Here is a 71,085-nt window from a genome sequence, read left to right as displayed (position 1 = left end):
TGTACCATATTGTGTCTCAAGATACTCAATTGTGTCAGGTGCAAACTCAAATATTTTTTTTCATGTGCCACTGGAACATTCCAGTTGTGTAGTTCCTAGCAGCTGGATACAAGTGATCAGTGAAAACATCACCTGAAAACTGCTTCATAAAATTCTGGTACAGGTGTCTCATGCATTCCCTATTTTCAGCATGTGGAAATACAGCTCTTACTGCTGTCTACAAACCTTTACAGGCATCTGTACAAATAACAAGGTTAGGAACATTTCCAATGGCTCTGTGCAGCTGTTCCATGAACCAAACCCAGTTATCCTCATTCTCTTTGTCAAAAACTGCATATGCAATGTGATACAGCCAATTGTGACCATCTACACCAGTTGCAGAAGCCAACTGTCCTCTGTACTTGCCATATAAATTTGATGCATTAACACCTATAAATGGTCTGCATCCCTCTAGGAAACCATCAATACATGGTTTAAGAGCTACAAAATTCCTCCTAAACCTTTGCTTCTTCTGAACCCTCTCTAACTCTATCTCTACTATGCTGCCAGGTGAAGATTGTTCAATTTGAGCTTTCCAGTTGAAAAGAAGCTGAAAACTCTCCTCATACTTTCTATGGATCTGCTCTTGTGCTACCTTCATGCCAGACCATGCTTTGGAGTACTTGAACTTAATACCATAGTCCCCCTCTAATTTGTCCTTACAGTCCATTGGACCTTTGGTTGGATTTCTCTTCAGCCAATCCCCTAACCTATCTGTAACAACCCGGTCCGGGATAACGGCTAAGATCTACTCTGCACGTTGAGTAAACCACGCCTGCTAAATAACTCTCTTGCGTTTTCGTCCTCGCTTCGCGCAAAAAGTTGCAACCGGAGTTACTAGCTTCCCAGAGACCGGCTATTTAAGCTGGTACAACTCCCTCTCGTTTCTCAGTTTGGGACTAAAGGGTACTGCCCCGCGGTGCTACAGTAGCATCGCTACAGTAACCGCGCGGCCTCTGGCCCACTAGGCCGTTCTTGTTACAATCACCCACCCTTTAGGATTCGATATCCCCGTCGAATCATCGAACCAGCTTACACATACGGGGCACAGGACCAGGATCTCCTCTCATGGCTCATGACTGTATGTCCTAGTGCCAATCGGCACATGTACACGTCTGTGCGTCCAGTGCTAACAGCGCATCTTCGATGCCCGCGCACTGACCCGCACACGCCCGTGTACATGCTGGGCCCGTAACCCACATCTACCCGTGAAATCACGAGAGTCGGCTCTGATACCAATGTAACGACCCGGCCCGGGATAACGGCTAAGATCTACTCTGCACGTTGAGTAAACCACACCTGCTAAATAACTCTCTTGTGCTTTCGTCCTCGCTTTGCGCAAAAAGTTGCAACCGGAGTTACTAGCTTCCCAGAGACCGGCTATTTAAACTGGTTCAACTCCCTCTCATTTCTCAGTTTGGGACTAAAGGGTACTGCCCCGCGGTGCTATAGTAGCATCACTACAGTAACCGCGCGGCCCACTGGCCCACTGGGCCGTTCTTGTTACACTATCTGCACACCAGCCTTGTGTAGCTATTTTTCCTTCTCTCAGTTTAGTAGTAGGACAATTGTGCTTTGCAGGCAATACTTTGATCTGCAATGAAGAAAAAATTGTATCAGTAATTTATGGTAGCAAAAGTAGAAAGTAAAAGCATTAGTGCAGCCATATCACCTCTATTGCCTTGCCATGAGAGATCCTTGAAGCATGTATGCGCCAAGGACATCCAACAGCTTTACACTTGGCAATAAACCTTGTCGTGTCTGTGATGACTTTTGATAATTCAAACCCTGTCACAACTGCATAATGCCTCACTGCCTTCCTAAATGCAACAATATCAGGAAACCTTTCACCCACCTCTATCTTGGGGTTTTCTGGGTCATGGATAACATGAAGCTCCTCTGGATCTGCATCATTTACCTCTGCCTCAGGAGGAATATCTCCTTCAGCATCAGCAACCCCATCAAATTCATTAGCATCATGAAAAGAAGGAAATTCTGCATTGTTAGAAGTGCCTGCATTGTTAGATGATTCTACATTGTTAGCTGCCTGTGCAGATGGCATGAACAGAGCCTCATCATCAATACCAACGTACTCCTCAGCATTGTCAAACATGTCAGGCTCCCTGTCAGGTTCAAACTCAGGCTCAGGCTGAGGCTCAGGCTCATTAGGCTCGGCAGTAGGATTTCCAGGTGGTATGTATTTGCTATTTGGGTTATTATCATCAGGGTTTTCATCAGGTGGAATGGCACAAATTGGCTCTAAATCATCAAAATCATCATCACCTCTACAAGAACTGTCCAATATCCCAACAACAACTTCGCAGTGCATCTGGTCCTTATACATTTCAAACAAGTCATGCATCTGGAAATTATTTTCTAGCTTCACATCTTCACCAATCCTTTTGTCATAGAAGCATACACTAGGAGACCGACTATTAGACCACTGAAACTCGCCGCACAGGCTTGCTAACAGCATGTCGAAAGAAAATGACCCTACTTCAACATCCCACTTAATCAAGCATCCCTTTGTGTATACTTTCCTACAACTATTGTCCGTGGAACAAAATCCTTCAACTTTAATCTCAAGCGAGAACAATGACACCCTAGTAAGAAGAAGAAGAAGATATAACAATCCCCAAATTGAATCAATCACTAGCGATGATTAACTAAATTCAAAGCAAATCTACTGGTCGCGACCTCGAAATCAATCACTAGGGAAGTAAAGGAGGTTCAGGATCCATACCCGCCCTCGCCCTCGTCGGCCGCCATCTCCAATGCGAAGTGCGCCTGCGGATCACCCATTGCGGTCAATGGGGAGCATCGCAGCGCGCTTGAGATGGACGGGTGCTTCTCTCCGCCGCCACCGGAGCTCGTCGCCACGGTTGGTTAGGGTTTGGGTGCAGAGCAGAGCCTGAGAATAGAGGCTGAGGTCGACGAGAGAGGGAGGGCGACGAGAAACACAGAGTACCCCCGTGAGCTTATCTTCTTGGGCGTCGAGGGCAAAATCGTCCATACGGAAATACTGACTCGCCCTGTACGCCTGCAGGTGGGCCAGCGGCCATCCGATATGTATTCCATGGCGTTCCTGTGACAAAGGCGGAATTGTAATGGTATTTTTCACAATAGACGAATAGTAATGGTACTTCTCCAAACCACAAGAATTGTAATGTTAGCAATCCAAAAACCCAAGATTTTTAAAGATGCGCTCATGCTGCCTTCAATTCGTTCGACTGTTCAAGGAGAAGGTTTCGGATCTCTGAAGGCCCCAGAGGCGGACAGGCCACACCCGAGCGCTTTCAGTACGTTGGGCTTTCAGACAGTAATCATGCCCCGTCGTTCATGCAGCATTCATACAGTCCCAGATGTTATTGTCTTAATTCTTTGCTGTTCTATACGGAGTAGTAGTGCATAGGAGTAGGCGGCAACTACTTTATTTTGTCAAGGGCAGATTTTGAAACAGGCGAAAAGCTAAGGTTTTGATGCGGACTAAGGTAACACCCGCCTCAGTTCATGTCTTGTTTTTTATCGCATCATCATCATCATCATCAAACTCGTTCTTCGGTATCTGATCATTTCGAAAGGATTTATCACAGTTTCTCCATTTGGCAGTTCTGAACAGTTCCTTCTTCCTTTTTGTTTTGTTTTGAAAGTAAGCTCTGAACTGATCTTCGCTCCGCATATATAGATATACGATACCTGGTACTGAAGAAAATTCTGACGTCGTCTGGGACAGAACGCGGCTCGATTTGCCGGCGAGTGCCAAAATGGCTTGTCGGTCAAAGATCTTCGAGCGCCAGTGCCATGCTGCCGTGTGGACCGGAAGCCAAGGGTTATTTTCTAACCTATATAATTACGCATGACCAACGCCGGTTGACCGAGCAAATTAAGTTTGAGTAAACGAATCCTTGGGCGGGTGAAGGTCGTTAGCAGAGCAGGTCGTGCGCACAGAGGCAGCGGAAGAGCGAGGATGGATGGAGTCGTCGTCGATGGTCGACGGCGACAGTGGGTTGGCTCGTGGCGGCCTTCATGGGGTTTTGATTCCTATTTCGCTCCCAGCCCGCGTAGTGGTGGACTTTTCCTCTCGCATCGGGTGGAGGTGGAAGGCCGACATCCGGTCCGCCAGATTCCGCCTAGTCACGGGCCCTAGCCCAACGCAAACGGCGGAGGGCTGTGGCATGTGGGCGGTTGTGTGTACAAGCCCAGGTGTTTGTTGCCATCCCTCATGCCCCGGCTTCTCGCACATTTGGGCTTACAGAGAAAGGCCCTTATTTGGGCTGGGCTCCAAAGCAAAAGAAATTTTAGTTCGTCGCGTAGCGTTTGTGCTTCGTTTCCCATTCACCATCACCATCTTTGCAAAGCGACCAGGCCACTTTAGAAGCATTTTCATTTTGTAATTTGTAAGGATCTGAAGTCCCCATAATCATACTATACTCTCCTCTGAACAAAGTCTGCTCATACAACCTTCTAACAGTAACAGCTATGGTAGTACTGCAGACCTTCAAGAGCATCACAACCCATCTAGGTAGTTCGTGAGATAATGCGGAGCCCGATTGCTGCTTTGTTTTTTTGTTTTTTTTGTCAAAACGCTTACTTCATTTCCAGACCGGCTATTCAAAATCCAATTGCAAAAAATTCAAATACTTCACATCCGGCAGTTGAATGCCAACAATGCTATGGAAGGAACCCAAGTGTGGCTATGGGTACGCGACACGTGTGCTGTGAGAGGAAATGTGAACCGATTTCGGCGACTCCCATGCCAACACGAAACAAGCTCTGACTATGAGTGGGCTCGCACGGATAAGACGCTTTACTCACCAACGACTTCAGCGCGCCCGCTAAGCACCTTTTGTAGTACGTACTTGCGTTCATCTGTTAACTGTCCTGAGCACCATAAAAAGTTCGCCGTACGGGTGTCCGGAAAAGCCAGGGCATAATAGTTTCTGCTGCCCCTTTTGCATTAACATAGCCTTGCTCTACCATATGATAGGAACATGCTGGCAAACCACAGCATCTTCTCAGGCATTAAGATGAGCACATGGTCTCGACGATCTCGCCAAAATCGCAGCACCATAGCACCAGCGACCCAACTTGCCCGATCGCACCATTGCAGCATGGGCCAACTGTACAATGCCCATTCATAGCCGGAAACGAACATTGTACCAGAACCAAACATGACCTTTTCTTCTACAACTCCATGTTGAGCTATCGCTTTCCGTTTCTTTTTCTCTTCCACCCCCCCCCCCCCTCTACAAGCATTCTACAAGAAGCTAAACCACCGGAAGAAGAGAGACAAAACACCAGCATCCCTCCAACACCCCATGAACAAAACCAATGGAACCAATTCAACCAACTACCAGGGCAGCAAAAGAATCAATGGTGCCGCCTTGCGTTGCCGCTTCGCATAGTCAATCCATGCAAAAACTTGGTGTAGCCTAGAAGGCTAAGCTTGCCATCCGACGGTCTAATCCAGCCGCGGACGATGGAATACGCTGCTGAGGAAAGATTCATCTCCTGTAAACGAGAGGAGAGGCAACTTGATTAGCATCTACATGAGACCGAAGGTTCAATTCATCATTCGGTTCAGTATAATTAGGTCCCATACCTGAGCCAGCTCCTCGATTGTGATAGCACGGTTGCCTTCTTGCTCAAAGTACTCGAATGCAGTATTGGCGATTTCTTCCCACCGTGCCACAGCCTCAAGCTGGTAAGGGCTGATTGTAGCAGCTCTGAACTCCTCAAAGTCCATTCTCCTATATGCGAGTGGCTCCAGCTGGAGGTGATTACACCCATAAAATGAAACACTGAACCTTATACGGCATATACATCCAAAACGGGGATGAAATAAAGTTGGCTATAGATTATGTATTGCATACCGCATTTAAGATCTCAAGTGTTCTGGATTCCTTCATAGCATCTGTCGAGTTCTGTAAAAGAGCCTGCATAATTAAAGGGGTGAAAAGGGAAAGTTGAGTATTGAAACATGGAAAAAACTTCAATATATCATAATACATGCCCAAAAATAGAATATGAACAAGCCAACTGTAAATTGTTACACTTATTTGTAAGCACTTACCATCCTGAAGTTGTCGATACATATTCGACCATCTCTGCTGTTTGGTTCTAACAAGTTGTATTGTGCTCTGATGTAGATAAGCTCATCTTCTGTTACTGCTCTTGACAAAGCCTGCCGAAAGAATGAGGCAAATAAAATTAACACGACTGCAAATTGGATAATGATTTCAGCAAGACCGATGCAACAAGGAGAGGTAACAATAATGCATATAGCTGTATCTTTTCAGCTCCACAGCTCCCTGCACTGCTTATATTAAACCAAACCAGCTAATTTTGTAATGTAGAAGTAAAGGTAGTGTAGTTCAAATGTATGCCATGCAAAAACATTGCTGTTTTTCACTAAACCATCAACAAAACAGGTATAGTTAAATGCCCAGAGGAACTAAAATATTAACCTTCAATGCAGCCCGTTTAAGAGGCGTCGAACGAAGATATGCCTTGACCAACTTGAATACTAGAATATCAAGAGGTATTTGTCGGTGCTCATCTCGCAACCAGGGGTGAGCTGCAACATGCAAACAACACGTAAGAAGACTACTGTCAGACTCGTATGAATAAATGTTGAATACAGTTGATATGCAGCCACTAAGAAGGGAAAAAGTCTACATCACCCCCTCACCTATGGGGGGTGGACTACATAACCCCCCAAACTATGAAACGGTCTATATCATCCCTTGAACTTTCCAAAACCGGTCAAATTACCCCCTAAAGCAGTTTTAAAAAATCATAGTAAATCACAGAAAAATAATAAAATGGAAAATCTAATTGTGTTAGACTCCAAATGAGTAGATCTACACTGTGAACATATAATATAGTATGCTTTAGTATATTTTTTTTGCTGTAGCTTTAGATCTATACTTTTCTTCATAGCTGTAAAAAAATATACTAAAGTATATCATATTATATGTTCACAGTGTAGATCTACTCATTTGGAGTCTAACACAATTGGATTTTCCATTTTATGATTTTTCTGTGATATACTATGATTTTTCAAAATTGCTTCAGGGGGTAATTTGACCGGTTTTGGAAAGTTCAGGGGGTGATATAGACCGTTTCATAGTTTGGGGGTTATGTAGTCCACCCCTCATAGGTGAGGGGGTGATATAGACTTTTTCCAAAAAAAAAATGTAAGTGAGAGCACTTACAGAGTGCCTGGGCAGCAGTCATTCTTTTTCTGTAGTCCTTGTTAAGAAGTCTTCTGACAAAATCTTTAGCTTCAGGAGATACTGATTGCCATGGTGTATCATCAAAATTAGGATCAGCTCTCAGCACTGAGCGGAAAATCCCTGATTCAGTTCGTGCCCAGAATGGTCTGCTACCACAAAGTAATATATAAGTGATAACACCAATACTCCACATGTCTGCTTCTGTACTATATGATCTATGCAAGACTTCTGGAGCAACATAGTATGCACTGCCAACAATGTCATTAAGCCTTTCATCTGTAAAAGGGGGGGAAGCATCAGGCTTTGGAACACATTTTGGACTTATTTCATTTATGTCAATGGATTATAACATATTTGTAATACAGAAGCCCTTTACAATTGGATGATCCTTATGTGGAGGTAATACCTGGTCTTATAAAATCTGAGAGGCCAAAATCAATGATCTTCATAGGAGAATGCTCATCCTTAGTGCTGAATAGGAAATTCTGTTAAACAACATTCAAGGGTGGAATTATAAGAAGGCACGGATCAACAAGATAAATCCTGTTCTGCTTATATACCCAACATTAAGTCCACAGACCTCTGGCTTCAGATCACGGTGAACAACACCCTGAAGATGGCAAAAAGCAACAACATTTAATATCTGTTCAACAATAATTTTTGCATCCCCTTCATTGTATCTTCCACCCCTGTAAAAAGAAGAACCTTAGTACTGTTGCAAATCTCCACTTGTAGTGGCACTCACAATTTTTTTCCCGAGAAGTTATAATACCTGGATAATATTCTGTCCAATAATTCTCCGCCTTCACAAAGCCTGATCAATACAGATGAAGAAAACATCAGTTATCATGTAACTTCCCACTAAACTTGATCGAAAGAAAAGACCTATAGTAGCAGGTAGCAATCCTCCTATAGCTAATGTTATATGCTGCAAGACAACATCCACCTAATGTGGACAAGATGACTTTTGAGCATAGTCATACATACAGTTTTAAGATAGCACGTGCAAATATTCACAGTATTTTACATTTATTTGATCAATGATATGCAGAGGCAAGGGGGAAAACATACTCCATGATTATGTAGACATTAAGGGCATCCTCACAAGCATCGTAAAACTTGACAAGATTGGAATGTCCAGATAATGCCTTCAAGATTTTCACCTCTCTGCGCACATCCTCAATAGATATTGCTGTCGTCATCTGCCCGACAAGATCAAAAGGTTGAGACCAATTGTACAAACAAAAATGTGAATTATGAAATCACAACCAGGAGGTATTTTTTCCCCATGGGGTAATGAGTTCGGAAAGTGATTTCGGCACTAACTGATGGGTCATCTATGAGCTTAGTTGAAAGAATCACTTGAGCATCACTAGTGTCAAAATATTTATACCGTGTAAGTGTATATGTGGAAACAAGGAATAAAATTGCATGCTATGCAAATAAAGAAATATACGAAGAGGGGAAAACATATTAGACTCAATAAATACATCTAATGCTCATATGATTTCGGTAGAAGTAGAGAAACTTATAGCACGCACATCGAAAATAGCAAAAAAATTATTGAAGTCGTAACGCTCACAAAAAACGACAAGATACGTGCATGAGAACATCAATGCTGCCATGCACGCATACGCACATAGAGTTGTCTTGTTAGTTTTCACCTATTGTATACTAGGTTTTCTCAACAACTTGCTGCACAAACATTCCACATGCCAAGGGAAAAAGAGATTAGAACCAAAACCTTTCTGATTCGACAATCTAAGTTTCTGCAAGGACAATCTCAGTAGAACAATGTTCTCAATATCAACACATTCTCAGCTTTGGTGCTAAAAATCTATAGGATATTTATTTATTCCTAACCCTTTATCCTTTCTTCTACTTCCGGCCATATCATTAAAATGCTGCAAAATGAATTGAAGAACTCCTGAACGCATGACACTCAACTGCAGCATCTTGAAGATACTGCATCTACAATGCCAGTATTCGACAAGCTATCTGAGGTCTCATAAAGAACTTAGTTACTTCCAAGCTAGTGATCTACTACTGCATAAACTGATACCCCATGTTAGCTAAAAGAAGAACAAGGAAACAAGAAAAACGCAGCAGCTGGATGATCAGTTGAACACACAGATCAGAAAACAGACAAAGCATTAAATGCGACATTGCTGAAAAAAGATCTCTACAATGTACTTCTAACCCTGCAGGAAATGCCAATGCCACTACGATCACAAAAAAACTGATCACCGCGCAAGGCAACCAAGAAGCAAGTGATGAACTTATGATTGCAACATCCGCGCTGGTGGCTTTGCAGAGTTACTGAATTCTTGTTGCGAGACTAACACCCAATCAATGATCTACTAAATCACAGGAAAAAGGATCACGAAAGGATGACAATTGTTTCCCGCAAATAGTTGGTTCGTGACCCTCTGCAGGAGCCAGGCCGATTGAAACTCGAAACATTGTGCGTTGAGTAAAAGTAAAAGAGGAGTGCGGGATCACGGATGGCGAGACCTTTGCTTTGGAGATGACCTTGACAGCGAGGGCCTGGCCTCTCATGTCTCCCTTGCGGGCGCGCGCGAGGCAGGTGTGGCCGAAGTGGCCGCGCCCCACCTCCTTCCCCAGCTCGTACTTGGCGGCGAAGTGGCGGTCGTAGCCGAAACTCTTGTCGAGCTCCCGCTCCACCTCCCCGGCGGCGCCGGAGCCGCTACCTCCGGCCCCGTGCTCCGGGATCGGGACCTCGGCCGGCGGCTTGGGCACCTGCGACGCGGACGCCGGCGAGCGCTGGCCGAGGCGGCGCGCCAGGGACGCCTTGATGTGCTTGGCCGGGGACGGCGGCGGGAACGGGCGGCGGAAGAACCTGCGCGGCGTGGACGCCGAGGTCGCCGGCGACGGCGCGATGCCGTCGGGGAGCCCGAGCGGGCTCCCCGCCCAGGGGCTGCCCGCCGCCGACGACCGCGCCGGCGTCGCCCCCGCCCTGCCCCCGCGCGGCGTCCCCGCCGGCGACGGCCGCCCGCTCCACCTCCCGCCCCCTCTCCCTACCCCCGCCGCTGCGTCCTCCGCCGCGCCCGCCGCCGAGACCGTGATGGTGGTCGCCCCCACGCCGCCGCCGTCCGCGTCGACGCCGTGCACGTTCCTCGCGTAGCACTGCCCCATGGCCGCCGGTCCCCCGGCGATCGCCGGAGCTCGCGCACGGTAATGCGGGGTTCGGCACCGGGGGGGGGGGGGGGTGCGCCGAGATTTATAGCTCCAGGAGCGAGCGAGGAGAGGGGAACCGGGGGCAGAGAGTGGCAAGTATTAATGCAGCGGAGGAGGAGGGGGACGACGAAATGGAGGCAGGTGGTGTGACGAAACGAAACGAAGCCCGTGTGTTGGATGAAGGGTGGAAAAGTTTTGATGAGTGAGAAACGATGTTTTGACTATTAATTAGTGGTATTAAATAAAGTTTAATTATAAAATTACATCCACAACTGTGGTACTGTAGCAGTTGCTCTAGCTAATGAGGTCTTTGACCGCATGATTGGAGGATGATTGAGCGCGGTTACTGTAGCATCACTGTAGCCAATAATGATGAAACTTGACTCATTAGATTCGTCTCGAAAAATTACACTCATTCCTAAAAGGGTTTTGTAAATAAATTTCGTTTAGTACTTCATGCATGCATTTGTCTTTTTGTGCAAAAGTTTTGATGGTTTTATTCAAACATGGACGAAACGTGAAGGGGGAGAAAAAAATATGCAGCGGCCGTAGACCGAGTAGTAACGGAACGCGCTGGGAGGGTGACGGGGGTGCACATCCTGCCTGCGGCCGCGCCTGCGTGAGCGTGCTGGGTTGCGCGACCCCGGGGGCCTGCGGTGAGAGGCGAGAGGTGGATGACGCGTGGGGTCGTTTTCGGCTGAGGGGTAGTGGGCCCGGGTGGCGGTGGGTGGAGGGGCTGCACGTTTTGGTGCGAATAGGTTTTGCCATGTCTTGATCCGGTGGAAATTTGAATTTGACCGTGGTATGGAAATGGGAAAGACAATTCTGTTTGCTTGGCTTAACCAGTCAGCAGTCTCATATCGAATCAGCACTAACTATCAGCTACCAATCAAATCAGCACTAACTATCAGCCACCAATCAACCAGCAGTACTTTTCTTTCATAACAAATCAGCACCAGCCATCAGCCACGGCCAAACGAACTGAGTGAATGTACATTGTGCATTTCTTTCCATCTTTTCTAGCTCAAACAATGGCCTTTTCGGTGTAGTAGACATACGTGGCAATGGTTTATGTTTTGTAAATTGTAATAACATGTTTTCACTATTTGTCCTTGTGCTGAAGCGTTAATACGATAGTTTAATCACGCGTGCTGGTTTAACAAGGACCGTGATCTTCTATAACAACAAATCATTATCGTTATCTTTTCTATGTTGACCCAACATATTAATGTTGGTTACATCCATCCTAACTAGCCTTCTCCACGATGTGAGCTATACTTTATCGGGCTCCAACCACACATTTTGTTGGATGCTGCTAGCTCCTTCACTGATATCTAACGGAGCGAGTACTTACAGAGCTTATCAGTTTTGTGTGTTCACTTCTACAGTCTACCATTAGTGTTGCAGTTTTTTTAGATTACACGGTACAACTTAGGCACTCACAACGTACGCACACTCACACTCCTATGAACACACGTACGCAAATTCTACCCCTATGACCATATTCGAAGACCGAGCCGGCAAATCCTCGAGATTGACGAAGCCACCACTGACGTCTCACTATCGACAAAAACATCGCCTACCACTGAATGCACAACGTCGTTAAATACCAAAATTTCCGCTCTCTTTTTAATTAACAAATCATGTGGATCATTGCGAGGGATCATGGTGTGCTCATCTCGGCGGGATCGCCCAGCTCCTTGCCTCGCCCATTTGTAGACTTGAGATCGTAAAGTGGCCCGCATCGGTTTGCCTGGGCCCACTCGTCATTGGCTCATTGCCCCCGCTGCTCTGTAGGACTAGTAGGAGAGTAACGATTAGTCAAGGGCTCCAGCCTCCAGCTCCTTGTCCTCTCACTGGAGTACAGTGCATCCCCACACGGAATGCCATGTGGCCATTTCCACCCAAAATAGAAAATACGCTAGTATTACGAGTATTCGACTGAATTATTCAGAAACGTTTGCAAGTTCACCAATTCAGGGAATCTGCAAGCTCATGATAATTAATTATCCCACTTTATTGCCGAGATATCTCTAGATAGTAGTACTGCAGCATGTATATATATGTATATTCGTGACATTATTTCTAGTAGGGGTGTTAATTAGTGATTCTTAGATGCACCTATAACCCTTTTTTAGTTTAAAGTTTTATACTAGTTTTCTCTTAATTTAAAAATTAGAACAAAATTTTGAATTAAAGAGGATTGGAGATGTACTTAAGAATCACCAATTAACACCCCTACTTTACAGAATTTTCGTTTCTCATTTATTTCCCAGGCCGGTGATTTGGACCGGAATTCGGTTCCGCCGCATTGATGCTTGCTTGAAGCCGTCCTTGCTCGTCGGCCGGCGCGGACAGGCGCAAGCGCAAGGTGGTGGCCCCTCGCCGCAGTAGCGTCTCTTGCAAGTCTTTCTTCCGTGCTGCCGCCTGGTAGAACCTTTCCAATGCTTGCATCACGGAGAAGAAAGCAGGAGATGATCGCTTGCTCAGAGCTGACTGCAACTGCTAGTGCGAATGGCTGACTGTTCCTAACTGGTAACCCCTCCGGGGCAAATCCTTATGACCGATTTGCCGGCTGATTGAATCTGGAACGGTGTGATGTCCCGGTTAATTTAGTGTCCTGTCCGTGTTTACTTGCGTCCTGGTCTGGCCATGTCTAGACTTATTACACTACTACTAACACTGTACGGGTTGATCACTCCCACAGGGCACAGACGCTAGGACAATTGAATATGCCCTTTTTTCCAAGGTGCCTTTTTAAGCATGCGTTTTATCTTTTATCTAGTACTCCTTTCGCCTACGAACTTACCTAGTATTGTTTTCACGATTATTTTTCATGCAGTTTTGTATCTCTAGGATCAATTCAATTTCGTACTAAATGTTCCTAACGTACGAAAATAACCATGAAAATCTAGTTATGATTTTTTTAAAAAAATGTACTTTCTAACAAAGCATCATGTTCGTTCAATATCTGCTCACAAAGTTTGAACGAAAACTTGACGCGTGCTTGGACAAATTAAATGGATCGGTAAGAGAAGTAAAAATAACTTGTTTTCCTAAGAAAAGAAAAACAGCAGCTTAAGCGAAGTAGGTACTAGCAGTAGCAAACTGGATTACGTGGGTCCATAATTTATCTGCAAATAATCTAGAAACAAGAAATAATTTATATCTGGAGTTAACCAACCACCACTTGCTCCTTTGACCTACCGTGCGCATGCATGCGCCGATGCTCCTAGCTAATTAACCTGTTCATAAAAAATTGCCCCCAGATGCTCGACATGAGCGGCAGCATGTATAGTAATATAAAACTCGTATAGAATACACGCCCCACGATCTCAGTGAGCGTACGTCTGATCAGGACAGGATAGCCCCCAGATCGTGACTCCCTAGCTAGCCGCTAGCCAAGTAGCCATACACACCTCTCGGGACGGAGTATTTAACTCAGGTTTAATTAGTTTTACAAAACCAGCCACACGATCTAAGGGTGTGTTTAGTTGGCGACAAATAGACTCGCTTAGTGAGAGTACAGTAGCATATTTTGTTATTACTTAATAAATAATATCTAATTATAAATTAATTAGATTTAAAAGATTCAGCTCGTGCTAATTAGTTAGATTATGTAATTAGTTATTTTTATTTTTTTAACTGTATTTAATATTGCATACATGTGTTAGCAATTCGATATGACAGGTACTATATAAAATATTTTGTAAAGCCTAAAACCAGCCGAACTCGTCAGCAGCTAGCTCAGGATATCTACGCTGCCGCCGGCCAACGTGGCCGAAGCGTACGTGGGCATAGGAGTTGGCAGCTGGGACCGGGTCCCTTTCCCTTCCTCGTCCGGGCGTCCGGCCGAGGCGCCGCGGGAGTCAGAGCCGGCACGAGGGGGAGTCCGGACTCCGCTCTTCGAGTGAGTTCGGGGCAAGTAAAAGGTGTCCGTGGATTTGGCCGTGTGCACGGTGCGCGCGCGCGAGGGATCGAGCTGGATGTGGATTTTGGAGACGACGACCTGCTGCTAGCTTGTAGCTAGCTCTAGCCAGGCTTGATCCGCAGCCCGTCCGATCTGACGGAAAGCTAGCTCCAGCCGCGTGCTGCCGCTGAGCCTTGGAGCGAGGAGAGAACGATCAGGCGCCGGATCGATCGACGGCGTACGTCGTCCCGGCCGGAGAACAGGCCGGGCTAAGATCTTCGAAACGTACGGCACGACAGCACGAGGCAGCTAGCTTAGCTTTTCTCCTCAGGCTGCTGCTGGCCGGGAGACAACCACAGCCGTGTCGATGAGCAGACTCTGTTCAGGTTCCTGTTGGAACAAGGGGTAGCAAAAATAAATATTTTGTACCGCATAAATTAGAATTACTGCAGTTATAGATCACGGGATTACCACTAGACGCGCGGTTGCGGAACTTCTGTAGCGTGTCGGTGTAGTGCAGATGGAAGCTGGCAGTGCAGATGCGTGAACCACCTCACGAACGGCTCGTCCTTGTGCAGCAAGCGCAGCACCTCCACGAAGTCCACACATACGGGAAGAAACTTCGCACTCCGAATTGCTAGATCTGCGAGAACGAAATAGGGCTAGATGCACGAGAAAGCGAAGCAGAGAGGAGCGGGCGGCTAGGGTTTCAAGGGGTGCCCCCCTCTCCCTTCTGCTTATATAGCCCTGGAGGCGCCCCCTTTGGTGGGCTCCTATGGGCCCCACCTTGGACGCCATGGGCCCCACCTTCGGCGTCCCCTAATGGGCCAATTGAAGTCTATTAGTGTATCTAAGCCCAATCTAATTTGGATCTCATCCCCATTAGGCTTCTGGCCCTTAATTTGTGATCTTATGGGCTCACGCGTGAATAGACATGGCACAGTACTCCTACTCGCCAATAGTTGATAGCGGTATCTAGCAAGACGTGTCAACTTTTAAGCACACGCGAATCATATCTGTCGAGCCGTCATAATCTTATACATGCTGTTCCTTTTGTCTCACGATATTTGGTCTAGCTTGAAGCTGACCACTCTTTCTCGATCTTGTGATTCAGAATCCTTCGTTAACTCTTAACCCTAGCATGGCCATGCATTTCTTGATCCGAAACACTCGAGGGGCTCAGAGATATCTCTCTATTGTAGAGAGGGGCAAATCTCATCTTGACCGACTATGTCTCACATCATGTTTTTTGACAGACCCGAAAGCCACCTTTATAACTACCCAGTTATGGTGTAGCATTTATGGCTCCTAAGTAAGTCGATTCACATCTTGAGTACATACGACGATCTCAGGTCTTAGGACTCAGCGTACGTATTGTGTAATGAGAAGTCATCATCTCGTGTTGGGTCAGTTCAGTCTCATGTCTCACATGAGCCCACATTATTAGTTTGACATCCCCACGTCCATGACTTGTGAAACGTAGTCAATCAACTAATACATGTGCTAGTCTAATATTCATGTTTGTCCTCACATGAACTCCGACTAGAAACACTTTAGAATATTCATACAAGTAAAGAGTTTCATAAATACTTCATATAAGCATTAATCAATACAAGTTGTCATTCATAAATATTCAAGGAACACTTTATTAATCATGAATATAAGGAAATATGATTGTCTCTAGGGCATATTTCCAACAGTCTCCCACTTGCACTAGAGTCAATGTAGAATGTATCTAATACACATTGCTCTTATGTGCCTCTTATGCTTGGGTTGTGGAAGGGGTTTTGTCAACAGATCTGAAATGTTCAGGTCCATGTGTATTTTGCATATCTTGATCTCACCACGATCGATGAACTCTCGAATGAGATGAAATCGCCGCATAACGTGTTTGCTCTTCTAGTGATTCCTTGGCTCCTTGGCTTGCGCAATAGCTCCACTGTTGTCACAGTAGAGATCCAGCGGGCTAGAGGCATTAGGGAACACACCAAGCTTAATAAGAAACTTTCTTATCCAAACACCTTCCTTCGCAGCTTTCGAAGATGCGATGTACTCGGCTTCTGTTGTAGAATCGGCCACCGTCTCCTGCTTGAAACTCTTCCAGCTAACCGCACCACCATTTATTTTGAACACGAAACCGGACTGAGACTTTGAATCGTCTTTGTCGGTTTGGAAGTTAGCATCAGTGTAACCAGTTACAACGAGCTCCTCACCTCCATAGACTAGAAACACATTCTTAGTTCTTCTAAAGTACTTGAGGATGTTTTTCACAGCTGTCCAGTGACTCTCACCTGGATCTAACTGGTACCTGCTTGTAAAACTTAGAGCATAAGAAATATCTGGGTGCGTACTTATCATTGCATTCATGATAGATCCAATTGCTGAGGCATATGGAACTTTGCTCATGCGTTCTCGCTCATCAGTCGTTGTAGGACACTAAGTCTTGTTAAGATGTATGCCATGTGACATAGGCAAGAACTCTTTCTTTGCCTCTTCCATGTTGAACCGCTTCAACACTTTGTCAATGTAAGTATCTTGGCTTAATCCTATAAGCCTCTTTGATCTATCTCTATAGATCTTGATGCCTAGTATGTATGCTGCTTCTCCTAAATTCTTCATCGAAAAACTATTTTTCAGTGAAGTCTTTACGGACTCAAGCATAGGAATATTATTTCTAATCAGCAGTATGTCATCTACATACAAGATTAAAAATACAACAGAGCTCCCACTTTCCTTCTTGTAAACACAAGCTTCTTCTTCGTTTTTAATGAAGCCAAACCCTTTGACTATTTCATCAAAATGAATATTCTAACTTCGAGATGCTTGCTTTAATCCATAAATGGATTTTTGAAGCTTGCATATCTTTAAAGCATTCATCGGATCGACAAAACCCTCGGGCTGCATTATATACACATCTCGGTCAGATTTTCATTAAGGAAAGTTGTTTTGACATCCATCTGCCAAATTTCATAATCGAAATATGCAGCAATAGCTAGAATAATCCGAACAGATTTAAGCATCGCTACGGGCGAGAAAGTCTCGTCGTAGTCAACTCCTTGAACTTGTCGAAAACCTTTTGTAACAAGTCGAGTTTTATAGATGTGAACATTTTCATCCATATCTTTCTTCTTCTTATAGATCCATTTGCCCTCTATGGTTCTCACACCATCAGGCGGGTCTATCAAGTTCCAAACTTGATTTTCCTTCATGGGTTCTATTTCGGATTTCATGGCATCTTGCCATCTCTCGAAGTCAGGGTCTGTCATCGCCTCTGCATATGTCGCATGCTCATCATTGTTTAACCATAATAATTCCAGCACTGCGCGGAGCCTTGCTGACATTCATGGTTGCGGAGGTGTTTTTGTTGCCATAGTGAAAGGACCTCAATCGCGTGAAGTCGCCTAGAGGGGGAGGGTGAATAGGCGTTTAAAACTAATCCTGCAGATTGAATAACTTAACACTAGTGTCAGCAACCAACCGGTTAGACCGGTTGAGCAGACCGGTCAGACCGGTCCTACGCAGAACCTGCACAAAAGTGTTAATCCACCCCTTTACGAGCTCTAGCACAAATGCAACTTGGTATGGAGCTTCTATAGGTGCTTACAAATATATTTCTTAAACCTACACACACAGAAACAACAGAAATGAGTAGATCGAAGCGGAAGCACAAATAGAGCTAGAGCGCAAGATGTGACGCAAAACAAATGAAGAGTATGCAAAGGAGACACAGAGACTTGTTTCACCGAAGTTCAGATTCACCACGTTCACCACGTGTGAATCCTAGTCTCCGTTGAGGAAGCTTATCGCGACCACAAGGTCAAAGTTCAGATTCACCACGTTCACCACGTGTGAATCCTAGTCTCCGTTGAGGAAGCTTATCGCGACCACAAGGTCAAGCTATCTCCTCATTTCCACTATATGACCATGTGTCCTCGTGACACACAATCGCTGCTGCAACAAACTTGCCGCTGCTCACCACAACCTTGGGAGCTAGCCGGCGACGCCTAGCCGTCTAGGAGGCTTCACCTCCAAGAGTAACAAAAGCTTCAATTAAGTTGGCGATGCAACCGCAAGTGCTCAAGCTAAGGCTTATGCTCTCACTGCTCAAATGCTCTCTTAGCAAATGTTTCACTCAACCCAACTCAAAGGATTCAACTCTAATCACTCAAATCTCACAAAGAGAGGTTGGTGAGGACTTCTCAAGTGCTCTCACGGCTCAGAGATGGCTCTGGAATCTAAATGGCATCAGCACCCACGAAAGGGTGAGGGTGTGGGGTATAAATACCCCTCTCTCAAAAACTAGCCGTTTCTCTGTCAGAGTCAGACCGGTCAGTTCAAATAAACTAGCCGTTGGACCAGACCGGTCAGACCGGTCCCCCAGACCGGTCAGACCGGTCGGTTTTGAAAACTAGCCATTGGAGGCTCACCCTGCTCAGACCGGTCCCTCTCTGTTTTCTGCAGTTAGCTCTCACTCCTTAGGCTAAACTCTCTAGGGACTGGTTTGAGCACTTTTGGTATTGTCTAACCTACTGATGTTGCATCCCTCTTAATAGTACGGCATACCTATACTCAAGTGCATAAAAGAAATATACAATTTCCACGATTACTTGAGCTTCTTCATAATATGATCATGCCGACTTTTCTTCGATCAATACCGTGAGGGCATCAACATCTTCTTTCTTTTGAGCATACCCGCTTTGAGCTAGTGACTTTGAATCTTTGTATTGCATTAGGAATGAAATCCACCTGGATTCACAAGTCACCTTCTTTTCTTGAATAATGACACTCTTCAACATAGAGCTCTCCATGACTCTAGGATCTCCGGCCTTTGACCCGTATCGGTTTCTTTGCTCCCCCCAAGCCGTCGCTTGCGTAGCCTCTTGAAACACGCCTCTCGGTCCTCTACCTTTATCCTAGCCGTCCATCTTGAACTCATATTGATTTGTGTCATGCATGAATTCTTCATTGTCAATTTGAATTCTCAATTTAATCTTATATGCAAGCCTTCCAATTTGAGACAACATATATGTATCAACTCATGTCTCATTCTCTTTTGCCTTGCTTGCTTGCATATTAAGTTAACATCCATTTATCACATGTGACAAGATCTTCTATATTTGAGACTATGCATAAGCATATTATGTCTCATTCACAAAATCTTTACTTGTCACTTTGAATCCCATCATAGATCGAAACAAGCCTTCGCAAACATTAGAGCATTTATATCAATCATGAATACTTTGCTCTGTTTTTTTTCTTTTCTTGTTTTGCTTGTCACATACACATTATATCAATGGGATAAACACGCTTGCTTGCAATACTTGAGCTATCTCTTTTAATACACATTTCACAATTAAATACCTATTCATAATCTCATGTAAACAAGTTAGTCCTTTAATCGTGTTGTCAATCAATGCTCCAAAACCCACTAGGGCCTAGATGCTCTTTCAATCTCCCCCTTTTTGGTGATTGATGACATCCCGATTAAAGCTTACAAAAAGATATTCAATAAAGTTTTTGAATTCTTAGATTTAGTTAGAGCTTCCCCTCAATATGTGTATATGAATCGAATTCAACACAAGTTGGCCTCACATGCCAAATTTCACATATTGAGCACAAATGAGACTCCCCCTAAATCTCAGCATCCGTGGGGTGTAACAGGTGTGTGTGCGCCTACATAAAAATTCTACACGTGATGCATATGACAGGATAACTCAGTTCATCAAAGTGAAAAGAAAGTGGCTCTGTCTGGTGCCGACCGGTCAGACCGGTCTCACAGACCGGTTAGACCGGTCTTCCCCAGACAGCCAGCCAAAAACATTACATCAAACAATTTGCATCACACTATCACAATATCACTTAGATAGAATGATTAAGTCTATTACACTCATTAACACACAATACAAATGTCCTCAAGTCCACAGACTAGATAAAGTACGAGATTATTACAAATTTCAGAGCTCCAAAGCACAGACCAGTCAGACCGGTCCATTAGACCGGTCAGACTGGTCTGTCTGAAACAGAAAGCAAAAACTCTGAATTTTCTCTCTTCTTCAAGCTTTAGTACTTGTTCTTCTCCTCCTTTGTATTCTGCTTCAGGCTTCTCTTCCTAAGCTTTAATCTTGTTCTTCTCCCCCTTTGTCATCCATCACCATAAAAGGGGCTGGAAGAAGAAACCAGGCTGCCCATCACTGTCCATTTCCTCCATGTCCACCTAAAGAGGAATGATCATCCCAGTGGTGGCCAAACACAGCATCGAATAATCGAGTAGCAAACTGATCTGCTGCAGAAGGTCGAGATGACTCATGTGAAGGTCCTTCTCCTTCATAGAAATGCCCTGGATACGTGCCAAACACTCCTTCTCCAGGAGGTGGTGGAGGTGCATGAGAAGGACCACTGACATCCAGGTAGAAGATATGACCATACTGCTCAAAGTATCCGGAGTCCACATATCCTTGAACTCGGTCCTCAACTGATGGTATTACAGCCTCAGGAGGTGAAGGAGAAACGGGTGAGCGAGGCGGCTGTAGATTCATTGCATTATGCATCATCTTAACTGAATCTCTTTCTTTCTTGCTAGCCCTCCACTGCCTCTGCTGCTCAACTTCTATATCTCTCTGGCTCTTACACATCCCCACAAACAAATTAATTAGCTTCTTAATGGGAGAGGTGGAGCCGTGCCTGTGTCTGCGCTGCTCAGGCCGAGACCGGTATTGAGCACCGGTCAGACCGGTCCCAGTCAGTCCACCAGGAGATGGCTGCTGCTGCTGCTGAGCGTGTTGTCCTCCCTCTTCTTCTTCTACAACTATATCATCCTCAGGCTCTGAGTATCTGTGAGGTGATGGCTCCCTTCTATGCTTGGGCATCTTAGGACGAAAAGACTCATGTTTTACATCGGTTTGATATTTAGTCTTTGTCTCCTTTTCAATTAATTCCATCAAGTATGGCGCATATGCACAGATCTTCAATGGGTTTTCTGAGATGTATTTAATTTCCTCCCATATATAATCAGCCACACTGAATTCTTCTCCATTTGGCCCAAAGCATGCCAGCAAATTCCTTGCATGAAGAGATATGTCTGATGGATTTCCACCTCTCTGAGATATGGTATTTCTGAGCAACCGGTTTAGAATGGAGTAGTAGGTGTAGAGTCTGGTTGCTTTCCCTGTATTTCCTGTCTCACTCCTAGGATACATAAATTTCATTTCCTCATTTGGGAGAGCCACCTAGTTATGAATTTTGGGCCTGTTTGCATCATGCCTGTCAAGTCCAAGCACACGAACAAACTGAGCAAAAGTAACTCTATAGTAGTTTTCCTCAGTCATCCAGAACATGGCTCTGTCACTTTTCAAATATCCAAAATGCACGGTGGCATAAAACTTTGAATCTCCACTTCCAGAAAGGATTGCTGGTGCCCCATAAGTCCAAGAAAGCTGGTAAAGTAAAGGACTTGGTGTCAAGCAAATTGAAGCCATTCTTCGTGCGATTGCCATTATTAAGAAGAAAGGAGTCACTGGAGATCATGTGGTCTTCTCATTTATCGGTCGCTGGACACAGCCTCTCCAGCTGCGAAAGCATCCTGCCTTTAGATATGAAGGCACGCAGGATCAAACTAGGATGTCCCCAGATCCAATGGCTCAGTCTGAAGTAATAAAGAGATGCTACAAAGTACTCGATAACTTTGACAAGTCTTGGACGCTTTCAACACTCTTCTCGGCACAAAATCCTCCCGAGAATGCCTGGGTACATGTTTTGGATACCATGTCGAGTACTTGTAGTTAACCATTTTTGATCTTCTGACTAAGTATTGGCTTCTTTCTGCAGAAAAATTATAAATTCTGGTATTGTATGCCTCCGATTTCTGTAAATACTGATTCTGACGACAGCAAGAAACGGAAGGTGGCTCCCGGATCAATGTTGCAGAGGAAAGTTACTCATCTCGATGCCGGCCAGAAAGTATATAATATTTTGTTGATTGTATCTCGTTTGCCTCAACTTTCTTATTCATAATCTTGCTTGGCTAGGATCCAACATTTTTCGGTGCATGAGAAAGATCAAGTCCAAGACTTCCGCAACTGGGTGTCGAGTGGTTCGGAAGGAACTAGTCAATCAGCCCCCGAATCTCCTATAATTGGGTTGATCGAGACCCCTGCTGCCAGTTTGCCAAGTGCAGACACAGCTGAGAATCCAAGCGAACCAGGCCCTGAAACATCTGATACTCCTGTGGCTGCTGAAGGAGCCTCCAATGCTGGTGGATCTAGGAGTAGTGGAGCAGAAGAGTCAAAAGATCCTTCCATTCGACTGGTACCATTCCAGTCTATGCCTCAGTCAGCCCAGGAAGAGTTGGGAATGGAACTATTTGATGATCCTTTGTTGATTGTAGACAATATGAAGAAGCTCGCAGATTGTATGGAATGGAGCTTTAAATTTACCAAGGTGAGTCTTCTGCCGCTACTTGTCATCATCGAGTAGTAATTGTTGTCTGATCAGACTTGCCTTGGATGTTACACGATGTAGCCAATCGATCTTTCCTAAAGTCTCATGCTCTGTATAAAACTGTAGACAATCGAAAGATCTTGGAGGGGCAGAAAGCCATGATTGCCAAACGACTGGATGAAGCCCTTGCTGCTCGGAACAAACTTTATGAAGCAAATCAGCAGCATCATCTGGAGGTTTGTGACATGAAGCGCCAGATTAAGAACCTTGAAGAAGAAAGATCAAAGCTTCAAGAGGAAAATTCCAGGCTTCAGAAGCAATTACAGACTGCCCCAGCCTGTAAGCACTCGATCTTTTGTCTTGATTTTGCTTTGTCAAATCAATTTCTGAGATATCTTCCCATTAGGTTCTCCGGAAGACCATACTCGACTAATAGCAGCAGCTCAAGCTCTAGTGGATGTGGTTGATACTGAAGAAGAATCGTCAAGTGGCAAGTCCTTGGTGGACCATTTGGAAGAAGCTCCCCAGAAATTTTTTGATGTTATGACGACTACTTCCAAGAATTATCTAACCCACATGATAGGAGTTGTCAAGTCGTACTGTTGCCTCAGTTTAATTTAGCTCCGATAGCTAAAGGAATAGCCCAAAGTATTGTAAGGAATCAGAAGTGATTGCGGAGGAAATTCTGAAGAACATGGCAGAGTAGACTGCTTGTAACAACTCTTATAATCTTCATTGGATTCTTGCCGTTGTCCATAATTCGTATCCTGTTGGTGTGTCTTCAGAAGCATGATCTGATACCGTAGGATAAATATGAACTAATTGAGTAGAATACTTGAATGGAGTAATCCTTAAAATTAATCATTTAGGGTGAGTCCCGTCAGACTACCCGATTTGAGAAACTTGTAAAGGTACCCATAAACTACTCGAGCAAGCGAATAGTGTTTCCTAACCAAGGACTGGAGTAATTCGTAAGACAAAACTGTTAGGTATGAACCCCAACGGGTTTTCCCAAGATGTAAATGTCATAGGGATATCCAAGGCTTACTCGAGCAAGGCGAGTAAGGTGTCCTTTGACCAAGGATTGGAGTAATCCTTAAGGCAAAACTGTTAGGTATGAACCTCGTCGGGTCATCCAAGATGTAAAAGCCAGAAAGATATCCGAAACTTACTCGAGCGAGGCAAGTAAGGTGTCTAACTTGTAGACTGGAGTAACTACTAAGATTGACCTGTTAGGGCGAACCCCATTGGGTTGCCCAAGATGGACAAAATGTAGTAGTGTCCATAACGTACTCGAGCAAGCGAGTAGTTTTGTCTTTACAACAAGGCTGGAGTTCCTCATAGTTGACCTGTTAGGATGAACTCCGTCGAGTTACCCAAGATGGACAACTAGTAAAGGTATCCAAACACCTTCCCGAGCTAGGCGAGTAGGTTGCGCCCTTACATAAAGGGCAAGGATGCGTCTTGTGTAGTTATCATGATGGAGAATTGTATAAGCTATCTTGAACTGGTGATGCTGTCAGACGGAGAGATTGCCTTTAATGTAGTCGATATACCGTTAAGGACCCATGCTTCATTAAAGAAATCAACTGTCGACACTAGATTTCTTGGATCAAGGATAAAACTTGCGCAAGTGCTCGATGTTCCAGGAATTCGGTACCTCATTGCCATCTGCATCAGTGATTCTGTATGATCCTGGTCTTATAACCTTGGTTACGATGAATGGACCCTCCCATCTGAAATTTAACTTGTGCAGTCCTGTCTCATCCGGAATCCTACGTAGTACTAGATCTCCCACGTTGAAGCATTTTTGCTGGACATTGCGATCATGATAGCGTCTGACTCCTTGAAGATATCTAGCCGATTGAGTTAAGGCATTGATTCTGGCCTCTTCGACTGAGTCTAACTCAAGTTGTCGAGCTTCATCTGCTTCTCCTTCTTGATAGGCTTCTACTCTTGGAGATTTCCACATAATATCAGCGGGTAGTATAGCTTCTGACCCGTAAGTGAGGAAGAAAGGAGATTGTCCAGTTGCTTTGCTAGGCTGGGTTCGCAGCCCCGAGACTACGTGAGGTAGTTCTTGAATCCACTTGCCACCTTTCTTGGTATTGGCGTCATAGAGTCTTTTCTTCAAGCCGTCGATTACTAAACCATTGATGCGCTCAACTTGACTGTTTGCCCGAGGATGAGCTACTGAGGCATATTTGACCTCAATGCATGAGTTGTCACAGAAATCCCAAAAAGATTGTGACGTGAAGTTGGAGCCGAGATATGTAATAATGGTGTGAGGAAAGCCGAATCGATGGATAACGTTAGAGATGAAATCCACTGCTCTGTCGGATGAGATCTTGACAATGGGCTTATACTCGATCCACTTGGTGAACTTGTCGATTGCTACCAGCACATGATTGAATCCTCCTGGAGCTACGGTTAATGGTCCGGTCATGTCCAAACTCCAACAGGCAAACAACCATGATGGAGAGATTGTTATCAAGTTATGTGCTGGGATGTGAGTCTTCTTGCCGAAGAATTGGCAGCCAGGGCACTGTCTGACCAGGTCTTCTTCGTCCGAAACAGCTGTTGGCCACAAGAATACTGACCTATACGCCTTGCCGACTAGTGTCCTTGATGCAGCGTGATTGCCGCAAACTTCTTCGTGTATTTCTCGGAGGATGTCTTTGCCTTCTTCAAGGGTAACACACTTCATGAGGATGCCTGAAGCAGAGCGTTTGTATAGGTTGTTGCCAACGAGGACCAAACCCTTGCTACGCCTGATGATGCGGGTAGCTTCAGCACTTTTAGGATCAACATGTGGTGGAAGCTTGAGCTCCTTGATGAAGTCGATAAACTGAGTCCTTCAATCTTCTTCAATCATCAGCACTTCTCTGACTGTGGCCGGGGCCTCCGTGTCAGTGGCTTGTTGGCTTTGTTCCTTGACTGATGGGTGGTGAAGTTCATGGACAAAAACTCCTGGTGGAACAGCTGCTCGAGTGGACCCAAGTTTGGAGAGGACATCGGCTCCCACGTTGTTGTTGCGATCGACGTGGTGGATTTCCAATCCAGAGAACTTGTTTTCGAGCTTTCTAATTTCTTCAACGTATTCGTCCATTGTATTCTTGTTGATGTCCCATTTTTTATTGACTTGTTGAAGGACGAGTAGAGAGTCGCCGTAGACAAGTAGTCGCTTGATGCCGAGAGATACTGCTAGTTGGAGGCCGTGTAGCAATGCCTCGTATTCAGCTTTATTGTTGGAGACCTTGAACAAGATTTGAAACACATACTTCAATTGTTCTCCCTTGGGGGAGATGAACAAAACTCCTGCGCCGCCTCCGTCGATCTTGAGTGAGCCATCAAAGTACATCACCCAATGCTCTGGAATGTTCTGGGTGCTGGAATTTGATTTTCCCACCATTCAAACAAGAAGTCAACTAGTGCCTGTGACTTGATTGCTGTTCTTGGCTTGAAGTTGATTTCCAAGGCTCCCAGTTCAACTGCCCACTTTGAGATTCATCTAGTGGCATCCCGATTGTGGAGTATATCCCCAATGGGAAGTCAGTTATGACTGAGATCTTGTATTCGTCGAAGTAATGCCGGAGCTTTCTGGAGGTGATTAGAATTCCATACAGAAGTTTTTGAATTGATGGATATCTAACCTTTGATTCAGAGAGTACTTCGCTGATGAAGTAGACTGGTCTCTGAATACCGTAAGCGTGGCCTTCCTCCGGACGTTCGACTACTATCGCGGTACTGACTACATGGGTAGTCGTAGCGATTTAGAGTAATTCCTCACCGGGTAGTGGAGCTATTAGAATCGGCGGTGATTGGAGATGATGCTTGAGATTCTCGAGTGCTTCCGCGGCTTCTGTAGTCCACTCGAATTTATCTTGTTGCTTTAGGAGTTTGAAGAAGGGTAATCCCCGTTCACCAAGCCTGGACAAGAATCGATTCAAGGCTGCCATACAGCCTGTAAGCTTCTGAACGTCCTTGATGGTAGCTGGAGCGTCCATGGACACATTCTGCTGTCGAGTCGATTACTTGATCAATACGTGGTAGCCTGAAAGGATCCTTCGGGCAGTGCTTGTTTAGATCAGTGTAGTCGACGCACATCCTCCACTCATTGTTGTTCTTCTTCTGGACGAGCACAGGGTTGGCCAACCAATCAGGGTGGTAGACTTCCTTGATGAACCCTGCTGCGAGTAGTTTTGCCAGCTCTTTCTTGATGGCTTCTCGCTTGTCCGGTGAGAACCGCCATAACCGTTACTTTTTTGGTGTGGCTTTAGGGTCGACCTTCAAGGCATGCTCGATCAACTCCTTGGGCGCCCCTGGCATATCCGCTGGTTTCCACGTGAATACGTCTCGGTTGGCCCTAAGGAAGTTGACGAGCTCGAGTTCCTATTTGTCACCAAGTCCTGCTCCGATGATGGCTATTTTGGAGTCGTCTCCCTCTTGTAGCTGGATAGTCTTGGTGCCCACATCACCGGTTGGTTTAACCGATGATTGACTTGGCTTCTTTGAAGGCATCAGCTCTTTGAGTGAGAGTTCCTTAGCAGCAGCAAGTATTTCGCTGACAGAACTAGGGACCCGGATTATGGCCGTATAATCTATTGCTTCCTTGTCACACTCGAAAGACTTGAGGAGGTCTCCACGTAGTGAAATGACTCTGTGTTGCCTGACATCTTGAGGAACAGGTAGACATAGTGCGGTATTGCTATGAACTTGGCTAGTGCAGGTCTTCCCAAAATAGCGTGGTAGGAAGATTCGAAGTCGGCTCCTTCGAATTTGATATATTCTGTCCGGAAGTTCTATTTTGTACCAAATGTGACTGGGAGAGTAACCGAGCCAATTGGTGTAGAGGAATTCCCGGGGATGATGCCGTAGAACGGAGCCTTGCTTGGAGTAAGCAGACTTATATAGTTGAGGCCCATCTTTACCAATGCGCTTGCAAAGATCAGGTTGAGCCCACTTCCTCCGTCGATGAGTACTCGAGTAAGCTTGGAGCCCTAAACGACTGGATCCAGTACTAGCGGAAACTTTCCAGGTTCAGAGAAGATGGTCCACTGATCCTCCCTGGAGAAGGTAATGGGGACCTCGCTATATTTAAGTGGCCTCTGAATTGCTGGCTCGACTGAGAGGATCTCTCTGAGTATGAGCTTCTGAGCTCGCTTGGAGAAGCTAAGATCTCCTCCAAATATGACGTTGACGATGTTTTGCTGCTGTTGGAAACCGTCACGGTCTTTCTTGTCGTCTTCATCATCTTTGTCTTGTTCTTTCTTTGGAGCAGCTGCAGGTGCCGACTGGAAGGATTTGCGTAGGATCGTGCACTCCCACATCGAGTGGTTGCTCTTGGGATGGATTGGACATATCGTGTTGTGGAGAATCTTATCGAACTGGTCCTGCGCTTGTCGCCCTTCTTACCATGCGGGGTGCGATCCATAGTGCCGATTGTATCGTCAGGCTTGTGCATGCGCGCAGGATCCCGCCAGTTGCTAGGGCCTCCTCGGTCGTTGTAGCGCTTCCCATTGTTGTTGTTGTTGCAGCGGGGGAAGCGACTGCATTTTTGCTCCTCTTCGTCAGCCCAGCGCTGCATCATATCCCGTAAATCTACCACTGTTTTGGGGCGATTACGCTCGAAGTCACGGTACAGGGATTGGACGGTGATGCCGCTCTGGAAGTAGTCGATGACGTCGTCGTCGGTGACGTTGGGGATGGTGGCTCTTGTGTCGAAGAAGCGCTTGACGTAGGATCTGATCGACTCGCCTTGCTCCTGTTTGAACATGGACAGGGCGTGTCGAGTAGCTACTCGGTGTAGCGACCCTTGGAAGTTGTCGATGAAGGCATTCTTGAGGTCATCCCATGAGTGTATGGACTCGCGCACCAAGCTTTCGAGCCACGTGAGGGGTGCGGGCTCCAAAGCCATCGGGAAGTAGAGGACCTTGGTGTCTCCCCCTGTAACACTAACAGCGGTCGAATATAAACGTAACCATTGAGCAGGGTCTTGCTTACTGTCGTACTTCTGGATGTTTGTTGGCTTGAAATCCTTTGGGTACATGATGTTGTCGAAGACTCTGCTGAGGACGGGGAAGTGATCGGAGTTGTCCGCAAGCTGTGCTCTGCGTCTTGCGTTGATGATATCCCGTGCATCCATGATAGAGTCAGCTACCTCTTCCCTGTTATACCCATGGTTGTTGTTGCGGTTTGGATGAGGCCCAGGAGCTTGGTTTGCTTGCGGTTGGCCACCCCTGGGGCTATGACTGCTCGCAGCTTCCTGATCCTCTTGATTTCTTTGGTTTTGCTGCTCCTGCTGTTGTTGACGCTGGTGGCCTCCGGGGATACGACTTGCCTAAAGTATGACTGTTGCGGTAGCCCTTGATCGTGTGACATGGAGTGAGGACAGCGGGTTTTGTCTCTCGAGTTGTTCAACAGCATTCTTGGTGAGATTTATGACTCGATCTATCTCTGGATTCTGGGGCATCGTCATGAGTCATAGGGTTGCTTCTGTCATCGCAGCAATTTGTGTTCTGAAAACCAGATCTGCGATGTTGTTGAACTCGTTATTGAGGTTGCGTGGTGGAATTCGAGCACGTTCAGTTGCATGAACCCTGCGTGCTTTTTTTTTTGTTGATTCCTTGCCCTGCGGACTATGCGAGTGACTTTGTCTTCATCAGCTGGAGCGTCTTGGGTCAGATTGTCTGCTGAGATATGATCCAAGGCTTTGTTTGGATTATGGTGGCTTGGCGCACTCCCGGGCTAGATGATTACCGGAACCAAACGCTCATGAGAGAAGCTTTCCAGGTCTGATTCGTAATCAGCTAGGACAGTTCCACAGGAGCCAGTTTCCCTCTCAGTTTCGAGGGGAGTGCCGTGTTGAAACGGGAGATCATCAATGCTGGCGACTTCTCGCAGATTGTCGAGTAGTTCTGCGAGGGTATAGCCTCAGTAAGATTTGAGTTGCATCTTAGCCTGCGCATTGGTGATGAAATCCAGGCTGTCTTGAGGTGGCTCGACTGGATCTGGGTAAATGTCAAAAACGGACGCCTCCCGGCTAGCGGTGGCTGATTGGTTTTCGACGTGAAGTAGGCGATCCAAGCTATTTTCATAGGAGGATCTAACCATCTGTTTGTAAACAGACGATGAATTGCGCAAACCAAAGATGGGTTGAGCAATAAGAGTCTCAATCCGAGTAGAATTCGGTTTGAGATCGATCTGAGTCCGAGTAGAACCCGACTTGTCTTCGAGTTTCGGCTCAATCTCTTTGGCGAGGTCGGGAAGCAACGCGACGCCGCGATTACAGGATCTGGCGATCTTGTTGGAATCTTCCGACGTAGAGATCTTCGGTATGGGAGAGTTGGTTAGGTGGCTGTCGAAACCGCCCGAACCATTGGCGATGCAGACCCACGAGCCGAAGATGAATGTGGCGCCTCTGGGAGGCGTCATGGTGCTGAAAGTGAAAGTGGCCATCGAACTCGCCGATGAACTCGCCGAGTCCCCTACCTGGCGTGCCAGCTGTCGGTGTTTACCGCCAAGCCTGCTCAGGGATACCCTTAGCAGTAGGGTTTGTAGGTAGGGGTCGACGGCTCTGGAACTCGATGGTGCAAGAAACATAAAGATTTAGATAGGTTCGGGGCGCGAGTTGTGTAATACCCTACGTCCTGTGTGGTGGTTTGTATTGCCTTAGGTGTGGATGTCTTTCGAGGGGGTCCCTATCCGCCCTTATATATCCTAGCCGAGTACAGTTGGAATCCTTCTACAACATGATCAGGTAGTTTACTTGTACTGCAGCTAGTACTACGCCTATTCGGGTAATTATAAAAGAGGTAAGGTACATCCATGAGCGATCCCTTACTCTAGAACATTCTATGCCTGTGAGCAGTCCCGCTGTTCCGGGTCTGACATTTGACGGCACCCTGTTCAGTGTGAAAGCTGTTGTTTCTAGAGCGTAACCCCAAAATGACAATGGTAAGTCCGATTGGCTTATCATTGATCGAACCATGTCCAACAGAGTTCGATTACGTCGCTCGGAAACCCCGTTCCTTTGAGGCATTTGTTGACGGCTGTTAAGTCCAAAATATATGCCGTCAACTCCTGCTTAAATACATGAAAAATGAACGTCAACAGTAGTGGTAGGAGTTATTACTAATGAATTCCACGAGTGTTGGTGAATTATTGATTGCAGAGACACAAGTCAAAAATAAGATGAAAACACAAAGAATATGTAGGAGAAACCACAGGAGATTGCATCCTGCGTTACACCTACAAAATGGACCCATTTGACATAGAAAACTGACGTACAAAGCCCTGGCACCGACATATACAAGTTGGGGGCCCACCAGGCAGTGTACAGGACGAAAGGCGGCACTCAAGGGCCAGCCGAACCACAGGGTCGGCCGGCCCCATGTTGGCGCCATTCGGCCTTATCTTTTGCGGGAAGGTCGTCCTTATCCTCCTGAAGGCGGTGCCCAGTGTTTCCATATTTAATTCTGGCGGGAACCGACCTTCTTGGGCTATAAAAGGGGGCCTCCCTCACCCTTCTCACACACACCACCAAGTCCTCTTCCTCCTTCACAAGAGAAGATGTAGTGCTCCAATGCTAATGCGAGGCTCTGCCTAGGCTAGTGCTTAGAGTAGGAGGAGAGTGATGAGTAGTTCGGGGAAGCGCCGGACCTGTCGGCGGTCTTCTCCGGTCTTGTACCTCTACGGATGCTGGCTTCCTCTGGTATGAGTAAGTTAGTATTTTTGATTTTTGTATTGCATAATACTTTTGCTTGAGTGAGATCAGTTCTTTTACTTGCGGGTTCGTCGCTCAGTATTTATACGGAGTGCTGTAGTTTGCTATGGGTTAACAGACGTAGTTAGACTGCAGTAGTAACCAGTAGTGCAGACATGGTGTCTGGGCTAAGGGTTACCTTCGTTTGCCTTATATCCCACGGTCTGTGAGGTAGGCCGCAGGTGGTGATAGCCCTGTCGGTCCTTCGTAGTCCTCCACATTCGGATATAGCGTAGAGCTGTTGGCCAGAGTCTCCTGATCATTTCAGGGGTAAGCCAGTGCCCGAAGCGAGTATTCTGCCCGAGAGATCGACCTTTAACTCACCTTTAGTGCTACCGCAGGAATCCTCTCCATCCTCACCACATATCCTGGTGTGTCCTTGGACCGACTAAGTTAGGAGTTAGTGCACACACGTACCCGGTGGATACGATACCCTTGAATACTCACGGGTGAAAGCTACAACGATATTCATGCGCTTGTGGATTTATTTCGCAGTCGTTAAAATACCCAACAAGCTTTCTGATGCCGTTGCCGGGGAACGGTTGCTGTTCTAACTTCGAACCTAGTTGGTCCTCGTAGATCTTTCAAAGAAAAAAAATTTATCCTTTGCTTTTCCTTATCTCTACCTCTACCCCCGCTACCCACTTCGTCTTCGTACCTTTTTGCTTTTCTTATCTCTACCTCTACCCCCACTACCCTTAGAAGGTTATACTCGTACACACCTTCCATCCCTTTGGGTGAGTCTTTAGAGCCATCCTTACAGGACCTAGTTCCTCATCCGGCTATGAGATTCATCCCTGAAATGTTCCCGTGTCAAGGCAAACTCCGAGGTGTTTTCACCGACGAATATGCCTCGACATTGACCACTGTGTTGTAAGTCCGTAGGACTCATCTGTTTGGTCAAGGGATCATAGGGGCATACCGATCGAATCAAGTGAAATAAATTTACATGCAAATCCTCGATTTCCGATTGATGCCAATCAAATCAAGTGATTCAAAATTCACATCTTGTTCCTTGATTTTGATTGATGCCCAATAGAAATTATGTTCATCCTTCATTTCAAATGAACTTCTATTGGAAGCTTAGGATGGATTGCTTGGCGTCCATGCAAGGCTTCCATCCTAAGGAGGGGTTGAGTTGAAAAAAAATACTCACTCCCCTCATGATTCGAACTCAGAATCGTTCCAATGGCCCACAGAGTTACACATCCTCTTTCATTTTGGGGCTATGAACATTCTTGAGTTGCTCTATCTGGAGATCAAACCACTCACTCCATGAGCATGAAGTTCTGTTCTGATTCATCACAAAAGCCATGCTCATCCTTGATTTCTCCGAGATCTTCTGATGTGCCAAGTCGCTACGAGCCATACAATCATCTTAGGGTTTCCCATCATAGATGCCCTTTCGGATGGTTGTTTTTTTGGGTTCTGCTTATCATAATATCTATGTAGGGCTCGTTGTTGCATTTGTGCACTAACCTTGCAGCTTGAACAATGATAAATCAACAAATAGTGGTAAAGCTAGGAACTACATCACCATTGACAGCTGCAGGAGGAATCCCCATAGTCGTGCTTGCGACCATAAACAAAGCACTGCCGGGAGATAGCCCGGAGCAACTTAAAAAAAAATCTTTCTCCTTAAAAAAGGGACAAGAACATGTTTTTAAGCATAGTATGCACCTTCGGGTATTTTTGGTCCTAACCATTTCAGGTGACGATTAAGAAGAACGAGGGACATACGATGCTCGAGAACATGAGGTCTGCATCAGCTGAACACTTTGATACTCTTCGGAGTTGGAACACACTCGAAAGGAAACCCCGGCATTGCACACTTGACTTCCACACAAAAGTCCAAATGTGGGGGAAATCACTGAGCATCTCGCTGCAAAGTTCTAAACATTCAAAGGAGTATCCTTGTTTCAAGAAGGCGTCAGACCTAGCTTGCTCAAAAAAAAAGAGGAAAAGAAAAAAAAGGGGAGAGAGATAAAAAAAAGAAAAAAAAGAGAGAGAAAGAAAAAAGAGAGAAAGGAAGAAGGAAAGAGTGAGGGAGAGCCATGGCTCCACACACTTAAGCAGCTCATGCACACAAACAATCAAGGACCCTGCTCCTTTTCCTTTCCAAGCCTTTGCTACTCCACTCAGATCGGCACCAGCTCACATGCAAACGGAGACGTACCTTGCTTCCCCAATAATAAAGCAATGTGCCAACGGATCATGCCTCTAATGAACAAGGTTTGCACACACGAGGCAAGAGTATCACACACCATCGCTCCAACAATTTCGAGACATCCATCTGGCGGTAAGTATACTCTGGTAAGCAAAGGTATGGTTCACCAATCCTTTACTCATATTTATCTTCATAGAGCTTGATCATGCAAATTCTTGCTTCTTTTGTATACGTTCGTTTGCTCTGGTTTGGATGTATTGGTACAATACATCCATAGGCTTTTTAAATTAAACATGGTGCTTAGGTTAAATAGCCTTCTTTAATCAAAATGAGACATGTTGTCAAATTTTTGGTTAATGAACTCCTGAGTATTACTACCGTAAACATTGGATGCTTATCTTTTTGGACAAACCCCTACAAGAAACATTTCAAATTTGTTGGGTAAGGTCCTCAAGTTCTTGCTGAAGATAATGCAAGGCCCTTTTTATGCTTCAAATAATAAAACTTATGTCATTCAAGGGAGGCACTTTTTAGCTTTCAATATTTCAAAATGAGTATCTGTGAAAACGCCTCTTTGTTTCGTGCAGTTTAATCTTGGCCTTGTTTAAGTTCTGCTAAAATGATAAAAATTTGGTGAACATTGAATATAAGAAAAAGAAACCCTTTGTAAAAAAAAGAAGAAAGAAAAGAAGAAGACTCTCAAAAAATGAAATAAAATGATGGCAAGCATTTTGGGATCTATGCTCATTGCATCTTTGAACATGATTTTTTCTTGAAGCATGGATGTGAACAACAAATAAAAAAATCCATTCAAAATTCTTTAAGTATTTCTAGAGTATTTGTTGTCCACTAACATTTTGCAGGGAAGGAAATAAACATCCAAAGGGCAGTGTACAATAACTCCATCACCAACACAACGCTCCTTTGTCCCATGAGGAGATAGATGCACAAGGAACCAAGCTGAACAAATGCAAAACTTTATTTCATGTTTATGAAGCTTAACTCTTGAATTTTTGTTCCAGGCTTGGCGAGTTCTTTCAGGTAAGTATCCTACACACCTCGAGCACCTTTTGCCTCATGTCTCCACCCTGCTATGTTACCCATATTGTTTAACTTGCCATGGAAAAAATATATAATAAAACAAAAGAATAAATAAAAACATCGAAATTGATATAAAAAAGAAATAAATAAAATAAAAATTAGTGCTCCATATAGTAATGTTCTTTGATTCAATAAAATTTAGACTCCCCGGTGTTAAAACCGGTAGAGTCCCTTCTTGTTTCCACTTTTGTTTTCTTTGAATAAAGACTGATACAAGAATAAGTGTGCGGGAGATCTCTCAAAATCACCAATTTCAAATTCATTCGAGATCACTCCCCCGTACATGCTGCACAACATCGACGACCCAGCATGCTGAAGACCGGGACAGATGGAACTTAGAGAAGTATGGCCGAACCTCTGGTTCGACTAGACCACCTCTGAATTCCCTCAGTTCCCAACTCTTCTTCCTCTACAAGTGAGGGTATGTGCACCACATCCCTCACAATCTCCCTCAAACTCCCTAAGTTCTTGAGTTTAAATGAATTTCATTGTTGATCACAAAAACTAAACTCAAAGAACCTTGCCAACCCACCTTATGCACTCCATGCGCTTTCATGAATAAACTTGCATACTCTTTATTCCTTGCATTATTTTTAGTTCTTGTGAACAATTATTTTCAGAGGGACACCATGCTCTCTAAGTGATTGAATAATGTGATATGATTAGATGAGTGGAACCATGCTCTTCCTTGCAAAGTACTTGGAATTTCTTTTTTTTAAAAAAAAAAATCATCAATAGCTTGTCTCCTCAAATTAATGAAAACTCCTATCAAAGCCAAAGTTCGATTTTCATGCTCAAACCTTCATATGCAGTTTGACTTTGGTTTGAGTTTTGTCAAATTCTTTGACCCTTGTTAGAGACTTGTCATACTCTCATGATCAAGATCACGTACACGTCCACTCACATGCTATGCTCCTACACTGGAAGATAGCAAGTATTTCCATCCACCACAAAATAAAACTCCAAGTCATACCATGACTCCCTCTCTCTCCAAAGTTACCGTCAGGGATGTAGTCTATGCAAAAAGAATAAAAGATACATACTCAAAGAAGGTATGCCACATGCTCATATAGCATGATACAAAAAAGAAAAGAGAAAAAAAAGATGCATACCCAAAGAAGGTATGCCGCATGCCCACAAGGCATGTAAAAAAGAGAGAGAAAAAGATAGCCCACATCCAAGAAAAATGAAGGAGAGAGATGGTTCATGAAAAGGAGTTCATACACCATTCACCCAAAAAGAAAAATATATATATATACACATATATATATATATATATATATATATATATATATATATATATATATATATATATATATATATATATATATATATATCACCACGCACTTGCACATCTTGATCAAGGTTTATGACTTGTTTCTTCATGGATCTAGCCTTTGACTTAGCAACATAAGCAAAGCAAGCATGCCTCTTTACTCCTACCTTGAGCTCCACATAAGCCTGATTAGATGATAGGAGAAAAGAAGGCAACGACTTTGCCTTGGTAAGGAACCACACACAGAAAAAAAGAGAGATTCGAGAATTTAATTTGAGGAGCAAGTCTATTCTTTCTTTTCAAAAATAAAAACCCAAGTTTCTGAGCAGGAAGAGCTAGGAAGCTGAAATCTACATCATTCCATTCTTCAATTACCCAAGAAAGCATGATAGCCACTCAAAAAATTTCACAAGAATTGGAAGAAACTTGGAATAACTTGTATCCAGGTTATATCAAGGGAGATGCATCCAACGTATTCCTTCAATCTTTACTCGAGGACGAGCAAAGGGCTAAGTGTGGGGGTGTTGTTGACGGCTGTTAAGTCCAAAATATATGCCGTCAACTCCTGCTTAAAGACATGAGAAATGAACATCAACAGTAGTGGTAGGAGTTATTACTAACGAATTCCACGAGTGTTGGTGAATTATTGATTGCAGGGACACAAGTCGGAAATAAGATGAAAACACAAAGAATACGTAGGAGAAACTACAGGAGATTGCATCCTGCGTTACACCTATAAAATGGGCCCATTTGACATAGAAAACTGACGTACAAAGCCCCGGCACTGACATACACAAGTTGGGGGCCCACCAGGCAGTGTCCAGGACGAAAGGCGGCACTCAAGGGCCAGCCGAACCACAGGGTCGGCCGGCCCCATGTTGGCGCCATTCGGCCTCATCTTTTGCGGGAAGGTTGTCCTTATCCTCCTGAAGGCGGTGCCCAGTGTTTCCATATTTAATTCTAGCGGGAACCGACCTTTTTGGGCTATAAAAGGGGGCCTCCCTCACCCCTCTCACACACACACCACCAAGTACTCTTCCTCCTTCACAAGAGAAGATGTAGTGCTCCAATGCTAAGGCGAGGCTCTGCCTAGGCTAGTGCTTAGAGTAGGAGGAGAGTGAGGAGTAGTTCAGGGAAGCGCCGGGTCTGTCGGCGGTCTTCTCCGATCTTGTACCTCTACGGATGCTGGCTTCCTCTGGTATGAGTAAGTTAGTATTTATGATTCTTGTATTGCATAGTACTTTTGCTTGAGTGAGATCAGTTCTCTTACTCGCGGGTTCGTCGCTCCATATTTATACGGAGTGATGTAGTTTGCTACGGGTTAACAAATGTAGTTAGACTGCAGTGGTAACCAGTAGCGCAGACGTGGTGTCTGGGCTAAGGGTTACCTTCATTTGCCTTATATCCCATGGTCTTTGAGGTAGGCCGCAGGTGGTGACAGCCCTGTCGATCCTTCGTAGTCCTCCACGTTTGGATATAGCGTAGAGCTGTTGGCCGGAGTCTCCTGACCATTTCAGGGATAAACCGGTTCCCGAAGCGAGTATTCTACCCGAGAGATTGACCTTTAACTCATCTTTAGTGCTACCGCAGGAATCCTCTCCATCCTCGCCACATATCCTGGTGTGTCCTTGGATCGACTAAGTTAGGAGTTAGTGCACACACGTTCTCTGGGGATACGATACCCTTGAATACTCATGGGTGAAAGCTACAACGGTATCCGTGCACTTGCGAATTTATTTCACAGTCATTAAAATACCCAACAGCATTCCATGCGGCGTAAGTTGTGGAACAATTCCGCAACACTTCAAATGATCGCCAAATTCATGGCTCAGATATTCACCTCCATGATCTGGTCGTTGGGCCTTAATCTTCTTGCCACGTTGATTTTCTACTTCATTTTGAAATTCCTTGAACTTTTCAAAGGTTTAATACTTATGCCTCATCAAGTAGACATAGCCATATCTACTTAAGTCATCAGTAAAAGTAATGAAGTATTGGAATCCTCCTCTAGCAGTCGAGCTCATTGGTCCACACACATCAGTATGTATGAGTTCCAACAAATCCGATGTTCTCTCTGGAAAACCTGTGAACGGCGTCTTGGTCATCTTGCCCAGCAAACAAGCTTCACATATCTCGTGTTATTCAAAATCAAACGAACTTAGAAGTCCATCCTCATGGATCTTCTTCATGCGTTTCTCGCTTATATGACCGAGACGACAATGTCACATGTAGGTAGGATTCAAATCATTCAGCTGAGGTCTTTTAGCACTTATATTACAGACAGGAGAATCATCCAGATTTAAAATAAATAGCTCATTCTTAATGGACGCCAAAGCCACAAACATATTATTCTTAGAGATCATAGAACCATTGTTTTCACTCACAAAAGAATAACCATCCTTCATCAAACATGAAGGAGACACAATGTTTCGACTCAAACTAGGAACAAAATAACAATTATTAAGCTCCAAGACAAATCCTGACGGTAGGTGTAGTTGCATCGTCCCGACGGCCAAAGCAGCAACTCTTGCATTATTGCCGACGCGGAAGTCAGCTTCTCCTCTTTCAACGCTTCTACTCTTTGTCATTCCCTGCATCGAATTGCATATATGAGCAATCGATCCGGTATCAAATACCCAAGAATTAACATAAGAGTCAGCGAGAAATATTTCTGTAATATGAACAACAAGCGTATCTGAAGTGGAAGAACAATTCTTCAACGAGGCTAGGTACAGCTTGCAGTTCCTCTTCCAGTGTCCTGGCTGGTGACAATGAAAGCACTCCTTCTCTGCAGCTGGTCCAGGTTTAGCATTGGGTGTAGGGTTTGGCTTGGGGTTCGCAAGCTTAGCCTTGCCCTTCTTCTTCTTCTTCCAAGAAAAACCTTTCTTCTTGAAAGTAGGCTTATTCTGGACAGCCATCACATGGCCGCCAACTGTGTTTTTCTTGATGTCACTCTCCGTCATCTTGAGCATGCCGCATAGCTCATTCAAGCCCTTCTCAGCCCCGTGCATGTGGTAGTTCGAAATGAAGTTTCCATAGCTCGGACGTAAAGAGGCAAGAATGAAATCAGTGGCCAACTCTTTGCCAAGTGGAAAGCCCAGCTTCTCCAACCTCTGTGTGTAACCAACCATCTTGATTACATGCGGCCTTACTGATGCTCCTTTTGCTAGCTTAGTTTCAGCAAAAGCCTTGGACACATTGAACCTTTCAGTCCTGGCCTGTGTCTGGAACATGTCCCATAGCGCCACGATCATATCGTGTGCCGTATGGTTATTCTTAAACTGCATTTGCAGCTCGGGTTCCATGCAAGCAAGCATGAGACAACTCACTTCACGGTATATCAACCGCTCTCCTGTAAGCATTCCTCTCAGTAGCAGGGGCACCTGCAGTAGGCTCTTCTGGCAGTGGGTTATCTAGAACATCTTCCTTGTTAGCTGCCCTGAGAACAATTCTCAGGTTGCGAATCCAATCCGCGTAGTTTGTCTCATTCAATTTATTGCTCTCAAGTACGGAACTAAAGCAAATGGTTGGTTTTGAGCCATTGATCTACAACAAAATAAATGCAAAATACTAAGACAAAAATATTCATGATGGAGTAAATGATATTAAACAATTTAATAGAATTTACTCCCACTAAAATAAATATCCCTCTTTTGATTCTTAGTGATTCAAGACCCACAACTAACACGTCCACTAGTCAGCTTTTGCATCACCGCTAGAAGACGAGATAGTTCGGTAAGCAACTCTTGCTAATCATATCTCATATGACTCTTGTTGTTGGGTGACATCTCTATGTCTTGCTCCCAATCTTTATGCCCTAAGGTCCTTAACCGTTAAGATGACCTTGTCAAGTTAACCAACCCTTTATGCGTGCATGTAACCGATACAGCCTGTATAGTCAAGGAAAACTAGTGGTGCCCTAATTTCATAGACCCACCACCAATCGTACAAGACATAGAACAGTGCAAAGTTTAGTTGGTAGGGCATGATAGCTCGAAATTTATGAGGGATCGTTCTACTTCTACTATGACGCACGTAGTAGTAAAACATCAAGAACGGCAAGCACATAATTGTGAATCAGTATGGCCCTTGTTCTCATGGTGATCTCCATCTCCATAGAACTTGTTCGCCATGTAGATCTCCATCTTCATGAAACTTGTTCACCATGTTGATCTCCATCTCCATGTACATGTTCACCATCCTTCATGTGATGAAAACTCTAAGAACTAGAACTTGTTATTACACCTAATAGCTAGTAAATAAAATTACATTCACAACTTGGATCATCACAGAATGGCACGCAGGCCATCACATCAAATGCAACAATTCATATGGCTCCGGCCGAATTGTCATAATCACGACACGCAGGTCATGAAACAATTACACACATGCATCACATACATATAAGGGCCATACCGATCACAAAACCTGCAAAATAGAGTTATGCGATTCCGACATCCGAACTTAAAACACCGAAAACTCTATCTTCTAGGCCGAATATCGTAATTCTAAATTTCGCAAAAACAAAAACGTTGTTTCGGACCAAGTCTAACTTTTTATGTAGATATAAATCGATATAAAATTCACCTCAATCCGAATTCGTATGCAAAAGTTATGACTGTTTTACTGCAAAACACGCTTTTGCAACAAAACGGAACTCACAGTAGATCCAATCTACTTTCCTATGCATCTCATGCATCTGGCTTATGCCCTAAATTTTGATTCGACCATTCACATTGATCTCCAACCGCAGCGACCGGGTTAATGTGCATCACTTAACTCCGATGGCGGAAAACCGACCGGTAGGAGTATGTCATTGCACAACCTTCGCAGCAAGTTTACGAAACTAGGTCATAAATCGATCTGAAACTACGTATACCTCCATATGCATATATCCAAATCTATAACGAGACAGCACTGGCTCTTGATACCGCTGTAGGAATATGGGCTAGCAAAAGCAAAAATTTTCTACCGCATAAATCAGAATTACTGCAGTTATAGATCACGGGATTACCACTAGACGCGCAGTTGCGGAACTTCTGTAGTGTGTCGGTCTAGTGCAGATGGAAGCCGGCAGTGCAGTTGCGTCGACCATCTCATGAACGGCTCGTCCTTGTGTAGCAAGCGCAGCACCTCCACGAAGTACACAATACGGGAAGAAGCTTCGCACTCCGGATTACTAGATCCGCGAGAACAAACTAGGGCTAGATGCATGAGGAAGCGAAGCAGGGAGGAGGGGGCCGGCTAGGGTTTCAAGGGGTGGGCGCCCCCACCTCTCCCTTCTGCTTATATGGCCCTGGAGGCGCCCCCTTTGGTGGGCTCCTATGGGCCCCACCTTGGGCGCCATAGGCCCCACCTTCCTTTTGTCTCACGATATTTGGTCTAGCTTGAAGCTGACCACTCTTTCTCGATCTTGTGATTCAGAATCCTTCGTTAACTCTTAACCCTAGCATGGCCATGCATTTCTTGATCCGAAACACTCGAGGGGCTCAGAGATATCTCTCTATTGTAGAGAGGGGCAAATCTCATCTTGACCGACTATGTCTCACATCATGTTTTTTGACAGACCCGAAAGCCACCTTTATAACTACCCAGTTATGGTGTAGCATTTATGGCTCCTAAGTAAGTCGATTCACATCTTGAGTACATACGACGATCTCAGGTCTTAGGACTCAGCGTACGTATTGTGTAATGAGAAGTCATCATCTCGTGTTGGGTCAGTTCAGTCTCATGTCTCACATGAGCCCACATTATTAGTTTGACATCCCCACGTCCATGACTTGTGAAACGTAGTCAATCAACTAATACATGTGCTAGTCTAATATTCATGTGTGTCCTCACATGAACTCCGACTAGGAATACTTTAGAATATTCATACAAGTAAAGAGTTTCACAAATACTTTACAAAAGCATTAATCAATACAAGTTGTCATTCATGAATATTCAAGGAACACTTTATTAATCATGAATACAAGGAAATATGATTGTCTCTAGGGCATATTTCTAACACCGGCAACAGTTTCAATTCATGGATAATTCTGCAGGAGGAGCAGGCGAGTCAGCTAGCTGATGCACTACGAGTCGTAGCGAGCTGAGGAACTGTTGTTATTACTTTGCTACTAGTTCGGCGAGAAGATATGTAAGAACTAAGAATCATCAATTCTGCGTGTGTCCAAATTCCAGAGACGGTCGACCGAGGGAGTTGGTCGCTGTCGTTCTCTAACTAAGATACGGCAGCGTAGACTAAGGCCTTGTTTAGATGCGAAAAGTTTTGGGTGTAAAGTTCTGTAGTACTTTCGTTTGTATTTGGTAATTATTGTCCCGTCATGGGTTAACTAGGCTAAAAAATTCATCTCGCAAATTATAGTCAAATTGTGTAATTAGTTATTTTGTTTAGCTACATTTAATACTTCATGCATGCGCTCAAAGATTCGATGTGATGGAGAATCTTATAAAGTTTTGGAATTTTGGGTGCATCTAAACAAGATCTAACGAGAAAACACGAGTAGCTCTGTCGGTGTCAGCAAAACCGCAGAGGCAGAAGGCGTGCACACAAAGAACAGTAGTCGCCTCTATAGTTTTCCAAATGGGCGGCACGGCACTAGCCCGGCCCGAGCACTAAGCAGCCCGGCACGATAAGGCACGGCACTATCAGGCACGATGCCTACTTCGTGCCGTGTCGTGCCTGGTTCGTGGCCCAAGCACGGCACTAACAGCAATTTTTCGTGCCGTGTCGTGCCCAAAGCACGACCAGGCCCGACAGGCTGCCGCCGGGATAGTGTCGTGCCAGGCACTATCAACATGCCACAACTCAATCTCATCACCAATTCACAGGCAAGAATAATATGATCACAGAAATAAGATAAGAGACACAGATATTTTCAAAAGTTGAGCCGGTGCAATGGCTGTCTCATTAAAAACCCATCTAGGTAAAACTCACACCTCGTGAGAAACCCTAGATAGGGAAAAAGAGTATAGCCCAACTCAATCAATTCAAATATAGTTCAAAGTTATTACATACCATGTTCATGTTCAGTTACAAGAATTAAGTTCAGAAGGCACATCTAGATACAACTCATAGTAGCATTCTTCTTCAAGGGCAAGGGACTTGTCCTCCACTTGTTGTTGAAGCCTTGCATCTGCAGCCTCCCAATCCTTGGTGCAGGTGAGGATCTCCACCATCTCTGGGCTCAATCGTCGCCTCCGCTCCTCAATGATCCTGCCAGCAGTACTAAAAGCCGATTCTGAAGATACGGTGGAAACAGGCACAGCCAAAACATCTCTAGCTAAGATTGAAAGGACAGGATAAGTAAGTTTGTGTTCATGCCACCAGTTGATGATGCTGGAGCTATCATCAAACTGAGAGACAGTGTCACTGTCCAGCTGATGCACTAGTGCTTGCTGCTTGCAGCAAGGCAGAAGCACTAGTTCTTCTAGACAGAGAGAGGAGAGGGGTACAATAAGATGTATCATCATCAACATCATCTGCAAAAATGTCATCCCAGGTACTCTTTTTCTTACCAGCAGTGGTGGGTTGTGTAGGTGTTCTCCTCTTAACTGCATCAAACTTGTCATCATATCGCTTATACATGATATTAAGTTGAGCTCTTACCTCAGTTAAGTAAGAAGAATAATCAACACCAAGAAACTTACTTAGCAACTTGAGAAGCTTATTAAAACCCTTCAATTTAGCTCTAGGATTCAAGACGAAAGCAAAAGAGTAAAGCATAGGAATGTCCTTCCAGTACTTAATGTAAACATCTTTCATGCGAGTAACCACATGCCTAAGCAATGCATCATTCTCTTAGCACTTCAAGTGCTTGCATATCAAAACCATATGATGCAACACAAGTGGAGAAGTAGGATAATAAACACCAGAAAGTGAAACAGTAGCATCATAAAACAGCTCAAGAAATTAAAATATTTTAGTAGCAACAGTCCAGTGATCATCGGTTAAACGTCGAGTCTCATCCTCACCTCTAGGATAGTTGCTGTTAATGAAGACAGAAAAATTATTCTTGTAAGGGAGCAAATGCTTAAGCATGAGATATGTGGAGTTCCACCTCACATCCATATCCAAACCAAACTTTCTGGGACGAACATCAACAGCAATGCAATACCTCTTAAAGTTTGCAATACGCTGGTTAGAAGAATTCAAAAAATAAATAGCAAATCGAATGTCCTCAAGATAGTGCTTGATCACATCCAAAGCACTTTTAACCATAAGGTTGATGATGTGACAAGCACAACACTGATGCCAGAAAAGAGTGCCAACATAACCAGAAAGTCTAGGAGCTAGAGATTCAATAGTGCCAACATAAGATGAAAGTTCAGGAGCTAATGTTGCAATGGCTTTAGTATTAGAAGAAGCATTGTCCAAAGTGACAGAAAAAACCTTAGCCGTTAAACCATAATCATCTAAGACAGCAGAAACACGCTCAGCAATGTTATCACCAGAATGAGATTCATCAATTAGCCTAAACCCAATGATTCTCTTTTCTAATTGCCAGTCAAGATTAACATAGCGAGCAACAATACTAAGGTAATCCTCCTTAGCATTCCCAGACCAAATGTCAGAAGTAAGAGCAACAGATGAAACACCAACAAAAGTCTCAATAAGCTTATCACGCAAACCAGTATGGTACTTCACCAAATCTCTAGATGTGGTTTGTGCAGAGACAGCAGTAAATCTAGGATTACGGGCAAGCCTTATATACTCCATAAAAGCAGGAGATGCACCAACACAGAGAGGAAGATCTAGCCTAGCAATCATGCGACATAGTTGAGTACAAGCAACCTCAGCACTATACTCCCAGTGACGAACACTACCATCAAAACTGAACGAAAGCACAGAATGAGACAGGCGCATGTTTGCCTTTATCTTATCGCAAATCTTAACATGCCGCAACAGATGGCCAGTGCCAATAGCAGAACGACCAGTATAAAGATGACCACAATGATAGCACTTGGCACCGGTTCTTACCTGCTTACCGTCAATGACCTCGAAGATCTTCTCGAAGTCGAGCCAGGCATCAGAGGTAAGCTTTCGTTTCTTCTTGCCGCCAGCATCAGCAGCTGCGGATCCATCACCGGAAGCAGCGGCGGCCTCTGCATCACTGGCAGCAACGGCGGCATCACCGTCACTGGCATCACCATCACCATCAGCGACCTCGATAGGTTCAGCAGCACTGCCAAACAACTCTTCCCGATCAGCGTCGAGATCACTCTCGTCATCTCCACGCATCCCGGCCATACGAAGGTCATAGTTGGTGGAGTGACCCAGGTCCTCATCGTTGCTGGCCATCACCGGAGCTCTGGTCCCTCAACGGCTTCGCGGTGGCCGGCGGCTTGCAGCAGACAGAGCAAGGTGTGAGAGTGAAACAGAGCAAAGAGGTGAGGGGGAGAGAGCACAGAGCAGAGACCAGAGATCGACCTGAGAAACTTACCTCCTGCGAATCCGGAGCACCAGAGGTTCCTCAACGGCTTCGCGGTGGCCGGCAACTTGCAGGAGGTACAAGAAATCATGACCATGAACCCACAAATCCAGATCTAGGGTTCGGGTTCGAACTCAGAAATCTTACCTGCGAATCCGGAGCGCCAGAGCGGACCGCGAGGTCAACAAGGAACAGAGGAGACCAGAGCGGCCGGCGATGACTGCGAACAGAGGCCAAGGCCGGAGGCCCCGACCCCCTAGTCCGGTGTGGAGGAGGAAGGGAGAGATGGGGAGGACGAGTCGTGCCGGGCAATCCAACGGTCAGGGGAGGAGCGGATCCGCGAAGGGCTACTCGTCGCCGCCGTCGCCGGAGAGGGGCGATGCGAGGAGGAGGTGCCAAAGTGAGAGAGCAGAGAGGATCAGAGCAGAGGAGAGACGACAGATGAGCGGCCGACGCGGCGAGAGAGAATGGGAGGCGGGGGGTCGGGCGCTTGGGTTTGGGCAACGGGGGGGGCTTATATATGCCCTGCCCCCAACGGGCGAATCCAACGGTTGGGGGCGGCCATCCAACGGCCGGAGGAGCGGGGGTGGGGGGCTGGGCGCTGGTAGGCCGGGCCGCTATCGGGCTGGCCCATAATTATGCCGTGCTTCGGGCCGGCACTATGGGCTGGGGTAGCGGCCCAAGCACTATGTCTCTATCGGGCCGAGCCGACCCGAGGCACTATGGACCGGGCCTAGGGCCGGGCTTTTTAGGGCCGGGCCTAGGGCCGCCCATCGTGCCCAGCCCCATTTGGAAATCTATAGTCGCCTCGGTAAGGTCAAGGTCAGACTACTCTGATCCAACCTGATCGGCAGGCGCAGTGCAGCCACTGGCATCACCATGCAGAATCCTCAGTCCTCATCTGTTTTCCTGACGAAAGAAAATTCCTACATTCAAACATGGCTCTGTGCATAGACGCCTGTTTGGCGCCAGAATATCACCGCAACTCTGAAGAAGCTATCTATCCTTTATTTCCCAATCATTGAAACTATCCACTAGAAATACACAAGAAAAGTTTCCAACAGGTGGGGTTCAGCACACTTTCGAAGTCAGATTGTCTCGTCATAGTAACTCACAACCAGATTCGGCCGTGTTTAGTTGCCTCCCGTAAAGTTTTTGAAAGGGCATCTTTCTACATTTAAAGTACTAAATATAGACTAATCACAAAAATAATTACAGAACTCGTCTGTAAATTGCGAGACGAATCTAATGAGCTTAATTAATCCGTCATTAAAGGTCGTTTACTGTAGTATTACTGTAGTAATTTAGCATCTAATTATAGCATTATTAGGCTTATTAGATTCGTCTCGCAATTTACAGGCAGCAGCCGCAATGCGTTTTTTATTTCATTTAGATTTAAATCTCCATGCAGTGCCGGAAAAAAATTTGGAATTTTGATTTTTGGAACTAAACACGGTGTCAGAATGGCAGGAATAGCTTCCAATGAGCAAGTTAATGCGGCTTCCGCCAACCACCCTCTTCTTGAAAGAAAGAACCACCCTCTTCAGGCAAGAATGTTTTATCGGCTCGGATGTTGAGCTAAGAGTAAGTATTATGGAGAGAATTCCTTATTTGCCATCAAAATTGAGAGTGCTTCCCTATTTGCCATCGTGAAAACTTTCTTTCCTTATCTGCCATTGAGTCAAATTTTGTTTCCCTTCTTGCCATTCTAGCCCATCTGTTAGGGTAACAGTGTTAGAGACCATATGAAAAGACTATTTTACCCTCGGTTCACCTTGCCGTGTGTGCGCGGGAGGGAGGCGAGCCCGCGGCGAGGAGCGGCCGGCAGGGCCAGGCGAGCCCGCGGCGAGGAGCGGCCGGCGCTGCCACGACCGCCTGCCGAGCGATGGCGAGCAGGAGCTCCCTCCCCTTCTCTCCCTTGGCCCGCATGATGACGCGGAGGAGCAGGGGACGCGGAGGAGCAGGGGAGGCCGGGCCCTCCTCCTCTCCGGCGGATCCCGGCAACCGCAAGCCTCCGTCCCCTTCTCTCCCTCCTCTCCGACGGATCCCGGGCTCGGCCAAGCGAGGTGGGCGGAGCTTCTGCCTCTCCCCCTCCTTGTCGTCTTCCTCGCCGCTGCGGCCCAGAGCAGGGGAGGCCAGCGGGGCCTCGTGCTGCCGTCGAGCTTCTCCCCGGCGGGCGCACGACGCATGGCGGGAGGCCGAACTCCGCGCCGTCTACGGCCGGATCGCGGGCGGCCGAGGTTCGAGCGCGATGCCGCGGCCCACGGGCGGGAGCGCGGCGTGGCCGGCAGGGGCGGGCGCGCGCGGCGGGGCCAGCAGCGCCGGCCGCGGCGGCGTGGCCAGCAGGGGAGGGCGCGCGCGGCGGCCGCTGCCGCGGCCCCTGCTCCATCCTCCCGAAGCTGTAGCTCTACGCAGGGGGGTAGATGCGGCGGCGGGACGTCGACGACGGTGGGCCCGCGGTCGCCACGCCACCTGTCACTGCGCACCGCGGCCGCAGCACCGGATCTTGTCAGCGGTGAAGGCTGCAGCCCCCACTTCCCTCCCTCGCGCGGCCATGGCGGGCGTGGGCGTGGTGCGGGCGGATCCGGCAGCCCCTCCTCCGCCGGCAGCGGAGCGGCGCAGCGCGGCGGGGGCGGAATGCCGCGTGCAAGAGGGCGGGGAGCGGCAAGGCGGAGCGGCGCGGCGTGGCCCTGCTCCCTCCACGAGCTAGGGCACGCAGGGGGGGCCTGCTCGAGCTCCGCCGCGCGAGCTCGGTACACGCCATGGCGGGCCTCCTCGAGCTCCGCCGCGCAAGCTTGGCCGCGCGCCATGGCGGGTCTCCTCGAGCTCCGTCTCGCGAGCTCGGCCATGCCATGGCGGTCTCCTCGAGCTTGGCCGAATCTGGAGGCCATGGCGGGGCATGTGCGCGTCGGGGAAGGGGGGGCGCACGATCCGCTGCCGCCTGGGCTGCTCCCGCGGCAGGGGGGTGCCCCTGCTCTCACCCAATCGATTTGGGGCGTATGGGAGGGGTAACGGGAGTTTGTACCGAGGGTAAAATGGTCATTTCATCTGCTCTCTACTACTATTATCCTATCAGACGGACGGAAATGGCAAATAGGGAAACAAAGTTTAGCTCAATGGCAAATTGGGAAAGAAAATTTTTTCAATGGCAAATAGAGAAGCACTGTAAATTTTGATGGCAAATAAGGAATTTTCTCAGTATTATGAATCTGACGTGGAAGCAAGAGAAAGCATCAGAGAAGGATGCGGGTGTTTGGCGAAACGCCGGCTCAAGCGGACGACTTGTGCTGCTGCACTAGCTTTTCCTCCCGTCCCTGGCTCATATTGTTGGCGCTTCTGCAGAGTCTATGGAAAGCATTGAATGATGCAGGGTCCACTACTATTGCTACGTGTGCCAGCTTTCTCTTGCCACCGGCAGCTAGCGAAATTTATAATTCTTGCTCTAGGCAAACGGGTGCCACAACATTTAATACCCATAAAACCTCAATGAGACTGGCCTAACGTAACGCGACACATCACATCCTCGGTTACTATTCTTTCGCTTCTGATTACTAACTGCTAAGCTGCTTCTGATGCGTGCACCACCAATGACATGATCGCCGCACTAATGGACTTGACTTGTCTAGGGCTCAATGCCACGCATAATCATGTAAAAACATCATCCTAGGCATCTCCCAATCTCCCCAACTGCAAATGTACAATCAGCACCAAAAATCTCCCTTGATCTCTTCTTAATTGGTCGGCAGAGCTCCTGCCCCTTTTCACGGAAAAGAAACCTCTCGTTCCCACATCACCGTGGAGGCGAGGAACAGGAACCGCGGCCTCTCGGGGACCAAGACCAGAGTTTCAGCCACAAGAACATCTGAACTTCTGAAGATTCCAACCGCAGTGCCCCTGAAGCCAAGCAACGAGCTCTCGTGTAATCGCCTCACGAGCCGAGGGAACCTCAACCGCCCTTGTCCCCATCTCCCCGGAACTTAGCTCACAGCAGCAACGAGCAGAGCACACATGCCTACACAAACACAACACGCTGCTTGCTCGCAGGCATCAGGCAGTGCCACGCAGCACGCACGGCCCCTGCTCCCTACCTGCTCGTGGTTTCTTTTGATGCGAACGCGGCGCTGCTGCTGCCTGAGGCTGGGAGCGAAGGGGACAGCTAGCGCCACAGCGGCTGTGAGGGTGTCCTCGGAATCGGCAGGCAGGCGTTGGCCCGTAGCGCCGGACGCCGGCGCGCGCCGCAGGGGAGGCACCGAGGCAGGCAGGACGCGACGGTTTTGGTGCGTCGGGAAGGAGCAGCGCGCCCACGAACACGGCGCTCGTGGTCTCGTCGGCGCTCGCGCACCGGCGCACGGCGGCGGCACGGGACGAGCTTGGCAATCCGTGTCACGCAACTGCTGCCCCTCGCCCGTTGCGCTCGTCCGATACGCTGCGCTGAAACCGAAAGGCGCGTGGTTCAGGGGCGCCCAGGGTGAATGCGATGCGAGGAAGGATTATTCGTGTGGTGAGCTCCTGTGTCTCCGCACCCTGCGCGCGCAGGTAGCAGCAGTCGCCGTCGATCGCCAGCCACATCGGTGACGGTGTCGGCTTTCGTTTCTGTCACGTGCTGTATCCTTCCTGCTGTGAACCGTGAACCGGTTCAGAGACCTCTCTGACGCCGCAGCCTGAAAACGACTCGTCGACGCGCGCGCACACTTCCTGTCCTGCCGCCCTTGGAACTGTGGAGATTCCATGCCCTGCCCCTGTGCAGCATCCATCGGTGCCCTTGGAACTGTGGAGATCCATGCCCTGCCCCTGTGCAGCATCCATCGGTGCCAGAGCGAGCTCACCCCGGTTGTGTTTAGATGCGCAAAAAGTGGTAAAAAGGGTCACATTAAATTTTGTAGCACACTATAGTATTTTTCGTTTGTTTGTGGTAAATATTGTCCTACCATAAACTAACTAGCTCAAAAGATTCATCTCACAACGTACATCAAAACTATGCAATTAGTTTTTTATTTACCTATATTTAGTATTCAACGTACATCAAAATTATGCAATTAGTTTTTTTATTTACCTATATTTAGTACTCCATATATGAAGCAAAAGATTTGATGTGATAGGTGAATAGTGAAGTTTGGGGAGAAAAAATTTGCAACTAAACACAGCCCCGTTTCTCTTCCCGGGAAGGCAGGAACTTCAGGGCCTTTCAGCCCCTCGAGCTGTCGAATCAGAGATGTAGGGATTGTTTGGTAGGGCTCCGGCTCCTTTGGTGGAGCGGCTTCTCTAGTGGAGCTGGAGCCGTTTTGAAAAACATTTGGCAAAAAAGTTTCACCTGTCAGATTGATGTTGTAAAATATCTAAATTACCCTTCCCTATATTTTCTTTTTATCTTTTTTCTTCTTCTTTTTCCCTTCTCATTTTCTCCTCTCATTTCCTTTTTCTCACACCCCTTTTCTTTTTCCCCTCCTCTCCTCCTTATCCATCCACCTCCGCCTGGCCCCTTTCCTCCTCCCACGCCGGCCTCCCTCCTCCTCGCGAGCTCCATCCTCCCCACCGGCATCCCTCGTCCCTGCGAGCTCCCTCCTCCCCACGGGCCGTTCCTCCGGCGCCGCCGCTCTGCATCGCCGCCTCCACGTCGTGGGCCGCTCCCCAGCACGCGCCGCCGGCCGTGCCCCCGCCGGCCGCCTCGGCTCCGCCACCGTCAGAGCTCCCTCCGGTGCCGCGAGCTCCCTCACCCGGCGCCGCAAGCTCCCTCCTTCCCGCGGGCCGTGCCTCCGGCGCCGCCGCTCTGCATCACCGCTCTGCATTGCTCCCCAGCCAACGCCGCTAACCCGTGTCCCCGCCGGCCGCCTCGGTTCCGCCGCCGTCGCAAGCTCCCTCCGGTGGCCGCCGACCGCATGCCCACCCGGGGGCAGGGATGGCAAAAGTCTGCTGGAGCCGCATGGAGCCGGGCGGAGCCATGATTTTCTAGCTCCGCGAAGGCCAAAGTGCTCCAGTGACCGTGATTTGCGGGGCTCCAGAGTTGGAGCCGAGGGTGAAGCACCCGTTTGGCAGGGCTCCGGCCGGAGCTGGTGTTGGAGCCGCTTGTGGAGCCCTGCCAAACAGGGCCGTAGTAGTTAGGCACGGCTCGTATGATTCGTCACACAGACAGCTGCACAAATGCGCCAACGACCTCGCCGGGTCACCACTGATTCGACACCCCTCGCCGCCGCCGCGCTCTGGTGACCGTCGCGTCGACCAAGGTGCTATTTGTTTTTCTTGCGCTACAAAAAAAATCTTTATGCAGGATTAAATGAAGTTTATTTGTAAAAAAAATTCACGGGTGGATATAATTTTCTGTGATGAATCTAATGATGGTAATTAATTGATGATTGAATACTGTGAGACTACAGTAACCATCTTCTAATCGTGCGGTCAAAGACTTTGTTAGATTCGTCTCGCGAAGTACCACAAGGGTTATGAAGTTAGTTTTGTAATATACAGTACTATTAATTATTGGTCAAAGTTTATGCTACTTATGCTACGGAGCAAACCAAACAGAGCCAAGCCGGACCTAACACACCTCCCGTCCCGTCAGGCCGTCACCCATGGCTCTCCAGGCGCCTCCGGGAGGTTAGGCAACTCGTACAACCTGCTACACGACCATCCCGGCCGACCTGCCGTATCTGGAAGGAGACACCAACCGGGCGACAGGGCGCGGGAGGACCGGGCCACCGGTCACCGGCTCCCCTCGGCGCTTCTGCCACGGCGCGCGCGCGCGAGCACCGAGGCCCTGTTTGGTTTACTGCTAGTACTACTAGCACACATTTCTCGAAAAAAGAATCTTCAATGTATGGAGTACTAAACGAAGTTTATTTACAAAACCTTTTCACGGATGGGTGTAATTTTTCACGACGAATCTAATGATAGTAATTAATCGATGATTGGCTACAGTGATGATACAGTAACCATCCTCGAATCGTACGGTCAAAGGCCTCATTAGGTTCGTCTCGCGAAGTAGAACACGGCTGTGGAGTTAGTTTTGTAAATTACCTTTATTTATTATCCTTAATTATTGGTTAAAATTTTTATGCTACTTGTGCTAACCTAAACCAAACAGGGCCCGAGACTCCGGCGGGCCGGTGTGGCGATGGCTGACGGGCACAGGAGAGGGCGCCGGCTGCCGGGGAAGCTGGGAATATCGGGGGTTGTCGCACGTAGTAGAGCCAATTCCTTCAATGTCATTAAAATTTTTGTCAATCCTTAATTGTTATTGACCCCATATGTCATAGACACACAAAAAATCTCTTCAATACCATTTAGTGGCATTCAAGAGATTGACGAAAATTTCAATGGTATTCAGGGAATTAACTCCACGTAGAACGAGCAGCTACCAACCGAAACACCGGTCACCTACTCCTGCCACGCTGGCTCGTCGGGCTACGCCCCGTGCCGGCGCGAGGCCTGGCCTGGACGCCTGGTCCCTCGCCCCCATCTCGTCGGCGTCGTTTTTGTCCGTTGCGCTGCGCGGGCCTGCGCGTGCGTACGCGCTTGGCACCAGCAATGGCTTTGTTTGGATCACGCTAGCATTCTAGGTCGCACGTTTTCTTAAATTTTTTTTATATATATAGTGTACTAAATGAAATCTATTTATAAAATTTTTTCAGGGATGGGTGTAATTTTTCGCGACGAATCCAATGACGGTAATTAATCGATGATTTATTACAGTGATGCTACAGTAATCATCCTCTAATCGCACAATCAAAGATCTCATTAAATTCTTCAGGTCACTAGCGCGGGGATTTAAAATTAATTTTGTAAACTAGTTTTGTTTAACACCATAATTAGTGATCAAAATATCACTATTCCTAACAGGGGAGAAACCAAAGGCCAATGGCCGGGCTCGATCGCCGGCGCGTTAATCCAGGTGCCTTTTCAAATTTGACCGCAAGTGTCTAGCGCGCGCCCGCGTGATGCCGGGCGTTTCTTTCTCTTTTTTTTTTGGCGTTTCTTAGTGTTAATTAAAGTACCAAGACATCGTGCATGGTTTTTCTTCATCTTTTTTTTCTTGCGTGTGTGAGAGAGTGCTTCTTGGAAGTGTTGAACGGTTGATTTTTGGTTCGTTTCTAAGGCGCATTCGTATTTGTTTTCTTCGGTACAACGTGTGTGCGTTATGATGCGTCCGACTGAGTTGGTAGAATTTTGTGCCGTATACGAAATATTAGGTTTTTGTACGGGATGAAGGCGATTCTGGCCGGTGCCTGCTATGCTGCATTACGAAGTGAAAAAACGTGTCGTTCGCATCGTATTGATATGAGTACTCTCTTCATTTTAAATTATTAGTCATTTTGGTCTTTTTCCGTCCTAAACGTGGAGGGAGTATGAGCAATTAAATCATAAGAAAAACTGCAACTTTGTTAGATAGCAAACGTAGTGGCCCAGGAACTCCTCGAGCCCAGGAACAGCCCCCGTGCCATCGACTGGGGCCCATTTATCTGATCCAGCCCCAGCCCACCACGTTTTCCCCGGCTAAGCCCACCCCAAACGCGTTTTTTTTTTATATTTTTCAAAATCGTTTTTTACAAAAATATATTTTCGGTTTCATAATTTACAGATTTAGACCCTACAGTCCGGCTGCGGGGCGGCCGGCCCCCTACCGCCCTCATGCCGGGCGGTAGGGACCTTAATGTAAATAAAATTTATTTTTAATTGTATTTTGACCCTTGGGGGAGCCTGCCACCCGGCAGCCGGGCGGTAGGTACCCGCCGCCCAGTGGCGGGGCGGTAGGCCTACTCGCCCCCCTTCTGCAGGTTTAACCTTGACCGTCAGTGCGGCAGTATGACATTAGATGTGGTTTTAAATATTTTGGATAGAAATAAAAACCGTTAGTAAAGTAGATGAATATGAAAAGTATAACTTAGCAATTCATACACATACGCAACTGAGAACGAAATAGGTGATGCATGATAACGAAATAAGTATAACATGACGACATATTCATAACAAAAATACAGAAACAACTAGAAGCACCTCTTTTACGCTGTGCGTGGACGTGGTCTGTAGGGTATGTGTGTCGGTCTGGAGGCCCTACGTCTCTACCTGGACGTCCGGTGGCCACAGGTTTCTGGAAGGTAGGATCGGCCTGCTGGTTAGGTGTAGAAAATAACCGACTCTAGTCTTCGAAGTTCGCCTCCAAGGTATCTTGTGTGGCCCCTATGCAGTAGCAATTAAGATATTTTAATCATCGTCTTATAAGTCATCTATTTGGGTACATATTCATCATACGTACCTGTTGGTGGTGAATACGAAGAGGTGAATACGAAGAAGGACCCATATCAGGAAGCTGGTGGTGCGATCCTGTAAAACGTTCAAATTATTTAAAATATTCATAGAAATAAGAAGAACATGATAAATTCGGGTTACAGATTAGATATTTACCTTGCGTTCCTTCTGCTGTCGCCATAGGGTAATACGAAGAAGGTCCCGCATCATATAAGTGTTGTGATCCTATATGTAAATGCAAAAGGAATTAGATTTCATACCAAAATTAATTAAATTAAGATATTGACTATATGTTTACCGAAATGTCGTGGTGGTGCCTGTGTTAGTTGAAATGACATCCCTGCAGCTGGTGCCATGGTACTAAACTGGGTCCCTCCGTGAGATTGATAAGGTGGGTGTCCATCACCTGTATGGACTGAGAATTAATTGTTGTTATCAAAGTAGAAAGTCAGTAAGTATCCTCACGTATCTGGATAATGCTGCTGAGACCAATAAGGTGCTGGGGAAGGCTGCTGTTGTGTGGGACCGCAAGAAAACGAGGTCGAGGCTTGAGACGAACCGTAGGAGTCCTCGTACGATGTCCGGCTACCAAAGGCTTCAAGCATGGAATGGACTCTTTGTGAAACTCGGGTCCAAGCCGACTCTTGCTCATTCCTATCCATCATAGATCCCGCTCGAATCCTCATCAAATTTGCCCTGGCATCTACGTCCATCAACCTGCACATTTCAAACTGCATGCAAAAAAAAGAAAGACATTAACACTCTAATCCAAAGTATTTGAAAAGCGATGATAACTTTGACTCATCGCCCCAGCTAATGCCTCATCCCTATGTCGTGCATAGCCATCATGTGGGGTCGCAACATGCGGCTCTGGATGCATATCAGCATATATCAAGCGGCTCTGGATGCATGTCAGCATGTAAGGATCACCGAGGTGTCCGACCCTAGAGGGGGAGGGGTGAATAGGGTCGCTAATCGCTTTTTAATCTAGGGCTCAAACTACTTGCATAAGATAAACCTTACACGTCCTATACAAGCTAGTTATGACTAAGGTTTATCTTTGCTACTCTCTACTTACCCCAAAAAACTTGCAACTTATAGCCAATTCTAAACAAACTAACTAGGAAAGTGAAGGCACGTAAGGTAAAATAAATGCGGAAACGTAATATGGTAAGTAAAGAGGTAAGTGCAAGAGGGATGCAAACTCCCGAGTAGACACGGTCATGTAACGTGGTTCGGCACAAACGCCTACGTCCACGCGACACCGAGGCTCTTCCGATCACCGTCTTTCACTACGCCACCAAGGCGATGCCGGCAAGCAAAGGCAAGTGCCCACAAGACACGGAGTCTCGTGCACCGCCACCGTCTCTCTCGGTCACCCAGCCGAAATCCACTACGGAGCTTCTCCACCAAGGAGGGGGTCTCCTCTTCCCCCACACAGAGTGTCATTGCCACTCCACACTAAGTCGGAGGGTCACACGATGGATCACAAGTATTGCTTGCCGCAGCAAGACTTCTCTCAAGGGAGCTCTCGCAAGAACTAATCCTTATTACAAGCACTAAGCACTCTCACAAGTGTGCTTAAGCCTATATGATGTATAAAGAAGCTCTAAGGTGGTTGGAGATGATCTTTGGCTCTTGTATACTTCCTTGGTCTCCAGCAACCTCAAATGAGCCGTGGGGTGGCATATATATAGCCCACACACCCCAAACTAGCCGTTGGAAAAAAAGCTGACAAAAAGCGCTATCACCGGTTAAACCGATGCTCCTGTTTTTGTCATCACCAGTTTAACCGGTGAGTGCATTTTCCAACTAGCCGTTATACTTCAACGACTACCTCAATCGACCGATGTAATCAACCGATGCAGCGTCGGTTTAACCAGTGAGTGTAGTTGCTAAAAAACTAACTCTCTAGACAACTGCACTGACGTTCACCAATATCTAGCGTCGGTTCATCCGGTGTATAGATTTTGCCTCAGCTGCTGAGTTCATTGCACCGACGTATTCAACTTTCCTGGCGTCGATTCAACTGGTGTTACAAAAACTCCCAGACGTGCTCCAAGTCAATGCACAGACGTAGGGGCGGAACCACCATAGGGGCGGCCCTTCGGGCCTAGCTACGCCTATCTTCTCTTTGTCATCATTTGAACCTAAAAGCCTGAGAATGGTCATCTTAACAATCATATTAGCCCAAGTGTTGTGTTGTCTATATCAATCACCAAAATATTATATTGAAATATGGCATGAGAGGCCATTTTCGCTACAACGTCCAATTGCTATCCTCTCGTACGACCAAAGCTGTAGCAGAATCGGACATCCTGCAAGAATTGCATTGTGCTTATTTTGCACCGATGCCTTGCAGAGGCCACGGTACGTGGCTGCAAGTACCGCTAAACCCCAACTGTATTGAGGCATTTCCTCCACAGCTGCCTCTGCGATCTCCTGTGCGTAAGACACAAGCACCCTATCCACATAGGCCCCGTGTGAGTTGTTAAACATTATGTATCCAAACAACCACAACAGGTATGCCTCAAGGGATCGAGTGACGCTATCCTCATCAGCATCATATGCCAAATTGTCGGACTGCATAGAAAAGATGAACATTTATGAGTACAAGATCAATTATAAAATAAAACCATAATTGCACTAGTCAAAAGCATAACTCTAACATTACTCATAACAAAACAAGGTATGTACCTGGAACTGCAGAATCCATGACTTGGCAGGCCCTGTTGCTTTTGGGTGCTCCTCTACATCAATCGCGATGTCAATATTTGCAAAACGCTCTTCTAGATCATCCAACCACGTAGACGGCACAACGCGAGGCCTTACGGCATCCCCACTGATAGGAAGACCCAGCAGCATCGCAACGTCCTGTAGGGTCGGTGACATCTCCCCACAAGGGAGGTGGAAGGTATGTGTCTCAGGCCTCCATCTATCAACCAGAGCCGCAAGTAGGGACCTGTCCAACTTTTCCAAACCACTCTCAGCAAGACGGCCTATAGTAAGAAGACCAGCCTCACTCAACCAGAAAAGTAGAACGATCAAAGGTAAGTACATTATGTAGGAAACGTATACGAAATAAACGTATTCTCAGAAACATAATCCGACGACATATCACCTGGGCACCCATCGTGGATCAACAGGAATCAACTCCGCTGGTGGACGTGGACGCAGCACGTTAAGTTTCACGCGCTGAACCACTGCAACGAAGGACCGGTGCGACGAGTCTATGACTCGGTCAAGTAGAGCTGGCGTATCTTCGGCCATACCTAACACAAAAATATAAGTTTTCTGCATTTTATACAATTTATTTGAAATTTTCATAAACTTTTCTAGCATTTCCTACAATTTTTGTACAATAAATTTTTATAAATAATATTTTCTATAATTTTTCTGTATTTTCTACAATTTATTTGAATTTTTCATATACTTTTCTAGCATTTTCTACAATTTTTGAGCATTTTTAAAAAAATTCTCGCATTAAACAACTAATTAATAAACCTAAATGGGTTTTCTAAAAACTAATCCTAATTCTACATAAATTATAATAAAAACAATACCTAAATCACTAAAATATCATTGCTGCTGCATACACTAATTATAGAATTAAACATACAAAAAATTTAGAATAAGAAAGTTGAGAAATATTTATTACCTGCGGTTCGGATTCAAAATCCGGCAGGGCTTCGCCGCTACAACTCCCTCCCTCACCCCTCCTCTCTCCCTCCCCCTCTCTGGATGTCATGGGAAGCAAATGAGGAGGGAGGGGGGAGCTCAGCCTTTTATGTAGAGGGGGCCGCCCCCTGCCGGGCGGCGGGTAGGTCTACCGCCACGCCACCGGGCGGCGGGTACCGGTCGCCCGGCAGCCTCCCCCAGGGCCCAAAATACGAATAAAAATAAATTTTATTTACATTCAGGTCCCTACCGCCCGGTACCGGCCGCCCCGCTGCCGGGCGGTAGGGGTACAAAACTGTAAATTATGAAACTGAAAATATATTTCTGTAAAAAATGATTTTGAAAAATATAAAAAATAAAAAAACGCACCCCAAACCCCAAAGTGGGAGAGGCCTCTCGAACGTGCGGCCCAATATTATCCGCATCTACGTTACCACGCGGGTCACGAAACGCCCCACACAAATACGTGCACATTTTTAGTATCTCAAAAAGAAAATACGTGCACATTTCCTCGCCAAAAAAAGGAAGAAGAAAGGGTGCAATACTTTTTTTATTTTGAGCTGTAATTATATGTTTACTTTTATTTTTTTAATTTTACATATTTGCTCCTGTTTTTTAAATCCGAAGGTTTCACTTGCAAAATAACAGCAAACGTACAAGTACAACTCAAAATAAGGGTAAACGTGTAATTATAACTCAAAACAATGATAGTTATGCAATTGTCCCAAGAAAAAAACGTGTACGCTTCGCTCAACGCCTCTTGGCATTTGCTTTGCTTGCCTTGCATCGGAAGCTCCAAACGCAAGCCCCACTCCACTTCCATTGATCCCATCCATCCCACCACCGGACGCAGCAAGCAGCGAAGCGGAAGCGCCGGCGATGGGGTTCGGCTCCGCCCGCGCCGCGACCGCCGCGGCGCACCTCTTCGGCGCCGCCGCCCTCCTCCTCATGCTCGCGCGAGGCGGCGAGTCCGTCAGTTTCTGGCTCCCGCCGCCGTCCGCCGGGGTAGGGGGAGAGGGCTTCCTCGGCGGCGCCAGCCGTTACCTGACGCTGGACGAGCGGTGGATGAACCAAACCCTCGACCACTTCAACCCCACGGTGTGTATCCACTGCGAATCGATGCGTTCTCTTCGAACTTATGTTGAGGAGCCTTCTGTTGTTGGGACTGTTGGGAATTGGGTGTACAGCTTTGAATTAGGGTACTTCTTTTGCAAATTGAAGATGCCAAACCCAGAATCTTCCTAGTTTTGGTGGCTCATACTTGAATGCCTTCGATCAGGCCATTTTTCTTCCTCACGTGCACGTCATGTTACCTCGAACCTTAGTGTTGAACCACCGATGGCTCTTCATGTACATGATTTCTCACAGAGCAATGTATTAATCGATGAGTGTTGGGATCTGATACTCAATGTTACCTATTTTCTTCTTTTTTAACAAGCAGATGTGGGGTCTCTGATCTGTGAAATTTGTGAGCCAAGTGGACTTGCTACGCATATTACATTTTAGTCTACCTTTTTTACCTATCTCGCATTTGTATCCACTATAAATATTAGTTTCTTGGAGATTCTAGTCTGCTGCAAAGCATGGGGTTAGTTTGTACTTCCTTGTTTCTCAGCTGATCCAGTTTCAAGGCACAATGCTGCATGTTGTGAAACTATGATTGTAACCGGGTAGTATTATATCAGGGGTATTTTGCCAGAAGAAAAGGCAGATATTGTTTATTGTATCCATGGCATGGACCCGGAATTTATATGATTTTTTATCTGCAGGACCATCGGCAATTCAAACAGCGTTACTATGAATTTCTCGACTACTACCGAGCTCCAAATGGGCCAATCTTCCTAAAAATCTGTGGAGAAGCCTCGTGCCATGGAATTGGGAATGACTACTTAGCTGTGAGTTTGATGAGCATACAATCACACATGTTTGAATTAAATGATTGGACATTCTATACTGCATACTCTAGGCTTAGCTGTGATTTAACATACATGTGGATGGATTGTCCAATTAGGTGATGGCAAAGAAATTTGGTGCTGCAATTGTTTCTCCTGAGCATCGATACTATGGAAAGAGTTCTCCTTTTGACAGTCTGACGACAGAAAATCTACGGTTCTTGTCATCAAAGCAGGCTTTATTTGATCTTGCTGTTTTCCGCCAATATTATCAGGTCTGCACTCTGCACATCTGGTTATATTATATTTCAGTGTCCAAATGTGTGCACCCACTTGTTCTGAGCTTTTTATTTCTTTCATTTGAAGGAAACCTTAAATGCCAGGTATAATCGCTCTGGGGCAGACAGTTCTTGGTTTGTTTTTGGAGGGTCATACGCTGGAGCACTCAGTGCTTGGTTCAGATTGAAGTTTCCTCACTTGACATGTGGAAGTCTGGCAAGCTCAGGAGTTGTTCTTGCTGTTTACAACTTCACCGATTTTGACAAACAGGTTAGTGATGGAGCATGCCTGATTTATGCATTAAAAGTTACAATGCTTTAATCTGCACCTAAAGTTCTACTTCTGTATTTGATTTACAACTCTGTAGATTGGGGACTCTGCTGGTCCTGAATGCAAGGAAGCACTTCAAGAAGTAACAAGGCTTGTTGATGGACAGCTTCAGGGTGGCAGCAACTCAGTTAAGCAGTTGTTTGGAGCACCAAAGGTAATCCATCTGGACAAGAAGTGTATCTCTTTAGCTTTGACAACTTTTCAATCCTATCTCATTTGCAATTGCTTCATCTTTTTAAATTTCATGTATGCTGTCACTGAATGATGTTACATATTATGTCGACGGTTTGGGTATGCTTGAAGAGGACAATGCTAATTTAAAAGAGACGTATAGTGGTGCTGCTGAAAAGAGTCTGCATTTTTCAATATAGATAGCAATATATCCTTCACTTCTTTTCTTCTTGAGACATCATATGATATAACATGTTGGAGCTGAGTATTTCCATACTGCTGTTTCTGGCAGACAGTTAACAGTCACATAGAAGAATTGTATGCTCATGCAAGGCTATGAATACACCTCTTTTTCTGATGTGTCTAACTTACCTGTCCTACCAATACTTCTCTTTGCTCTAAGGTTTTCCTTATTGTTTTCATATATGCATCTGAAACACATGCTTAAACTTCTAGGTGTCCTGCCAGTGACTGCTTGTAGGTTATTTTATTATTCCTGATTTAGCTCCTTGGATTTGCTGCATAAGGTTCATGCATTTGTTTTATACACTTGCAGTTAGAAAATGATGGTGACTTCCTCTACTTACTGGCAGATGCTGCTGCTATTGCGGTATGCTCCATGCACATCTATTTTTGACCTCGTTTGTTGAAAGCAATTGCAGTATTGAGAGCTGATATCATTTGCAGTTCCAATATGGTAATCCTGATGTCGTGTGCTCCCCGCTAATTGAAGCAAAGAAGAACGGGACAGATTTGGTGGTAAGTAGTACCATTATTTGAAAGCAGGATTATGAAGGGTAACATTTTTCAAGAAGCAATATCTGGTGACTAAGTTGCCGAAATTTCCCTTTTCTAAAAATATTTTTTATTAGTAAGCACATGATACTTCCGTTTGGACTTTGGACCTTGATTCATATTTCAATTTTGCTACCTAACTTTCTTGTAAATCTAGCATGCTCTAACAACTGTTATCATGCAGGAAACATTTGCTAGTTACGTGAAAGATTATTACATTGGAAAATTTGGGGCATCTGTAGCATCATATGATCAACAGTATTTGAAGAACACAACTCCTGCTGTTGCTGAATCCGGTAAGTGCTAACCCGATATTCAATGTTACCAAATATCACACTTTAAGAGTTTAGAGTGGAACTGTGTGCATGGCTATTTTCAAATGTCATCTAAACATTGTTTAATGTTAATTAACTATGCATTCTACTGTTGATTTTCTTTAGCATATAGACTGTGGTGGTACCAAGTTTGCAGTGAGGTTGCATTTTTCCAGGTGGCACCCAAAAATGATAGTGTCCGCTCCCCAAAGATCGACACAAGGTTAGTAGAGATACTTCACTCATTCACATCTTTTGTCTCTATCATGTATCCTTTGCTTATCCTTCTTATTCCTGCTACAAAGCTGCACCATCACAATCTGAAAATAAGAACTTCCACTGTCAACTTTATGATGCTGAAATTTGTCTTTGTTTTTTTGGAGGAAAAGTTGTCTCAGTCTAGTGACTAGAATCTTCTGTCAATGTGATGGCATATATAGACATATTCGTTTACGTCCTTATGGTTGCTTTATTTCTAGGTACCATTTGGACTTGTGCAGAAATGTTTTTGGGGAAGAAGTCTACCCTGATGTATTCATGACAAACTTATACTATGGAGGCACAAGAATTGCAGGTATGGCCTTTGAGCTATTACCATCAGTCCTCGAGTTATTAGCTTTATGCCATTTTGCTTTCCTTTACCATGAGATCCCTTGGTGTATGCTCTTTGCTGATGATGTGGTGTTAGTTGACGAGAGTAGGGCAGGAGTTAATAGGAAGTTAGAGCTGTGGAGACGCACGTTAGAGTCGAAAGTGTTCAGACTTAGTAGGACCAAGACCGAGTACATGATGTGCGATTTCAGCACGACTAGGCATGAGGGGGGAGACGTTAGTCTAGATGGACAAGTGGTGGTCCAGAAGGATACTTTTCGGTATTTAGAATCGGTGCTACAAAAGGATGGCGACATTGATGAAGATGTTAGGCATAGAATTTCAGCTGGCTGGTTGAAATGGCGGCAAGCTTCTGGCATCCTTTGTGACAAGAGGGTGTCACAAAAGCTAAAAGGCAAATTCTATAGGACAGCAATTCGTCCGGCGATGCTATACGGTGCTGAATGTTGGCCTACAAAAAGGCGACATGTCCAGCAACTGAGTGTAGCAGAGATGCGGATGTTGCGGTGGTTTTGCGGGCACACAAAGAGGGATAGAGTCCGGAACGAAGTTATTCGGGATAGGGTCGGAGTGGCACCAATTGAGGAGAAACTTACCCAGCATCGGCTGAGATGGTTTGGACATGTCCAACGAAGGCCTCCTGAGGCGCCGGTGCGTAATGGGGTTCTTGAGCGGGTCGATAATGTAAAGAGGGGTAGAGGTAGACCTAAACTGACGTGGGATGAGTCAGTTAAGAGAGATCTTAAGGATTGGAATATCTCTAAAGAGATAGCTTTGGATAGGAGCGCTTGGAGACTAGCTATCAATGTGCCTGAACCTTGAACTTATTTCTTTCGGGTTTCATCTCTAGCCTACCCCAACTTGCTTGGGAAAAAAGGCTATGTTGTTGTTGTTGTTGTTTACCTTGAAAATTCGAGTTGGAAAAGCTAAAAAATGATGAGGATTTAGCATGACTTGTTTTTTTGAGGTTTGCACTACTATTTATTGTTATGAGATATTACTATCAGAGTGTCATTAACACATCGATATTGTGAAGCCAGGATCAGTGAACATTAGTAAAGGAGCAACTAAAGAGTTGAGTAGCCTCATATCTGCAGTGCTAATAGCACCCTTTTTTCTCCATGCTAGAAACTTGCCGATAGTTATGATCTCTTAATTGATACCGTGGATATCCAGTTTTGTGCAATGGTCTGGGCACAATTATCCAGATTTACGGTGAGACTTCTGTAATAATGTATCGGCTGGCCTAATATAAATCACTTGCCTGCAGGTTCTAAAATTGTTTTTGCAAATGGATCTCAAGACCCATGGCGCCATGCTTCTAAGCAGAAATCATCAGAAGAATGTGAGCATTTTTAGCTCTATATGTCACTTTGTCACCATTTCCCTGTTTCATATACACACACTATCTTTATATCCAATATAGAAGAGGTAAACATTTTCTTTTGTTTTTCGGGATGCTATTACTATGTTTATGAAAGTTTTGCTATGCCTGCAGTACCATCGTACTTAATTGAGTGCAAGAACTGCGGACATTGCAGTGATCTCTCCGGATGCCCTCAGGCTCCTTCAAATATTGAAGGTAGATCCATCATTCCAGTTTTTGCTTGAGCATACAGAGGATGGGTGGATTTCTTTATACAGCTCCTTCAAATATTGAAGGTAGATCCATCATTCCAGTTTTTGCTTGAGCATACAGAGGATGGGTGGATTTCTTTATACAATTTCTGCTTTCATTGTGTCATCAATGGTTAAGATAACTTTAGGTCCATAGCTTGTTTAATATGCAAGTGACCTCCAAATTTGAGCTATCTATTCTATGCCCACCAGGTGATTCATCCAAGTGCTCATCTCCAGAAGCTCTCAACAAAGTAAGAAAGCAGATTGTCGATCACATTGACCTGTGGTTATCAGAATGTCAAGAACAAGGTTAGTTTGGTCTATCTGGCTGTCCTGCCACTGGAACTATTGTGGTTCCGAATTATACTCGATATTCTGTCTAATGTCCCCTCTGAGCTTTTGTGTTATCAAAGGACTGTGGTGACTAGCTACGCCACCTCCAATTCAATCCCCATTCAATTTTGGCCTAAAACATTGTTTCTCTACCTGCGTTTTCAGGACATGACAAGGAGCCATCGCTGGGAAGCAGATGGAGCATAGCCAGTATCTGATTAATCTGTGCGAGCTATAGGCGTATGTTGCCAGGCCAATGCAAATATGGTTATGCAATAGAGGCTGATGTATAATCCGCTGGTGGTAAATAAATAAGACAGGCGGCTCTCAGCTTACTGGGATGCCCGCTGAGTTCAGGCGTGAGAGATTCCCGCCTTTGGGGCTCGGATGCGTTGACCTGTACAGACACTACCAGGATATGTAAATGTGAACGAACTGCATACAAACAAGTTCGTTAATATACATCTGGCGCATACCCTTTAGCCATGAGAAATGATTGTAAAAAGTTTCCTCTTATTGGGCGCGGCTTTCTGAAGAAATCTTGAAACCTCTTATTCAAGGTGATGGACTGATTGACAGTTTAGCACCTTAATCAAGTTCCACGATCGTTCTGGTATCGGAAATGACCCCCTTACTATTGAGGGCCTGTTTAGTTTTCAAAATTTTTCACGTGCAACAGTAACTTAGAATGTTTGACCACTAATTTGAGTATTAAATGTGGATAACTGATAAAACTCATTCCATAGCTCCGGGCAAAATCGCAAGACGAATCTAATAAATCTAATTATGCAATAATTAGACAATGTCGTGCTATAGTAAACATCTAATGATATATTAATTAGATTTAATAGATTCGTCTAGCGATTTTTTATTCATCCGTGTAATTAGTTTTATAATTAGTCTATGTTTAATACTCTAAATAGTCTTGTAAAAATTTCAAAAAATTTACCCAATTTTTTTTTTTGGAAACTAACCGGACCCTGAGTCATTAGCGACACCAAATTTCCAGAAAACGCACCGTGCGTTCGTCTTGATTTGGGGACAGCAAGGAATAAACAAAAGATCCGGTATCGATGAACAAGAGCTGGTACGGTACATTGACGCCGAAAGCTGACACTTATCGTGAGAAAAGAGGTCACCACTACGCAGAACCAATTTCTAGCCTTTTTTTTTTTACGACTTCTCGGTGACCATCCTGCTGGCTCGCGCAGTTCGAGCCAATTTGTCACACGCGCCTTCGTCAGGCCGCTGTCGGAGCGTCGTTCCTGCCACGCAGCACCCGAAGTCCAGTCCACGGGGTCGGGTCCCGTAATAACCACCACCGGAACGGAAGGGAATCTTCAGCCGGAGAGTCGGAGACGATGATGGGCTCTCGCGCTCGCCTCGTCTCCCTCCTCTTCGCCTTCCTCCTCGCGCGCCTCGCCAAGGCCGGGCCGCCCGCCGCCGCCGCTGGCAGCTGGTACCTGACCCAGGACGAGCGGTGGATGAAGCAGCGCCTCGACCACTTCTCCCCCACTGTAAGTCAACTCCACTATCCAATCATGGGACCTACGAAACATTCCCGGAATGTGCATCTGCTGGGGGGGGGGGGGGGGGGGGGGGGGGGAATATTTTTTACTCGAGCGCCGTCGTTCATGCCGGCGGGCATGGCTCGCAGGACCACCGGCGGTTCAAGCAGCGCTACTTCGAGTTCCTCGACTACCACCGCGCCCCCGGCGGACCGATCTTCCTGCGCATCTGCGGCGAGTCCGCCTGCGGCGGCATCCCGAACGACTACCTGGCCGTGAGTCGCGTCGCGCCCTCTTGGCACCGCCACGCACATCGCACAGCGCGTGCTGAACCTGAACGATTGCGCTTATGTTGGTACGTTTTGCTCAGGTACTCGCCAAGAAGTTCGGCGCGGCGGTGGTGACGCCGGAGCACCGGTACTACGGCAAGAGCTCCCCGTTCAAGCGGCTGACCACCGGGAACCTGAGGTTCCTGTCGTCGAAGCAGGCCCTGTTCGACCTCGCCGTCTTCCGCCAGTACTACCAGGTTGGGCTGCTGTCGCGTTGGCTGAACTCTGTGCTTCCGACATTGTTTCTTGTCCTGGAAATCATGGCGTTTCCTCTGTTCTGTAGGAATCCTTGAATGCTAGGTACAACCGCACGGGATTTGACAACCCTTGGTTCGTCATCGGGGTCTCCTACTCCGGCGCTCTCAGCGCCTGGTTCAGGCTCAAGTTCCCCCATCTGACATGCGGGAGCCTTGCGAGCTCGGGGGTGGTTCGTGCTGTGTACAACTACACCGACTTCGACAAGCAGGTTGGTAGTACGGGCATTGCAATTTTCTCTGCTAATTCTGTCTGGTCTGTCGACTGTCACCTGATTCAGGTCTACGTTTGTAGGTTGGAGAGTCGGCTGGCCCTGAGTGCAAAGCTGCCCTTCAAGAAACGACTAGACTTGTTGAGCAACAGCTTCTGTCAGACAGCCGTTCGGTGAAGACCTTATTTGGGGCACCGACGGTAATCCCTTGTGCTCAAGGACTCATGACTCAGGAGCCAGTGTCTTCATGTACTTCCAACTCAATTTTGATTTGTTTTCTTTACACGCAGTTGAAAAATGACGACTTCCTCTACTTACTGGCAGATGCCGCAGCAGAAGCAGTATGAGCATGACAACTTTTCATAGTTCTGTTGATTAAAAGCATCTTTTGTGATTATTGATCGAAAGCCAGTGCTATTTTGCAGTTCCAATATGGGCACCCTGATGCCGTGTGCACTCCTCTAGTAAATGCAAAGAAGAATGGGAAAAACTTGGTGGTACATGTCCATTTACTTCTGGAATCATACCTATGTGTTTCTTTATTAGTTTGGCTTCTTAGACATCCGTAAGATCTTGCCCAGGGAGAGCAAAGAAATACACTACCAATATCGACCTTCTCCATTCAAGCACGCCTGACATATGTATTTGTTAAGATAACAACCGAATTGCAGACTTAAATCGTAAAGAGTTCTGGAAAATCTATTTGTTATTTCTCACACTTAATTAGTATGTGTCTCCTATTTTTACTTATATTTTTGTACTGTTCTAGGCTTCTTAAACGACCCCTTCACTATTGTAGCAAATTTTGTGTAAATGTGCGCGTGAGTTCCAAGCTTCTGAACTTTCATGTTCTGGTTTTACTGGAAACATATTCTCAGTCTGTAAAACATTATTACGTTAAAGAAATTGAGACACTTTCAAGCTTTTTTGAACTTCTATGTACTGGTTTTGCAGGACACATTTGCTCAAATTGTGAAAGTCTTTTATGTCAAAGAAATGGAGACACCAGTATCTTCATATGATCAGGAGTACCTGAAGAAAACAACTCCTGACGATTCTAGTAAATGACTCCTTACATATAATATATGTACTTTAGCAAAAAATCAGAAAATCCGCTGGCATCAGCTTGGAATGAAACACCATGACATCACGTGTTAGCATTCAAATATACATAGCTGCAAGTACTTATTCACATTACAATTTCTATTAGGTTCTCGCCTCTGGTGGTTCCAAGTTTGCAGTGAGGTTGCCTACTTTCAAGTGGCACCCAAAACTGATAGTGTTCGTTCTGCAAGGATCAACACAAAGTAATAATTCCTACATTTTTTCTTCTATGTGTTGTGATTTATCTATCTAAGTTTTGCACCTCTACAGGAACATGTTCTGAACTCTAATTGTCTTTACACTTTATCGTTACATGTCTGGCTCATAATGCATGGGATCTAAGTAGTGCCACGTACCAATTACTCTGTAGTTTTTTGTTGCCATCTGCTAATGGACACGTTTATATCTTACATTTTATTATCATATTTGTATCAACTTTTATGCCTGTTCCTCTTTCTGTGTCTCCAGGTACCATTTGGATCTTTGCAGAAATGTTTTTGGGGAAGGTGTTTATCCTGATGTGTCCATGACGAACTTGTATTATGGAGGCACAAGAATTGCTGGTTTGTCTCTTAACATACCTCTAATTTTCTGTTGAATGCTTCTGCTGTGGTAGCGGACTGGTTAGTTGGTGTTTGCTTGCCTCTTTCAACGTTCCATCTCCTTGTTTTCCCTCTGATGCTCCATGAAATATGTGCAGCTTCTAAAATTGTGTTTACAAACGGCTCTCAAGATCCATGGCGCCATGCCTCCAAGCAGAAATCATCGAAAGACAGTTAGTATTCCAACATTCTTTGTTTTATTCCGTAGCAATATTCACACAGATCTGAATGTATTTTGCTTTGTGTGTACTAATAGAAGTTGAACAACACATGCAGTGCCTTCGTACTTGATGAAATGCAGCAATTGCGGACATGGCACTGATTTGAGGGGGTGTCCTCAAAGTCCTTTCAGAATCCAAGGTACATTAAAAAAAACTAGTGCTCTGTAAAACTTGCTATATTACACAACAATGTACTGATCCTGGTATTGACTCTTTTGCAGAGTAGTTTTATGTTCTTTTTTTCATTTAACCATTTGATCTATCACCCGATTCAGATGAGAATTCTCACGTGTTTCGCACTGTTCAGGGGACTCCTCAAACTGCTCATCTCCCGCAGCAGTCAATACAGTGAGAAAGCAGATCGCCAAGTACATTGATCTGTGGTTATCACAGTGCCAAAAACCATCTGCCTCAGGGTATGGATCTCATTCACTCCGATCTGGCGACCTGGCAACTTCTGAATTCTGATCCCATTCGGCTCTTTTTCTACTGATGACGCAGGGAGTGGTAACCACGAATTACTGACCCGTTTGGAAAAGCAAACGGAGAGATTTGCAGATCCTGGAGTAATCTCGCACGTGTCGGACGACATGCACAACCACGGCCATCTGCAATTACGGATGCAGAATTGCAGACAGGTGATGGATAGCCCTTTCCGTGACCGGAAGAAAACTAGTTCGGACGAATAGGAGGGACCAGAGAATCAACCATTGCCACAAGGCCACAAGGGTCTCGTCGGATTGCATTGCTTGCCAAGCACTCGCCTTCTTTTCCATGCGAATAAACTCTGCTTTCATAATAAAGACGATACCACCGTGGTATTTGAATGTACTAGGTAATTGTGCCCGTGCGTTGCTACGGGCAAACATGATATAAGTATCGGATACATATTAGTGCATGTGCGTTAATTTGTAGCGATCTACATGATTGAGTCGTGGACGAAGAGGATTAGTCCGTCTCGCATACGGGATAGACTAAGACTCACCTCTCAATAATACGAGATTGACTAAACTAAAATGTTAGCAAGGCTATTAGGGTTATGATTAGCAGGCCCTGTTGGGCCTTGGGTGGCCGGCGCACAGCCTTCCTGGCTAGGGACGCCACCCCCTTCTCTGGTTGGTAGATGGCGGCAGGGTCCCCTGATGGTGGTGTTTCTATAAACCATCTAGGATTCCCTGCCTATATCTACACACATTGTTGCACCCTATCAATCAATCTAATCATTCCTTGCAATTCATATTGCTTACATGGTATCACGAGTTAGGGTTTCACCCTGGCTCCTTCCGCTGCCCTAGGCACACCACCCCTAGGCTGCGCCGCGCGCCATCCCTAGGCCGCGCGTCGCGCCCCTTGCTGCGCCTCTGGTCATCATGACCGGCACCCCCCACCCTCCCCAAAAGCCGCCGTCGTCGCCGCCGCAGAGCGCGAGGAACGCGCCCAGGCCCTCAAGGCCAAGCGCGAGGCCGCGCTCGCTCGGGCAGAGGCCGCGGAGAAGGAGGCCGCCGCCGCCGCGCGCGCACGCGACGCCCACGCCAGGGCGGCGCGCGAGCGTGCCATCGCCGCGGGAGGCGATCCCGACGTCGACCGTCGTGACAAGGAGGCCCACGACGACGACGACCGCGACTCCGTCCACGACAGCATCGATCTTCACCACGTCGTCCTGGCTCATGAAGCCGCCGCCATCGTCAACCTGCACGCTCAATCCATCAGCATACAGAACATTCGGAGCCTCATCCACGTCGTCCTCGATCTGAACGCCGGCAACTACACCCGTTGGTGAGATCAGATCCTCCTCGTCGTTGGCAAGTACTCGCTGGAGTCCCACGTCCTTGCCGATCTCCCGGCGCCCGAGTTGCCAGACTGGACGCGCATGGATTGCGTCGTCAAATCCTGGATCGCCGGCACGATCTCCCCCGACCTCGCTGAGACAGTGATCAACCGGTGATTGACCGCGACGCCTCCGCTCGCACCGTCTGGTGCGCCCTCGAGGACCATTTCCTCGGCAACCGGGAGACGCGCGTCCTCCAC

General features: G+C 46.1%; 3 protein-coding genes across 4 annotated transcripts; 2 read left to right on the top strand and 1 right to left on the bottom strand.

The window, feature by feature from the left end:
* Positions 1–4,952: 4,952 nt before the first annotated feature.
* Positions 4,953–10,483, bottom strand: LOC120688441 (CDPK-related kinase 3-like). 2 transcript variants are annotated; one of them, XM_039970762.1, is made up of 11 exons: positions 9,792–10,482; positions 8,349–8,479; positions 8,050–8,091; positions 7,858–7,966; positions 7,684–7,762; positions 7,257–7,553; positions 6,507–6,616; positions 6,113–6,223; positions 5,913–5,975; positions 5,642–5,809; positions 4,953–5,550 (listed from the first exon to the last, which is right to left on the bottom strand). In XM_039970762.1, the coding sequence occupies exons 1-11, from the start codon at positions 10,431–10,433 to the stop codon at positions 5,410–5,412; spliced, it is 1,893 nt and encodes a 630-aa protein (XP_039826696.1). In that variant the 5' UTR covers positions 10,434–10,482; the 3' UTR covers positions 4,953–5,409. The 2 variants fall into 2 exon arrangements, with proteins under 2 accessions (XP_039826696.1, XP_039826698.1); XM_039970764.1 differs by lacking the exon at positions 8,050–8,091 and having other exon boundaries at positions 9,792–10,483.
* Positions 10,484–59,223: 48,740 nt separating this feature from the next.
* On the top strand, positions 59,224–65,366 carry LOC120688440 (probable serine protease EDA2). The gene is made up of 14 exons (XM_039970761.1): positions 59,224–59,579; positions 60,251–60,376; positions 60,493–60,648; positions 60,740–60,922; positions 61,020–61,136; positions 61,710–61,763; positions 61,841–61,912; positions 62,133–62,244; positions 62,389–62,485; positions 62,742–62,836; positions 64,145–64,219; positions 64,373–64,456; positions 64,705–64,803; positions 64,993–65,366. The coding sequence occupies exons 1-14, from the start codon at positions 59,361–59,363 to the stop codon at positions 65,043–65,045; spliced, it is 1,542 nt and encodes a 513-aa protein (XP_039826695.1). The 5' UTR covers positions 59,224–59,360; the 3' UTR covers positions 65,046–65,366.
* A 663-nt stretch (positions 65,367–66,029) lies between these two features.
* On the top strand, positions 66,030–69,965 carry LOC120688439 (probable serine protease EDA2). The gene is made up of 14 exons (XM_039970760.1): positions 66,030–66,344; positions 66,485–66,610; positions 66,706–66,861; positions 66,948–67,130; positions 67,214–67,330; positions 67,421–67,471; positions 67,556–67,627; positions 68,085–68,190; positions 68,341–68,437; positions 68,703–68,797; positions 68,935–69,009; positions 69,113–69,196; positions 69,365–69,473; positions 69,559–69,965. The coding sequence occupies exons 1-14, from the start codon at positions 66,189–66,191 to the stop codon at positions 69,566–69,568; spliced, it is 1,437 nt and encodes a 478-aa protein (XP_039826694.1). The 5' UTR covers positions 66,030–66,188; the 3' UTR covers positions 69,569–69,965.
* Positions 69,966–71,085: the final 1,120 nt, after the last annotated feature.

This window comes from Panicum virgatum, chromosome 9N, assembly GCF_016808335.1.
Source record: "Panicum virgatum strain AP13 chromosome 9N, P.virgatum_v5, whole genome shotgun sequence".
In the NCBI taxonomy this organism is placed as follows: domain Eukaryota; kingdom Viridiplantae; phylum Streptophyta; class Magnoliopsida; order Poales; family Poaceae; genus Panicum; species Panicum virgatum.
The sequence above is the reverse complement of the archived record's forward strand: the minus strand, read 5'-3'. Positions and strand labels throughout refer to the sequence as shown.

What these genes read in the sequence shown, in the direction of transcription:
- LOC120688440 (XM_039970761.1), top strand. Translation starts at nt 59,361, where the DNA reads ATGGGGTTCGGCTCCGCCCGCGCCGCGACCGCCGCGGCGCACCTCTTC. An exon ending in TTGGGAATGACTACTTAGCT is followed by an intron (nt 60,377 to 60,492) that starts GTGAGTTTGATG and finishes TTGTCCAATTAG; the next exon opens with GTGATGGCAAAGAAATTTGG. An exon ending in GGCTCCTTCAAATATTGAAG is followed by an intron (nt 64,457 to 64,704) that starts GTAGATCCATCA and finishes TATGCCCACCAG; the next exon opens with GTGATTCATCCAAGTGCTCA.
- LOC120688441 (XM_039970762.1), bottom strand. Translation starts at nt 10,433, where the DNA reads ATGGGGCAGTGCTACGCGAGGAACGTGCACGGCGTCGACGCGGACGGC. An exon ending in AATGTCTACATAATCATGGA is followed by an intron (nt 8,092 to 8,348) that starts GTATGTTTTCCC and finishes TGTATTGATCAG; the next exon opens with GCTTTGTGAAGGCGGAGAAT. An exon ending in GTATCGACAACTTCAGGATG is followed by an intron (nt 5,976 to 6,112) that starts GTAAGTGCTTAC and finishes TTAATTATGCAG; the next exon opens with GCTCTTTTACAGAACTCGAC.
- LOC120688439 (XM_039970760.1), top strand. Translation starts at nt 66,189, where the DNA reads ATGATGGGCTCTCGCGCTCGCCTCGTCTCCCTCCTCTTCGCCTTCCTC. An exon ending in TCGACCACTTCTCCCCCACT is followed by an intron (nt 66,345 to 66,484) that starts GTAAGTCAACTC and finishes CATGGCTCGCAG; the next exon opens with GACCACCGGCGGTTCAAGCA. An exon ending in AGAATGGGAAAAACTTGGTG is followed by an intron (nt 67,628 to 68,084) that starts GTACATGTCCAT and finishes CTGGTTTTGCAG; the next exon opens with GACACATTTGCTCAAATTGT.